We start from the raw sequence: 72,089 nt of genomic DNA on the forward strand, positions 1-72,089 counted from the left end.
TTTTGACTTTTTGTTATCGTTGTAACACCTAGTCTTGACTGGTGGTGTATTCTTAGGTTTTATCTCTCTGTCCCTTCCTGCTATTCTATGACACTCATTTCCCATATTACTATTTTGCTGTCCTGCCTTGACTCTATCCCTTGATTTGCTCCATCCACCCAATCTTGATCCCTCACCCATCTTGTCTAGTTTCAAGCCCTCTCTACTTCCCTTGTTATGCGATTCACAAGAACACTTGTCCCAGCACAGTTCAGGCGTAGATCAACCCAACAGTACAGCCCCCAATTTCCCCAGTACCGATGCCAGTGCCCCATGGACCAGAACCCACTTCTCCCACACCAGCCTTTGAGCCACACATCTTTCTAATCTTATTTACCCTCTAACAATTTGCACATGGCTCAGGTAATAATTCAGAGCTTCTGCTTCTTAATTTGGTACCTAACTCCTCAAACCAGCTATGCAGAACCTCTTGCCTTGTCCTTGGTACCTACATGAGCCACGACGACTGGATCCTCCCCCTCCCACTGTAAGTTCCACTCCAGCGCTGAGCAGATGTCCCGAGCCCTGGCACCAGGCAGACAACACAGCCTTCTGGACTCTCACTCTTTGCTACAGAGAACAGTGTCAATACCCCTCACTATACTGTCCCCTACTACCACTACATTCCTGTTTGCTCCCACGACTTGAGTGCTTCCTGTACCACAGTGCCATGGCCAGTCAGCTCATCCACCTTGCAGACTTTGCTTTCATCCACACAGATTGTGAGCACTTGACATCTGTTTGACAATTGCAAAGTCTGAGGCTCCTTCACTACTATCTGCTCGGACCCTTTACCTGCCTCACTCATGGTCAAATCCTCTGGTCCTTGACCGCTGACCAAAACAGAGGACCCTATTCTAAGCGGAAGACCGTCTTCTGGAACAAAGTGTCCAGGTATTTCTCCCCCTCCCTTATGTTATGCAGTGTCTACAATTCAGCTTCCAGATCAATAATCCAGATCCGGAATTCCCCTAGAAGGCAGTTCACCACCGCCTTCTCAAGGGCAACTAGGAATGGGCAATAAATGTTGGCCCAGAGAGTGAAGCTCACATCCCATGAATGAATTTTTAAAAAGCTGCTTACACTTTCTGGGAATGTGTTTGTCTTGGATCACCTTGGCATCCAAAAGTGTCCATATTCCACAGCTGCAAAATAACACCTCTCCTGCCATTGTTACTTCTGTTATTTAGTTAACTGAATTTAATTACTCTCTTAATTAACTTAAAATAATTCCTATGTATACCACATAACTTTACCCCATGCCTGCAAGTGTTACTTGCCACTTGCCACTTGCCAGCCCAAGCCTGGATATTCTCCAAGTCTTGCTGCATTTGGACATGGACTGCTTCAGTATCAGTGGAATCACAAATGGTGCTGATTATGCAATCATAAGCAAACATCCCCATTTCTGACCTTATGATGGAAGGAAGGTCATTGATGAAGCAGCTGAAGATGGTTGGACACTACCCTGAGGAACTCCTGCAGTGAGGCCCTGGAACTAAGATGATTGACCTCCAACAACCACAATCATCTTCCTTTGTGCTAGGTATGACTCCAACCAGCAGCGTATTTTTCGCCTGATTCCCAATGACCCCAGTTTTGCTAGGGCTCCTCGATGCCATATTCAGTCAAATGCTGCCCTGATGTCAAGGGCGGTTACTCTCACCTCACCTCGGGAGTTCAGCTCTTTTGTCCGTGTTTGAACCAATTTTTGATTCTCATATCCCTGGGTTCCGGCCTATCACTACCCATGAGCAGAAACATCTTGGGAAAATATCACTCCAAGTTCCCCTGCAAATCATAAGCTACACTGACTGGTAAATATATGGATGCTTCTTTACCATCACTGAGTTAATAACTTGAAATTTCCTACTAATACCATTGTGGATGCACCAACAGCAGAAGGACAGCAGGGAGTAACGGAGAAGGTCCACCACCACATTCTCAGCACATTTATGAGTGGATAATAAATGCACCTTTGTCAGTGTTCTGACACCACAAGAACAATTTCTAAAATGGAGCCAATATCAACAAACTCACCTGCAATAGTTGATCATCATCTATGACTCTGCTGTTTACTGGATAAACCAATGAACAATCAGGGATGTGCAAATTCATTTTTAAAGATCTATTAACAATATAGCTATGGGATTGGTGCTAAGTGGTTTTATTTCACATAAACATTGTAATAATACTGTAAATTCAGCCTGAATCTAAAGTTGAAGCCTGATCTAATAGTGGAGTTTGATTTATTTTTATTCTTTCATAGGATGTGGCACCACTGACGAGGCCCGCATTTGTTGCCCATCCTTAATTTACCCTAAGGTGGTGGTGAGCTGCCTTCTTGAACCATTGCAGCCCATCGGATGTTGGTACACCCATAGTGCTGTTAGGGAGGGAGTTCCAAAATTTTGACCCAGAAACAGTGAAGGAATGGTGATTTATTTCCAAGCAAGGATGGTGTGTGGCTTGAAGGGGAACTTGCAGGTGGTGGTGTTCCCATCTGTCTGCTGTCCTTGCCCTTCTAGATGGTAGAGATTGCGGGTTGGAAAGTCCTGTTGAAGGATGCTTCGTGAGTTGCTGCAGTGCATCTTGTAGATAGTACACACTGCTGCCACTGTGCATTGGTGGTGTAGGGAGAGGATGTTTAAGGTAGTGGATAGGGTGCCAATCAAACAGGCTGCTTTATCCTGGATGGTGTTAAACTTCTTGAGTGTTGTTGGAGCTGCATTTATCCAGGCAAGTGGAAAGTATTCCATCACACTCCTGACTTGTACTTTCTAGATGGTGGGCAGACTTCAGAGAGACAGGAGGTATGCTACTCGCTGCAGGATTCCCAGCCTTTGACCTGCTCTTGGAGCCACAGTATTTATATGGCTGGTTCACTTCAGTTCCTGGTCAATGGTAACCCCAGGATGTTGATAGTGAGGGAATCAACAATGGTAATGCCATTTAATGTCAAGAGGTGATGGTTCGATTATCTCTTGTTGGATATGGTCATTGCCTGGCACTTTTGTGGTGCAAATGTTATTTGTGATTTAGCCCAAACACGAATGTTGTCCAGATCTTGCTGCATGTAGGCACAAATTGCTTCAGTATCTGAGGAGTTGTGAATGGTGCTGAACTCTGTGCTGTCTTCTGTGAACATCTCCATTTCTAACTTTATAATGGAAGGATGGTCATTGATGAAGTAGCTGAAGATGCTTGGACCTAGTACACTACCCTGAGGAACTCCTGCAACAATGTTTTGAGACTGAGATGATTGAGCTCCAATAAACAAAACCATCTGTTGCTGTTGAAACATTTTGCCTTGCAATCATCAGGATAGTTTCACAAGAATACTAATTCTGAAGGGAGCAACAATTTATAATGCCTGAGAAGCGAGTGCTGATTGGTTGGAAAGTGGACTCTGATTGGTAGAGACATTTCCATGGAGAATGCACCAGGGAACAGTTACTACCAAGTTTTTGTTTAAATTCAAACCAGGCAGGTCAACTCCGATTGGTCAAGACATTGCCATGGGGAATGAACCAAGGAATGGCTGTCCCCCAAGCTTTTGTTTAGTTGAAAAAGGCACTCTCTTTCCGTTTTCAAAGAACAGGGCTATATGTGTGAATATAAGTAGCTTCTAGCATGCATAAGTGAACCATGCTGCGAGCCTGAAATATAATCTTAAATTGGTTGTCAGTGTAATTATAAGCACAATCAGTACTGTTTAGCAATTTCTGTCCAATTGTGGAGTCACATCTAATGCTGGACACTATGTTTTGAGTTTTGCAAGCACAGGCTGGTTGGGGGTCAGTAGTTTGCCTGTTGCAATCAGCCAAAGGGTCATGCTGTTTGATATGATCCATCAGGCAGTGGGGCGTACAGCCTACATACCTGGCATCACACTGGCTCTGAAATTCATATACATATTACTCAATCATGTGATCTGCAGAACGTCTTTTTGGCTTGACAGCAGCATCCTGATCGTAGAGAATACCACTCATTGTTACTGCATAGTGGCAGTGTGAAACAGATAGCTTCATCTGTTCTCAAATTTTTGAGACACCATACCCTTCCAGGATAACCTGAGCTAAACTGGCACTTTTCAGGACTGAAAGTGATGACCTTAGTCCCATTCGTGAGTTTACACAATGTACAGCAAGCACTGATCTGATTAGGGTAGCTATTATCCCGCAGGATAGCTTTAATGTGCCCTATTTCAGCATCAAGCTTGCAAGGTGAGCAAATGATTCAGGCCCTATTTATGAGGTTGCTGATAAGGCCAATTTTAGAGCTCGTGGCACTGTAGGAATCCCAACACATATATTAACCATTGTAGGTAGGCTTGTAGTAGACAGTGGTGGAGGACCCATTGGCGGATTTCTCAACTAGTACATCAAGGAAAGGGAACTCATTTGACAGCTCCATTTCAAAGGTGAATTTGAGCGCAGGATGGAGCCCCTTAACGTAAGGAAATTCTTACAGCTGCGGATTCAAAAATAGCAAACATATCATCTACGTATCAGAAATATGCAAGGTGTAGGAGGTTAGGTGTCATTCCGTCAAATATGCGATTCGCGTGGAACCCAACAAAGATATTTGCGAGAGCTGGGTCTAGAGGGCATCCCATGACAACACCATTCATTTGGGCATATATGGTGCCATTAAAACTGAACTCAAGTGCCCGAGTTGATGAGTTTATAAGTTCAATGAATACACTTCAGACAATGGCGTTGTATCTAGATCGCCATGATAAAGTGACACGGTGCACATCTCTATGGCTTCTTTGAGTGGTACATTGGTGAATAGGCTAGCAATGTTGAATAAGCACATGGACACAACATTGCTATCGATATGTAGGTCCTGTATGGTCTTTGTAAAGGTGAAGGAATCCATCAATGTGTATATGGAAAACTTGCTCAAAACTGGTTGTAGCAACTGGCCAATTTATGTTGTGCAGAACCAATCATTGATAAGATAGTGCATAAAGTGACATCATTTTTGTTTGTCTTGGGCAACCCATATATATATGTGATCACAGTGAGCTGTGAGGACAAATCCTATCACATACACCACCAGGCAGCTCATTATTCTTACACAAGTCCAGCAAGCATTTTTTGCAACTTGCTTTCAAGCAAGGAATGTCGTTATTCTTAGTGGTAGGTCGAATGGATATGAAGTTGGACCCATCATTAATAGCGAAATGCACTTTGTTGATATAATCACACTTATTAAGGATAGCTGTTCCAGTTTGTTTGTCAGGTTCGCAGATATGTATGACTGGTTGGCCTTAAGGCCTCGCAATGCTACCAGACATTCATGCTGCATACGAAAATCAGCTAATTCATTGGGTATCCCTCAATATGCATGCAATAGATCAGCCACCCATTGTGCCTTATCTATTAAGCAAAATCTCGGGGGACAGCCATTCCCCGGTTCATTCCCGGCATGGCAATGCCTTGACTAATCAGAATTGACTTGCTTGATTAGAATTTAAACACAAGTTTGGCAGTTAACTGTTCCCCAGTGCATTCTTCATAGCAATGCCTCTACCAATCAGAGTCCGCCTGCCAACCAATCAAGACTCTCTTCTCATGCAATATAAATTATTGTTCCCTTTCGAATTGGTATTCTTGTGAACTTGTCCTGATGAGTGCAAGGCAAAAGCTTTGACAACTTGCCTCTTTTTTTAGAAATATACCCATCTTCCTTTGTGCTAGGCATGAGTCCAACCAGTGGCAAATGTCCTCCCTGATTCCTATTGACTTCAATTTTGCCAGGGCTCCTTGATGCCACACTCGGTAAAATGTTGTCTTGATGTTAAGGGCAGTCACCCTCACCTCATCTCAAAAATTCACTTCTTTGGTCCATAGTTGGACCTGATGCTGTCATGGGGCCTGGAGGTGAGGGGTCCTGGTTCAATGTGAATGCAATGTTAAACAGGCAAACTGCACACTCAGTGGGTAGAGAAAGGCATACCTCAATTACTCAGACAACCTTAATGTATAACTTAGCCTAAGTATATAATCTAACAAGGGCTGCACAGGGATGCTAAAGTATTCAAAACAACTGTTTAGCTCAGGTTTATTTAGAAGTATATAATAGAAATTTAATACCATTGAATTAAGTGCTAGAAAATGTAAAAAAGAGCAAACTTGTGTTTAATGTGCCAATATTTGATTAAATATAAACTGGAGTTTTTAAAAAAATGAATTGATGCAGTGATTGCCGTTTGTTATGGCTTTTGCCCTTGAGTAGGCTTTATGAACAGTTCTTTGGCCCTTGTCAATCACAAAATGCTTTCCAGAATTTTCCTGCGTGATCAATAATAAGTCATTTATTCTATCTCATACAATTCCATTTAGATTTAAGTGCTCAGCTTGAAATGTTTTAAAGATAAGCTCCCTCCATATTATACAGTGTAGCATCACATAAGCACAATCCCATGCTCTCTCATTACATGGTAATATCTCCATTTTCAAATCATCCCAAAGAATTTCACTCCATCCAAATAGTCTTTACTCTCCCGTGACCCTGCTACAAGTTCCAATCTCAGCTACACCTCCGTAATTTACCACCTCACGACTGCTCACACTGCCAGATTGTTGTCAAGGCAATCAACGCTCTCAACAAATGGAAAGTTACAAGTACAGTAACTCTGAATAAAATTTACATTTAACATACCTGTTCAATAGAATCAATGCCATTAGAGGTATCATTGGGTCTTCAGAGAAATTCTGCCCTGAAACAGGTACCACATTTATTGTAGTGCTCTTTATCGGCTCATTGAATTGTCACAGCAAATTCACACTGGTATCGGATCAGACCATAATACAAGGCATACAGCTTTTAACCAAGTTCCAGCAAAGCACACAGAGATGCACACTGCCATTCATATATACTGTATATACACATATGCTATACTTAATTTAGTGCTTAATTTATTGGTTAAAAAGCCCCAAATTTGATAGATAGGAAACTCCTTTGGCTCTCACTGACTATTGAGAGTCATTCCACAATCCAACAATTGCAGCAGGAAGCAACGGTCCCAGGGAATGTGGGTCAGAGATAGGGCACTGTCATCCTGATTCCCCAATTCATGGTAGCCATGAATGTGGTTCCATGCTAGGCACATAGGATCACAGAACTATTCCTACTTATTGCAGTGTCCAGAAATGCCTTGAGTATGCAAGAGGCTGTAAATAACCTTACAATGTGAATGTTTTATTCATTTCTCTTAAAATCCTGACTCTTTTATGTTAAAATTGGCGTTAACCCATTTAAATTAAACAGATGAATGCCTCTTTCATGATACAAGCATGTGAAAATGATGGGTAGGTAAAGGCCAGCTATTTCATCAAGCTTGTCCCACATTCATGATGTCTGGAGCTGGATGATGCTCAGTGCCCCAGCCCCACATACCTTGCCATGGAGAGGCAAACATCCAAACAAAAATAACAATAAAATTCCACTCTGATACCCCTCCCCCCACACCCACCTCAAGCAATGGAATGGAGAATAGAAGTATTTGGGGGCAGATTTGTGTGTCGTGTTCTTATAATGATTCTTTTTTTATATTTGTTCATGGGATGTGGCTGTCACTGGCTAGGCCAGTATTTATTGACCTTGCCTTTCATAGTCAACCACATGTACACCAGCCCAGATAAGGGTGACAGATTTCTTCCCTAAAGGACATAACTGAACCAGAAGGGTTTGTTCAACAATGGTTTCATTGTCATCATTAGATTTTTAATTCTAGATAATTTGAATTCAAATTCCACCATTTGTCATGGTGGGATTTGAACCCAAGTCCCAAGAAAATTACCCTGGCTCTCTGGATAACTAGTCCAGTGATAATACCACTACCGCAATACCTCTCTGCTAAAAGTCCTTGAGCTTATTTACTGTATAAGACCCAAGGCGCCAATCATTCATAAAGGATTTGGTGTACACTTTGTAGATTTTTTTATTAAGGCATATGAGAACAGTATTACATCATTGCTTCCATTTGAAACACTAGGAAATGTGTGGTCTGCTCTGCTGCTTAAAGCAAAAGTGCAACTAAGGGCAGAGTCGTCCCAGATTTGCTCAAAGTGCGGTTGCAGGTGGGTAAAACAACGTTTTATCCACTGGCCGTGATGGCAAGTTTGCAAGCTGTATTGTCCCAAACCCATTGCATTATTTATGCATTTCCTGGAAATATGTCATTTCTGTGGCAGGAGGGCTCGCAGTTGCTTGCCACACTGTCCCATCACCGCTACATCATGCTGGGCACCATATTTAACGTTCAGCCGTGTGCACACATCTCAGTGCTTCCAGCCCAGGACCGCTGCAGGGATGATGTCTATGAAAGGCAAAAAGACTGCAGCCCCCAGGTTTAGCGACGCATCACTGGAACGCCTTTTGGATGCCATAGATGCCCATGGACGCTGCGATGTCCTCTACGCCCACTCTGGCTGCAGGGTAGGCAGCGGCATCACCAATCAGGCTTGGGAGGCCGCGGCAGCTGTGTTCAGCGCCAATGCCCTTCAAAAGAGGACAGCTATCCAGTGTTGCAAGAGAATGAATGATCTCCTCTGTTCTGCCAGGGTAAGTTACTCTTCTCATCACTCTCAACTCACACACTCACAAACCCATCACATATCCACAGGGCCCTCACTCACTGCCTGTTCAATAGACATCACCATTCATTCCCTCATACACGCCTTCATTATCCTCATACTGTCCATGGGACCACACACCACCCACACATGCCAAGCATATTTATCATCCAGCCTGGCAGGCAGCCTGCTCACACTGTCTCCATTTCTATTCATGAAGGACAAGCTGGCACACAACAAGAGGGAGAGGTCACAGGCCGGTAGAGGAATGCCTGAAATCAAGGTCCTCACGGACTTTGAAAACAGAGCCACCCAGCTGGCCGGTGACGATCTGCACCCGTCCTGTGCTGACAGTGAGGTCGGCGCTGCTCTACCAAGTGAGGGACCAGCAGTGCAACTCAACTAAGATGGTGGCATAGCAGTATTGTCATGACTGATATTCCAGAGACCCAAGGTTATGCTTTGAGGACCTGTGTTCAAATCCCACCATGGCAGATGGTGAAATTAGAATTCAATTAAAAGTCTAATGATAACCATCGCCTATTATGGTAAAAACTCATCTGGTTTGCTAATGTTCTGTAGGGAAGGAAATCTGCTGTCCATACCTGGTCTGCTCTACATGTGACTCCAATCCAACAGCAATGTGGTTGACTTTTAAATGCCCTCTGTTTAAGAGCAATTAGGGATGGGCAATAAATGCTGGCCTAGCCAGTGATGCCCACATCTCATAATCAAATTTAAAAAAAATTATACAGCCATTCTGTGAGTGATGTGTCCTGTTTCACAGGCCACTGCCATGCACTAATTATCTCTCCTTGCTTTTGCAGGCACATCTGGAAAATAGTTGACGGAGTCCATGACCCAGGGCCTCCAATCAATCCCCAAACAATCTTCTGAAGAGGAATCTGAAGGCACCCTCCTTGAAGCCCCGTCACAGTGTCACCCACACCCTCCACCAGCGCAGAGACACACACCTCGTTGGGACCTAGCTTTAGAATAGCCTTGGGTTCACAATCTTGTGAACACATCCCCATGTCTGATCCATGTGGGCAGGGACTTCCCAGGTGTCCAGCACTCGGAGGAGTGCCAGAGGCCAGAAATTTCCTGAGTTTGAGTCAGATGAGGAGCCTCTGGACTCAGTCAGGTTACAGTTGTTAGAGCTGCAAAGGCAAGCTCAGGAACATCAGGAATGGATGTCCGCTGCACTCCTCAGATTGTAAAGCACAATGGAATCCATCCGCCTTCAGGCTGAGGTGATAGCGTGGCATGTAAACGCACCGAGGTCAACAATGGGAGAATGTCAGCCGCCATGGAGAGCTTGGTCCAGGATGTGACTCCTGCACTGCTGCGCAGGCTTAACTCTATCACTGATGCCATAGTTGGTCTCCAGTAGTGTGTACCTGAGAGGGTGCGGGGTACCTCGATCTCACTCCAGCTACCCTTTCTCCTCAAGGAGACAGCCTGGGGCCCAAGGGCACCCATAGGGAGGAGGTTCAGCAAGTGTCCCACCTGGGGCCATCCATCCAGGTGACTCTGGGAGTGTCCAGTTCATCCAAATCCCCTTTCCCTGTGACCTCAGCAGCTCCAGCTCCTCAGGTCAAGGAGGGAGCCACTGCCACATAGCAGGACCCTAGAAGAATTCCAGCGCTCTTCAGATCTCAACCCTCCAGAGGACGCCTGCCAAGGTCATCACAGACAGGGTGGAGCAGTCAGCAGGCTGCCTCCACCTCCGCTGTGGATGTCCGGGGAGCACCAAGAGATAGTGGCAGGGTTAGGACAGTGAAGGAGAATTAGTTGCACAGCCTGGGCATGGGTGTTAATCACTTTTACATATTGTTCACTATTGTCAATAAACTCCCAAGAGTGTCTCCCTGCCAATGGCTCCTTGTTCTGATGAGCAGTGTTTGTGTCACTCAGGTGTGAAGCCTTTCTGCGCAAGATAAAGGCAGGTGTCTCAGTCCAGGGCCGCTTCCCTGTGCTTTGCCTAGCCTTCAAACCAAAGTGATGTTCCGGCCTGACTCTCCCTGGACACATTACTAATGCTTGCACCTTGATGGTGCTTTTCATTGCTGCCAGTATGTCGTGGGCAGGCGTCACAGAGTTCTTTCATTCTCTGTGTGCTCTCAGCACCTTTAAATTGGGGCTGACCCCCATCTCTTCAGCATTTGTGACCAGTGACGCTGTGCTCCTGAAGTGCTCAGATGCTGAAAGCGGACAAAGGATTAGGAGATTCTAAAGTTTCATGGCTGCGTCTCTATGATTTGACCCTGATCCAGACTGCAACTGAGCCGCCCTCAGCCAGACAGGAATCAGACATTCTCAGTGGCTATGTGAAGATCTATGGAGTGTCCTCACTGCATGTCATCATCATCCTCCTGCAATCGAGCAACTATTAGGGCCTCAACTGTGTCTCTATGACAGGAGCATTCTCACAGAGGGTATTCGCGCTGCCATAAGTCAGACTGGAGTAAAGTGTTCACAAGTGCAATGTGAGGAACTATGGGGTCTCTGCACTGCATGTTGTCATCATCCTCCACAATCTAGTGGTTATGAGGTTCTCCTGAGTGCCTGCCTCATCTGGCCAATGCAAGGTCCTCATCCTCATCATTGTCACATCCGAGAACCTCCTCACCCTCATCCTCCTCAGCCTCCAGGAGACCTCCAGTTCCTCCATCCCCTCCTGAGCCAGTTCCTCGCCCTGTTGAAGTGCCACGTTGTAAAGGACGCAGCAGGCGACGACGATGCATGACACCCCCTGTGGATGATATTGCAGGGCTCCACCAGACCGGTGCAGGTACCGGAACCTCATTTTCAGCACCTTCACCAAGTTGTGAACTGTTGCATGAGTCTCATTATAGCGTTGCTCTGCTGCAGTCTGAGGCTGCCGCACACGTGTCATCAGCCATGGACTCTGCGGGTAGCCGTTGTCTCCAAGAAGCCAACCCTGCAGCCTCTGTGGACCCTGGAATACATCAGGGTTCTCTGAACAACTGGGAATGTAGGAGTCGTCCACACTCCCTGGAAACCATGTGCACACCTGCAGGATGCGTTTCTGGTGTACGCACACCAGCTGCACATTCAGCGAACAGAATTCCTTGTGGTTGATGTAATTGACTGCGTGTTGTGACAGAGACCTAAGCACTATGTGAGTTCAGTTGATGGCACCCTGCTCCTGTGGGAAACCTGAGATCTGGGCAAATACAATCACTCTTGCATCCTGACTATCCTGGTCTCGGGTGAAATGTACAAAGTTGTGTGCCCTCGCAAAGGTGGCATCCATGACCTCATGGGTGCATTCGTGGGTAGATCCATGTGATATCCCACAGAGGTCACCTGTGGAGCCCTGAAAGGATCCACTGACTTAGAAATTGATCATCGCGGTCACTTTCACTGGCAGTGGATGCGCTTCATATCCCCATGGCATCAAATCCTGCAGCAGCTGGCAGAAGTGACTGACCATTTCCCTGGGCATGTGCAATCTTCGGCGACTTTGGTTCTCAGTCATCTGCAGGGTTGAAAGGTGGCGTCTATAGACTTTGGGTATCGTAAGCGTCAACCAGCGACGGCTCACTGTGGCTCTTCAGCAGTGTGTGCGGGAACTGCAGCCGCACCTTTTTCCTGAGCGTGCAGCTCCACCCTCTGCGCAGCCAGGTGCCTCAGTCTGTCTCTCCTCTGTTGTCTTTGCTCTCTGTACACCTTGAGGCATACAGCTAGCTCACCAGGCTCTATAATCCTCATGTAATCCTCCTGCAGGATGAAAGAAAGAGACACATGGGTTAGCATGGGTGTACTAAGAACTGTTCCTGGTTAAGTGTGAAGACACCTTAACGCATTGTGGAGAGTGCTGGCCACCACTTGGATGGCCAGAGTTTAGTGTGATGCATGGCTGCCCGAAACCCCACCCACCTCCGCCCCACTCCACCTAACCGATTGGCAACAGCTTTGCCCACTGGCCTGCACGCTGTGCTCTCAGCTCAGGTGCAGGCATTCTCCTAACCCACACTGCAAGGCTGCACTGTTAGCTTGAACCAATGGGGAGACTGGTCCAAACAGGGATGCTGTGAGCACTTCAACCAGTGACTGCTCCATGACCAGCTTTCGCAAGGAGATTCAAGGAGATTGTACAATGTGCGCAGACGTCCAACCATTCTGCAGTCCACTCAAACGCTCATTAGTTTGCAGTCTGGAGCACTTGGTGGCACTTTGATGCCTCTACGTTGCTTGAGTGGGCAGATAAGCAAGAAGCCTGACTCCAATCATATCATTAGCTATGCCTGAACTGTCTCAGTTGCAGAGGAATGGTCACTTTATATAAGGTGTGCCCCAACCCGAATGCTTATGCGCTACAATTAACCGCAGGGCTGCCTTGCCCCCCATACCCCTCAAGTCACCTCAACCACAGGGCTGCCCTTGCTGCCCACCCACAATGCGTCTCAAGTCCAACAGGCGACCCTGATGAGCGATGTGCAATGTTATTGTGTACTCATCTCCGAGTTCCCCTCAAAATGCAGCCTACCAAGTGCACGCCTTTTATATGCTGTTGTGAAACACGTTGGCGTGCTTTCCCGCTGACGTGGGCGGGTGATCCAGCAGTGGGGGACAATTCCGGCAGGCAGACCTAATAATGATATGCTGGTGTATTACAACAAGGTTCTGACATCCAATGGCGGGAATTGCAGCCCGCCATCAGCAGGCTGAGCGGACAGTCGCAAACTGGTTTCACGCCATCGTGAAACTGATCGTGCCATATTGTCTGCTCATGCCACTGAACACTCCCGACGCCGGCAGGCATGGAAAATCCCAGCCTAAAACTGGAATTCACAATATATAAATCATTTCCCTTCTCATGATGTATATAAACACATATTCATTCTCTTAAAGATATACTACAACACCCCACCTTTCCTTTTAAAGATGCACTCACCCCCTTCCAAATAAGTATAGCTATTTACAATACAGGTTCATGTTTCATTGCCATTGCATAATTGCATAGAACTGATGTATCCATGAGTCTCTAAAGTGTAAAGATAATCTGCTGGAGCGCCCAGATCTTGTAATGGTAACCTTGTCTGGAATTTTCTTTAGTTTCTTACAGTGATCTGCGGGATTGTCATTCTTTGTTATTGTTCCTGATAGATTTGAGATCTTGTCTTAGATGCAGTAGGACTGCTCGATGTTTGAGGAAATGGAATGGATGTGATTTGTCCTCAGTTACACCTCACTGTTACGAATTTGTGTGCAATGACTTCATTGGACCTTCGTTCTGAACAAATCCTTGTCACATTAGCTGGTTGCCACATACCTTCTGTTGAATCTTGGATGCAAACTTGTTGTCTGAACTGTAAACTTGGCAATTCTGTCCCTGCATTTTTATTGTGCGCATTGGTCACTTCCCTTGTAGTTTTAAAAGTTGATACTTAGTTTCTGAGAGAGTAGAATGGGTAGGTAAATTGTTACCCTCTGGTCTAGCAAACATGAGCCCTGACAGTGATGGAATAGATACACTTAAAGGTGTCATTCTCAGGTGTAACATAGCAATGTGCAGATCAGCTTGGTCTGTCTACATTTGAGAATTAGGAATTTCACTGTGTGAATCCTTCATTCAGCTAGGCCATTAGATCTAGAGTAATGAAGAGAAGAAATAGTGCGATCAATATTCCATTTCTCTTGAAATGGCGTACCAATAAATTTCGGACCCTTATACAAAATCATCGCTCTAGGCATGGCAAATAAACTGAAAATAGCACTTAGAGTGTGTGTGACAGCTTTGCTTGACGTATTGTGCAATTGTCAAAAAATGGGGTACTTGGAAAAATAGTCGACGATGATGATGAAGTTAGTGCCATGGAAATGAAAGAGGTTGGACATGATTTTAAATCAAGGATGGGTATTAACTTCATGTGGAACTGGGGGTTCTTTGTGCTGACATGACATATCCTTTTGACATGTCTTGCACTTCTTGATGATGACTTCAATGTCATTGTTCATACCCAGCCAATAGACTGTCTCTCTTGTGAATCTTCTCATCTGATTTATGCCCATAGGTGAGTGATGAAGTGTTAAGGAATATCAGGCCGCAAAGATTCCAGTATGATGATCTGCCTGCCTTTAAAAATGACTCCCCAGGAGATGCTTAGCTTGTTCCAATAAGGCCTACGTGGTCTTACATGTTCGTGGACATGCTGAATTGAAACAAGCCATCCTTCAATGATGGTTTTCCACTGTGGCTGTAGTGTAGAATCTTTCACTGTTTCTTCTTGTACCTGCTGACATTTGCATTGCGCAAAATATACTATATCAATTTGAAGAACGTCTTCAAGTTTGATGTCAGTCAAGTCAACTTGTAGATCTAAGGGTATACCTTCTGTTTTCACAGTGTTAGGCAATCCGTTAAGTCTATATGACTTTTCCTGGCTTGCACCTCATCTCACAGTCATAACCTTGGATCTTTATCAAGAGACATTGCAATCTTGGTGGTGCACTGCTCAATGGTTTTCACTTCCACTCCATAAGAATGAGGTGGCAGTTGCTCTATGTATGTCCCAAGTTGCCATGTGGACTGACTTCTGTTGAAAGCATAGAAGATTTGCACTCCACTAGTTACAGGTTGCCATCCTGAAAATGCCCCCCGTATACCAACTCTCTGTCTTCTATTACTTAGCCAGTCCTCTAAGCATGCTAATATACTACCCCCAACACCATGGGCTCTTATCTTATTAAGTAACCTTCTGCCTGGTACCTTATTGAATGCCTTTTGGAAATTCAAATATATTACATATGCTGGTTCCCTTTTATCTATCCTGCTTGTTACCTCCTCAAAGAATTCTAATAAAATTGTCAGGCATGATTTCCCCTTCATGAAGCCATGCTGACTCTGTTTGATTAGATTATGCATTTCTAAATGCTCTGCTATTTCATCTTTTATAATAAACTCCAACATTTTCCCAATGACAGATGTTAAGCTAACTGGCCTATAGTTACCTGTTTTTTGTCTCTCTCCGTTTTTGAACAAGGGTGTTACATTGGCAGTTTTCCAGGCCTCTGGGACTTTTCCAGAATCTAAGGGTTCTTGGAAGATTACCACCAATGCATTCACTATTTGTGTAGCTGCTTCCTTTAATATCCTAGGATGCAACCCATCAGGTCCAAGGGACTTACCGGCTTTTAGCCCCATTAGTTTCCCTAGTAATTTTTCTCAGTGATAATTATTGTATTTATTTCCTCCCCACCTTTTGCCCCTTGATTATTTAGTATTTTTTGGAATGCTATTAGTGCCTTCCACTTTGAAGACTGATGCAAAGTATTTATTCAGCTCCTCTGCCATTTCCTGGTTCCCTATTATTATTTCCCCAACCTCATTCTCTAAGGGACCTATATTGACTTTGGCCTCTCTTTTCCTTTTTAAAGAAGCTCTTACTTCCATTTTTATATTACTTGCTAGTTTACCCTCAAAGTTTATTTTCTCCCTCACTGGCACAACCACAGGCATATACAAACAACTAGAGAAGCTGTTCCTTCACTGTAGGTGGCCGATCAGGAAGATGGGATCTCACCAGCTGCACAGAATACAGAACGAACGCCACTTCCAGAAATCCACTGGTCCCAAACAATGGAAATAGAACAACAACAGTTGCCACAGCAACAAGTGCCACGGGAATGACACTCCCCGGAAAAGGAATGTGATCCAGACAAACAACCAATTACAAGCTATTATGTACCTGAGGGAATTTGAACACACAACCTTGGGAGTGGGAGTGAGGCACACTATCATTCCGCTACAAGCTCACTACAGCTAATGACAATGTACACACGTACCATTAAGAGACCAGCATGATTTAATGACAATGCATGCAATGCTGTTGCTGAGACTAACAAGGATAATAAACAGTTTGTTAATGCATTAGAACAGCTTTGGTATAGTGGGTAACTTGGATAACTCACAGACCCCATTATGGCAGGGCCAACCATGGGAGATTTGGTGGCTCAGCCAAACGTCCATTGGCTTTCGTCAGGACCAGACAATCCTGACGGCGGGCGGGGCCAAGAAATCCCACTCTCAGTTACACGTGATAATGTATGCAAAGTTGTCTGTCGTTCGTTATGGAAAAGGGGATGTTTGGGTTTTGAAATGCCTTCACTACTATATGTCCTATCTGGCTTGCTATAGTCATGTGACCTCTGTCATGAGAGAATGTCTGGGGGCAGCTATGATACATTCAGTTCAATAAAGAGACTACACAAGAAAGACTGTAGTGTTTGAGCTCGTAATAGAGTGTATATTTCAGAGAAAAAAGAACAAATGTGCTTAGCTTCATTTGTCAGTCAGGATTAATTGTCTTGCTCCTACCATCTTATGTTTCAATTGGGAATGTGTGTGCTTTGATTCCCATGGATAGATAACCTCCCACAAGACTTTATATTTCTTTTCAAATTGATATTATAACATGGAGATGACCTTCAACCTCTGCCAACTTTTCAATGATAGACAGTGGCTACCCACTATACAAAGTGACCGAACTGTTTTTGCATCTCTTAGATCAGTAGCAGTCATCTCAGCAGTTGTATTACAAGAAAAAAGAACCACATAGCTGGTTAAATGAGGTAAATCTCTCTTCTCATTTAGAGTTCCAGTTTATTGTTCTCTCAGTGGGAGCTCTGAAAGCCTGTTTTTTTCAGATTTAGGTTTTTATCTCACCGCAATAGTAAGTTTTGACACAGGTTCATCCTTTCCCTGCTGTATGTATTGAATCAATAAGAATTTGAGATTATGAATTTTATGATTTCTATTTCAAAAAATGAAAATCATTTACATAGCACCTGTAGTTTTCTCAGGATCTTCCAGAGTCCTTCACAGCAAATGAATTGCTTTATTTCCGAAGTGCACTCTCTGTTGTTAATTAGGTAAATGTGGCAACCAATTTGTGCACAGCAAAGACCTAGGGGAGAATTCTCTTCCCGTCGGGTGGGTCGGTTGGGTGCGGGCGGGTGCAGAGCTGATCACTGCCCGCAATCGGCTGCGTGCCGCTATTTTATGTGGGCGGGCCAATTAAGGCCGGCCCAACGTGACACGTGCCCAGTAAGCGCTACCCATGCGGACAGGGGTGGGGAGGGAGAGTCGTGGCCTTTGCTCTTTCATGCAAATGCGCGCAAAGGAGCGCAGAAATCTCCCATGCTTCAGGGAGATTATGTTCAATGTGAAACATCAAAATAAAAAAGTTAAAAATCATTTACACTTGTCCCCTCGTGTAACAGCATCACATGGGCTGGAACATGTTCATCAAATGTTTAAAGAATCTTCATTAATTTAATAAACCCTGGGCTGCCTGGGCTCTTTGCCTGCCCGCCAATATTAAGGTTGAATGTTTTTTAGTCCATCGCGGAGTTTTACTTGGAGCTGATGTACTTGGTCACTGCCTTTGCCCCTTCCGACACGACGTGCTTGGCCAGTTCCCCGGGCAGCAGCAGGTGCATGGCAGTCTGGATCTCCCGGGAGCTGATGGTGCTGCGCTTGTTGTAATTGGCCAGGTGGGAAGTGTCACCCGCAATGCGGTCAAAAATATTGTTCACGAATGAGTTTGTGATGCTCATGGCCTTAGAGGAGATGACGGTGTTGGGTGAGACAAAGTGAACATCACTTTGTAGATGTAGATGGAGTAACTTTCTTTCCTCAACTTTCGCCGCTTCTTCCTGCCCTTTGCTGCCGGTTTCTTTAAGGTTTTCTTGGCTCCCTTCTTGGGAGCTGGTTTCTTCTCATCAGCCATCTTCAATTCCAGACACAGAACGGGCAGCCCTGACAATTAGGTTCATTAGTGTATTAATGGCCTTAAACAGGCCTTTGACAGTTCGGCAGGCGCGCAGCCGACTCCGGTGTGTGCCCGCCAAACGAAAGATCTGAATGACGCATGGTGACGTCAGGACGCATGCCTAACAGCACCACGCATCATTTTACGCATCAGTGTGTGTGGGCCTGCCCCCGCACGCTGAACAGAAGATTCTGCCCATTGTTTCAGCTACATAGACGTATCAGTCAAATTCATTTGCCCATATTTAGAAGGAGCATTTTTTTGTTATTTCTGCCTCAACTCCACTTTCTCACCTGCTCCCCATATTCTTTGATTCCCAAACGGACCAAAGAACAACCCATCCTAGCCTTGAATACATTCAATGATGGAGCACCCATTATCTACTGCGGTAGCGAATTCCAAAGATTCACAACCCTTTGAGTGAAGAAGTTTCTCCTTATCTCAGTCCTAAATGATCGGTCCCTTATCCTAAGGCTGTGTCCCCATGTTCTAGATTCACCTGTTGTAATATGCCTTTAAGAGGTAGCAGCAGGACATCACTAGAAGGGTTAGGCGATCTGCATTTGTCAATCACCTCATGTATATGTTTCCAACAGGATATCAGATGGTTATTCTTATTGCTGGAAGGTGGCCATTGTGTACAGTCTGTTTGGATCAGTGTGTGGCCTCTTGTAGATGCATCAGCCTTTGCTCTAGTGCACTGCTGCTGTCAATGGCCCTTTCTGCCATATGCCTCACAAAATTGCTGGGAAGCTGGGCATTTCCTTGGTGCATGCAGTAGGCCACACCTTCCACATGTCTTGCTAGGTTTGGCATTCTAGTGATTGCGTCAACAATTGGGGTTGCACTTAGGATCTATAAACTTCATTAACCTGCGAGGATCATTTCATACTTACATCCATCCTTGGGAAATGCTTTGATAATATACATTTTGGGCTTGTCTAGAAGATCATTCTGGAATGCTTCCATGGGAGTGGATAGATCACCAACTGAACAATCCTGCCTGATAGCTCTGTGCCTGAAAAATCACAGTATGCACCTTTTTCTCTGCATCTGCTGACAAAGTGGTCTATGGATTCTGTAAGCTGTCTACCTGCTATACCCTTTGATTCCCTTGTCAATCCAGAATCTAACTAACTCAACCTTTAAAATATTCAATGACCCCACCTCCACCGCTCTCTGGGGAAGAGAATTCCACAGACTAAGACCCTCTGAGAGAAAATATTTCTCCTCATCTCCATCTTAAATAGGAGATCCATTATTTTTAAACTGTGTCCTTTAGTTCTATTCTCTCCCACAAGGGGAAACATCCTTTCAGCATCCATCCTGTCAAGTCCCCTCAGGATCTTATATGTTTCAATACAGTCACCTCTCATTCTTCTAAACACCAGTGGATACAGACCCATCCTGTCCAACCTTTCCTTACAAGTAACCTCCCCATCCTAAGAATCAGTTGAGTGAGCATTCTCTGAACCACTTCTGATGCAATTATACATTTTCTTAAGTAGGAGGCCAAAACTGTACACAGTACTCCAGATGTGGTCTCACGAAAGCCCTGTACAACTTCACAAAACCTTTCTTACTTCTATATTCCATTCCCCTTGCAACCAACATTCCATTTGCCTTCCTAATCACTTGTTGTACCTACATTCTAATTTTTTTGTGATTCACGTACCAGGACACCCAGATCCCTCTGTACCTCGGAGTTCTGCAATCTCTCTCCATTTAAATAGTATACTGTTTTTCTATTTTTCCCGCCAAAGTGAACAAGTTCACATTATACTCGATCTGTCAAATTTTGCCCACTCACTTAATCTATCTATATTGTGCCTGAATGGTAACGGGCAATTAAACAACTCACTGGGTGAGGAGGCTCTGCAAATATCTCCATCTTCAATGATGGAGGAGCCCAGCACATCATTGCAAAAGATAAGGCTGAAGCATTTGCTACAATCTTCAGGAAGAAGTACCGAGTGAATGATACACCTCGGCCACCTCCAGAGTCCCCAGCATCACAGGTGCCAGTCTTCAGCCAATTTAATTCACTCCACATGATATTGAGAAAGGGCTGAAGGTACTGTATACTGCAAAGGCTATGGGACCTGACAAAATTCTGGCAATAGTACAGGAGATTTCTTCTCCAGAACTTGCTGCAACCCTAGCCAAGTTATTCCAGTACAACTACAACACTGGCATCTACCCGGCAATGTGGAAAATTGCCCAGGTATGTCCCGTACACTAAAAGCAGGACAAAGCCAACCTGGCCAATTACCGCCCTATCACTCCACCCTTGATCATTAGTAAAGTGATGGAAGGGGTCATCAACAGTGATATCAAGTGGCACTTGCTTAGCAATAAGCTGCTGACTGACACCCAATTTGGCTTCCATCTACGCCATTCAGCTCCGGACTTCATCACAGCCTTGGTTCAAACGTGGACAAAAGAGCTGAACTCCAGAGGTGAAGTGAGCATCATTGCCCTTGACATCAAGGCAGCAATTGACCGAATATGACATCAAGAATCCCCAACAAAACTGGAGTCAACCACTCTGCTGGTTGGGGTCATACCTAGCACATGGGAAGGTGGTTGTGGTTATTGGAGGTCAATTATCTCAGTTCCAGGACATCACTGCAAGAGTTCCACAGGGTGGTGTCCTAGGCCCAACCATCTTCAACTGCTTCATCACTGACCTTCCTTCCATCATAAGGCCAGAAGTGCAGATGTTCGCTGATGATTCCACAATGTTTAGCACCATTCATGACTCCTCAGATACTGAAGCAGTCCATGTCCAAATGCAGCAAGACCTGGACAAGTGGCAAGTAACCTTCATGCCACTGAAGTGCCAGGCAATGACCATCGCCAACAAGAGAGAATCTAACCACTCGCCACATGATATTCATTGGCATTACCATTGTTGAATCCTCACTATCAACATCCTTGGGGTTACCATTGACCAGAAACTGAACTGGACTAGCCATATAAATGCTGTGGCTACAGGAGCAGGTCAGAGGCTAAGAATCCTATGGTTGCTAACTCACCTCCTGACTCCTCAAAACCTGTTCAGCACCTACAAGGCACAAGCCAGGTGTGCGATGCAATACTCTCCACTTGCCTGGATGAGTGCAGTTCCAACAACACGGAATAAGTTCAATACCATCCAGGATAAAACAACCTGCTTAATTGGCACCCCATTCTCAAACACTCACTCTCTGCACCATCAACTCACAGTGGCAGCAGTGTGTACCATCTACAAGATACACTACATAAACTCACCAAGGCTCCTTACGCACCACTTTACAAACCCACGACCACCACCATCTAGAAGGACAAGGGCAGCAGAGGCATGGGAACCCCACCCCCTGGAAGTTCTCCTCCAAGCCACTCACAATACCGACTTAGTAATATATTGCCATTCTTTCAGTGTCGCTGGGTCAGAATCCTGGAACTCCCTCCCAATCACCAATGTGGATATAAATACACCACATGGACTTCAGCGGTTCATAAAGGTGGCCCACCACCACCTTCTCAAGGGCAATTACGGATGGACAATAAATGCTGGCCTAGCCAGCAATGCCCACATGCTGTGAATGAATATAAAAAAAAATCCATGTAGACTCTTTAACTCCACATGACAACTAACTTTGCTACCTACCTTGGCGTCATCAGCAAATTTAGCTACCAAGCATTCAATCACTTCATCCAAGACATTAATATAGATTGTAAATATTTAAGGACCCAACACTGACTCCTGCGGCACTCTTATTCCAGTTTGCCAACCTGACAATGATCCATTCATCCCTAATCTCAGTTTCCTGTTATCTAACCAATCCCTTATCCATGCTAATATGTTACCCAGTGCACCATGAACTCTTATTTTGTTTAGTAACCGTTGATGGCACCATATCAATTGCCAATCTATTAAGCCGGGTTCCACCCTGGGATCTGGCTTGTCCAGTAGTAACATCAGCTGGGATCATAACAATGGTAACTTTTCACCCCCTTGCTTGTCAAGAATCTACCTACCTTTTCCTTGAAGATATTCAAGGACTTTGCCTCAACTGCCTTTTAAGAAAGAGAATTCCAAAGTCTCATTTATTATGCTTATTTTGCTTATTTTGAAACAGCGACCCTGAGTTCTAAATTCTCCCACAAGAGGAAACATCTTGTCAAGTCCACTCAAGACCTTATATGCTTCTATCAAGTCACCTCTGGACCCTCTAAACTCCAACAGATGCACGCCTAGCCTGTCCAATTAGGGGCTTATATCTGAATTTTTTCCCAGGTACAGATGAAAGAATTGTAGTGGGGAAAGTAAATCATTCATTCAAAAACAATTTATAAATTTTTAAAGGTTTTCTTGGGTCGATAATGCTAAAGTGCTAAATTGCCCACATTAGGTGTCAATGCTTTCATAGGGCAAGATGAGAGAACTGGTGAGAAGTTAAGGGGACTGTAAGGCACTTAGAGGTGGAGTTCTGCCTAAAAGCCAGAAAAACGGAAATTTTTAGATGGGTGGCATAACATCTAGAGGTGGAAATTGAGCACGCTGACACATAAATTAGCCGTAGAAAAATTATGATTGGGACAGTGGAAATTGGAACTGGGATTTAAGGAATGGGGAAAGGAGAGAATGGCAGGAGGTGAAGGTGGAGAGAGAATTCCAAAGGAGATAGCAAGAAAGGAAGGTAAGACTACGTGAACTGGGTAAGGAGATAGAGGGAGCCAAGGCAGGCTGGAGAATAGTGCTCCCGAAAGGTCAGGGACACTCTGCAGGAGCTGAAAAGCCAGCAGGAATCTGTAAGAGTAAGGGAACCAAGGGAGGTTCAGACATTCTACTGGGGGCGGTGGAACCCATAAGGGTTGGAGTAGCTAGGGAAGAGCTACTGGGAATAAAAAAGGCTGAGGCTAGACCAGCAGAAGTAAAACGGGTCAGGATAGAATCCGTGCGAGGTGTGGTAGCTAAGGAACAGGCATTTGAATTTAAAAGGGCCAAAGACAAGCCAGCAGGAGTTAAAAGAGTTAAAATAAAAAGTGATGAAGTTAAAAGGGCAGAAGCCCACTAGCAGGTGTAAAACAGGTCCATGAATGGCCTCTAAACATTAAAAAGGACGAAGGAAGAGAGCTAATGATCTTTTTAGCAGACACCTTCATGGCAGATTTAAATGGGGGACAGAGAAGTTCCCAATTAGACCAAGAAAGGGTGAGGGTGATGTTCAATTCACTTGAAGAGCCACAGGGGCAAAAAACAGGAGTTGAGCAACCATTTGGGAGCAGTAGCGTTGCGGTGGACACGCAACAGGTTTGGGGTGCACCCATTCCCAAAACAAATGAGGAAGAGAAGAGAACCTACCCTAAAGCAGGCAATACTTGTGGAGATCGCCAGGGGAATGGCAGTGAAACTCTCGCAGGGTTGACCACTGATAAGCAAGACATAGCAGATCCAGTTTTAAAATTCACTTAAAGAGAAGTGCTGGGCGCAAAACCAGAATTCCTACAGGAGGCAAAAACCCAATTACAGCCCGCTGACCTCCTAGAAGTCAGGTTTGTAGGAGTGCCTGGGCTGCAGCTAATTACTTCACAGGTCATAGAGGTGGACAATGAGGAGTTAAAATTGATCTGAGGAAACCAGGCTAGCAATCTGAAAAATTTGCAGGATAAAAGCTTCTGTGCTAAACAACACAAAGGCAGGACCAGAGAAGCACAGAATACCCCTAGAGGTAATCAAGAGCAGCTTGACTGTTACCAGAAATCTGGGAGCTAACAGGGGGGTAAACCAACTAACAAAAACCCTTCGAGGATAATTAATCCAGAGTTATGGCAAGGAATAGGCACAGGGTTACTGACCAAATTATCTGTAATGCCTGCCACCAAAAAAATAAAGCAGCTTCAGAACCCAGATGCCAGCCTAATCTTTTCAAATGAAGACAGGTTTTGCTTGTAATCGATCACCTGAAAAGGTTAAAAAAAACAATGTAAGAATGTTATCCACTGCCGAACATCATTTAAGGTCCTCTGGGTATCAAGACCCAGTTGTTACTGGTGGGATAATCCAGAGCAAGGCTAAGAGAGTGAATGGGAGGGTTTTATTTGTTTTGTATTTTTTATATATCTTGTAATGAAACGATAGCGAATCTCTTTTTTTTTTCTTGTGATGCGGCCGTGTCACAAAACTATGCTGCTTTATAGTTTTGAAAATATGACTTTCCAACTTTCAACTGACTGGAAATTTTGCAAATTTAAATGAGACAGAACAAACTACTTAAAAATGCGAGGCCACCTTCCATGGTGAAGGTGAAAAAGCAAACAAGACACCCTCAGGGGATTGCAAAGAGAGGGACATTTCCTATAATTCGAAGGTCCATCAAAGCTCATCACTGTCTAATGAAGAGACATTAAAATGCAAAGTGCTGGATATTGAAACAATGAATGCCACAGACAGCCCCACCCAAACTCCCTGGAAATACACAATGGGTGAAGTAACAGGCCAGTCTGCAGCCACTGGAAAGAGATTGCAAGTGACAGAGGGAGTGTCAAGAAAGTTTTCAGCAGAGGAAACAGGCTGGAAAGCTGTGTTCAATCCCTCTCGCTCTTTTAAATCCAAGTCAGCCACAACATTAAAATATCTATGCCTCAAGGACAAACAAAGGACACTTAACCGTGTACTGTTTTAACTCTTTTTATTGGGCTCTAACTTCCCTTATTTATGATACCTTTGTGTGTGTGATGTAACATATTTATTATTTTTTTCCTTGGGTTTAATGGTTAATATTTTTTTTAATTTCTTTAACTCAAGAAAATCTTGTTTGATTGGCTTTTTATTGCTCACTGCATAATTAGTTAAATAGATTTGGATTCAGAAAAGTCGTGTCCTCATGAAAAAGAAATCCTTTTATGAAGAGTGCTGAGAGCGAGGGGAGTTCATTTTAAAAACGCGGGGAGCAGCAGATTGGTGAGTAGGAAGGGTGAGTATTTCCACTCTATAAAGCAAAATTAAGGTGTTTAGTTTTCTGCTCAGGTCTCTATCCTTTATTTCTTCTTTCCTAAAAATAGCTTGTTAAGTATGAGAATGAAACTGGTGTAAAAATTAATTACAATAAATTGTAAAGAACGGGGTATTCTTCAAGTGTAAGGAGCAGGGATACTAAAGTAATTAATTAATAAAGTAAATAAAATACAATAGTGATGGCAGGATGGGTGATGCATTGCTACTGCAGCATGTGGGTGCTGCTGGACATCAAGGTGATCCAGAGCAAACACATCTGGAGTAAGTGTTTGCAGCTCGAGGAACTTCGGATCCGAGTTGGGGAGCTGGAGTCCCAGCTGCAGACATTGCGCCACATCAGGGAGGGGGATCATTACCTGGACATTTTGCTCCACTTTACACCCCTCAAATTAGGTAACTCAAACTTGGTCTGTGATTGGAGACAGGAGGGTGTGACTGCAGGTGAGGCAGTTTTGGGCACCCAGGGGGTAGCATTCGAGGAAGATCAGCCCCTGCAAATGTCCAACAGTTATGAGGTTCTTGCAAGCTGTGTGAACGAGAACAGGGACTGCAGGGAGGATGAGTGAACTGACCATGGCACCGTGGTACAGGGAGCCATTCAAGTGGAGGGAGGAAATAGGAACGTAGTAGTGGTAGGGGACAGTATAATTAGGGGGAAAGATACTGTTCTCTGCAGCCGTGAATGTGAGTCCTGAAGGCTGTGTTGCCTGCCCGGTGCCAGGGTTAAGGACATCTCCTCAGGGCTGGAGAGGAACTTGGAGTGGGAGGGGAGGGATCCAGTTGTTGTCATCCATGTTGATACCAAGACATTAATAGGGCTAGAAAGGAGGTTCTGGTGAATGAATTTGAACATTTAGGAGCTAAGTTAAAACGCAGAACCTCCAAGGTAATAATCTCAGGATTACTACCTGAGCCATGGGCAAACTGGCATAGGGTAAATAAAGTCAAGGAGTTAAATGCGTGGCTCAAAGATTGGTGTGGGAGGAATGGGTTTCAGTTCAAGAGGCATTAGCACCAGTACTGGGGTAAAGGGAGCTGTTCCGCTGGGACGGTCTTCACTTGATCCGTGCAGGGACCAGTGTCCTGGCGAATTGAATAATTAGGGCTGTAGAGAGGGCTTTAAACTAGGTAGAGGGGTGGAGGGTTCTGGAGAGGAGATACAAAGGCTTAAAAACAAAAGGATATGCCAGCTTTGCAGGGCAGCTATTTAGGTAATGATACCCAGAGTGTGACAGGAATGGACAGAGTGTACAAACATAAAAAAACAGCAGCAAATAGGGTCAAAGGGGCACACAGTATTCAGAACAAAATAAATGAATTAACGGCACAAATAGAGATTAATGGGTATGATCTGATAGCCATTATGGAGATATGGTTACAAGGAGATCAAAGCTGGGCACTAAATATTCAGGGGTACGTGACCTTTCAAAAGGACAGACAGGAAAGAAAGGGTGGCGGGGTAGCTTTGTTAGTACGGGAAGGAATAGGTATGATATCAAGAAATGATCTTAGAACTGGAAGATGCAAAATCCATATGAGTGGAGGTAAGAAATAACAAGGGGAAGGAGAGACTGGTGGGAGTAACCTATAGGCCCCATAACAGTTGTAACACTGTAGGACATAGAATAAATCAAGAGATAATGGGGGCATGCAAAAAAGACAGTACATTAATCATGGGTGACTTTAATCTTCATGTAGACTGGAAAAATCAAATTGACAGAGGAAGCCATGAGCAAGAATTCATAGAGTGTATTCGGGAGAATATCCTAGAGCAATATGTTGTGGATCCAACCAGGGATCAGGCTATTATGGATCTGGTAATTTGTAATGAAGCAGGTTGAATGAATGATCTCAGAGCAAAAGATCCCCTAGGAAACAGTGACCATAACATGGTAGAATTTTGCATTCAGTTTGAGAGTGAGAAACTTGGGTTGGAAACCGCTGTGTGCTTAAATGAGGGTAATTACAAAGGAGTGAGGGCAGAATTGGGTGGAGTGGATTGGGAAAGGCTTCAGCAGAAAAGACAGTTGTTGAAAAATGGCAGATGTTTAAGAAAATAGTTCATGGCTCACGACAAATGTATATCCCAGTGAGGAAGAAGGATACTTGGAAGGGGGTAAACTAAATACGGTTAACCAAGGAAGTTAAGGATAGTATCAAACTGAAAGCAAAAAAATTCAATGTGGCAAAGATTAGTGGTAAGCCAAAGGACTGGGAAAATTTTAAAAACCAACAAAAGATGACCGAAAAAAGAGGGAGAAAATAAACTTTGAGGGTAAACTAGCAAGTAATATAAAAACAGACAGTAAAAACGTCATTAAATGTACAAAAAGGAAGAGAGCGGCCAAAGTGAACTTAGGCCCCTTAGAGAATGAAGCTGGGGAAATAATAATGGGGAACCAGGAAGTAACAGAGGAGTTGAATAAATACTTTGCATCAGTCTTCAAGGTAGAAAACATGAATAGCATTCCAAAAATATTAAATGATCAAGGGGCAAGAGGCGGGGAGGAAATAAACACAATAACTATCACTAGAGAAAAAGTATTAGGGAAACTGATGGGGCTAAAGGCCAATAAGTCCCCTGGACCTGATGGATTGCAATCAAGAATATTAAAGGAAGTAGCTACAGAGATAGTGCATGCAGTGGTGGTAATATTCCAAGAATCCTTAGATTCTGGAAAAGTCCCATAGGATAAGAAAACTGCCAATGTAAACACCCTTATTCAACTAGGGACGTGGTCAAAAAACAGGCATCTATAAGCCAGTTAGCTTAACATCCATCATTAGGAAAATGTTAGGGTCTACTATAAAGGGTGCAATAGCAGAGCATTTAGAAATGCATAATATAATCAAGCAGAATCAACATGGCTTCATGAAGGGGAAATCATGCCTGACAAATTTATTAGAATTCTTTGAGGAGGTAACAAGCAGGATAGATAAATGGGTACCAATAGATGTCATATATTTGGATTTCCAAATGGTTTTCAATAACGTACCGCACATAAGGGTACTTAAAAAGATAAGAGCCCATGGTGTTGGGGGTAGTATATTAGCATGGATAGAGGATTGGCTAACTAATAGAAGACAGAGAGTTGGGATAAGGGGGGAATTTTCAGGATGGCAACCTGTAACAAGTGGAGTGCTGCAGGGACCAGTGCTGAGGCCACAATTATTTACAATATATCTTAATGATCTTAATGACTTGGATGAGGGAAGTATATGTACTATTGCCAAGTGTGCGGATGACACAAAAGTAGGTGAGAAGGCAAGTGGTGAGGATGACACAAGGAGTCTACAGAGGGATATAGACAGGTTAAGTGAGTGGGCAAAAACTTGGCAAATGGTATATAATGTAGGAAAATGTGAGGTTATGCACTTTGGCAGGAAGAATAGAGGAGCTGAATATTATTTAAATGGAGAAAGACTGCATAAAGCTGCAGCATAGAAGGATTTGGGGTTCCTCTTGCATGAATCACAAAATGCGAGCATACAAGTTCAGCAAATGGAATGTTGGCCTATCTTTCAAAGGGAATGGAGTATACAAATAGGGAAGTCTTGCTAAAACTATAAGGCACCAGTTAGGCCACACCTAGAATACTGTGAACAGTATTTGACTATTCTCTAAAGGGCCTATGTTCACTTTGGCCGCTCTCTTCCTTTTTGTACATTTAATGAAGCTCCTATTGTCTGTTTTGGTATTACTTGCTTGTTTACCCTCAAAGTATATGTTCAAAGTTTTGGTCTCCTTATCTAAGGAGAGATATACTGGCATTGGAGACAGTCCAGAGAAGGTTCACTAGGTTGATCCTGAATATGGAAGGATTTTCTTATGAGTAGAGGTTGAGTAGGTTGGGCCTGTACTCATTGGAGTTTAGAAGAATAAGAGGCGACCTTATTGAAAGATATAAGATTCTTAGGGGGCTTGACAGGGTGGATGCTGAGAGGCTGTTTCCCCTTGGGGGAGAGTCTAGGACCAGAGGGCATAATCTCAGAGTAAAGCGTCACCCATTTAAGACAGAGATGAGGAGGAATTTATTTTCTCAGAGGATGGTGAATCTGTGGAATTCTTTACTGCAGAGGGCTGTAAAGGCTGGGTCGTTAAGTATAATCAAGGGTTATGGGGAAAAAGCAGGAAAGTGGAGTTGAGGATTATCAGATCAGCCAAGATCTCACTGAATGGCGGAGCAGACTCGATGGGCCGAATGGCCTACTTCTGCTCCTACGTCTTATGATCTTATGGTGTTGTAGAAACATAAAATGTTGTTGTGGCCAACCGAGGAAGTTGAATAGAGGGGAGCTAGTTCATCCCTTCTCACCTGGTCGTAACAATAGGGAAAAACTGTTCCCGCTCATGAAAGAATTGAGAATGAGAAGGCACAGATTTGAAGTAATTAGTAAAAGAAGGGGCTGGCATGGTGGCGCAGTAGTTAGCGCTGCTGCCTTACAGCTCCAGGGAACCAGGTTTGATCCTGATGTTGGGTGTCTGTCTGTGTGGAGTTTGCATGTTCTCCCTGTGTCTGCATAGGTTTCTGCCGGGTGTTCGGTTTCCTTCTATCATCCAAACACATGCTGGTTAGGTGGATTGGCTACAGTAAACTGTCCCTCTGTGAGTGTGTGCCCTATGAAGGACTGGCAACCTGTCCTGGGTGTATCCTGCCTAGAATCCATTGCCTGTCAGAATTGACTCCAACTCCCCATGACCCTGAATTGGATGAAACAGTTCTGGAAAAGTGAGTGAGTAAAAGGAGCAAAAGTGATATGAGGAGAAGCTTTTTTATGCAACGAGTGGTTAGGATTTGGAATCCATTGCATTGAGTGTGGTGGAGGCAGGTTCAATTGAAGTATTCAGAAGGGAATTAGACTGTTATCTGACAGGCAAGGTGGATGATTATTTAAATTCATTCATGGATGTAAGTATTACTGGCAAGCCCAACATTTATTGCCCATCCCTAATTGCCCTTGAGCAGGTGGAGGTGAGCCATGGTTCTTGAACCGCTGCAGTCCATCTCGTATAGGTCCACCCACAGTGCTGTTAGGGAAGGAGTTTCAATATTTCTACCCAGTGACAGTGAAGGAACAACAATATAGTTGCAAGTCAGAATGATATGTGATTTGGAGGGAAACTTGCAGGTGGTGGTGTTCCCATTCATCTGCTGCCCTTGTTCTCCTATGTCGTAGAGGTACCAGTTTGTAAGATCCTGTTAAAGGACCATTGGCAAGTTGCTACGGTGCATCTTGTCTATGGTACACACTGCTGCCACTGTGCATCGGTGATAGAGGAAGTGAATGTTTAAGGTGTGGACAGGGTGCCAATCAAGTGGCCTGCTTGGTATCTAGCTTCTTTAATGTAGTTGGGCCTGCACTCATCCAGGCAAATAACTTGCATTTGTTGATGGTGGACAGTCTTTAAGGAATCAGGAGGTGAGTTACTTGATGCTTAATTCTCAGCCTATGACCTGCTCTTGTAGTCACAGTATTTATATGGCTGGTCCAGTTAAGCTCCTGATCAATGGTAACCCGCAGGATGTGAATAGTGGGAAATTCAGTCATGGTGATTCCATTGAACATCAAGCGGAGTGGTTAGATGCACTCTTGTTGGAGATGGTTAATGCCTGGCACTTGTGTAACACAAATGTTACTTGCTATTTATTATCCCAAACCTGAATGTTGTGGTGCTACATGTGGGCACAGGTGCTTCAGTATTTGAGGAGTCAAGAATGATGTTGAGCACTCTGCAATCGTCAGTGACATCCCCATTTCTGACCTTCTGATGGAGGGAAGGTCATTGATTTGCAGCAATGTCCTGGGACTGAAATGATCAGGCTCCAACAGCCACAGCCCATCTTTCCTTGTGCCAGATTTGACTCCAACCAGTAGAGAGGTTTCCCCTTGATTCTAATTGACTTCAGTTTTCTTAGAGCTCTTTGATGCCACATTCCATCAAAGGTTGCCTTGAAGTCAAGGGCAGTCACTCTCACCTCACCTCTGGAATTCAGCTCTTTTTTCCCATGTTTGGACAAAGGCTGTAATGAGGTCTGGAGTCGAGTGGCCCTGGCGAAACCAGACTGAACATCAGCTAGTACGTTATTGCTGAGCAAATGTGACTTGATAGCACTGTCAACAACACCTTCTATCGCTTTGCTAATGATTTAGAGTAGACTGATTGGTGGTAATGGGTTAGATTGGATTTGTCCTTCTCATAGCTCGCACCAACCCACCAACCTAACCATTACTGACCTCCAAAGATGATCACTTCCCCAGGACCTTGATCGCCTGGCCCTCAATATCTGTCTCTGCCATTATGCCCAATTCTGTGTCATGCTAGGGCTTTGCATTCCAGCTTCTCATGGAACAATATTAAAAGCTGTAGGCAAATGATATCTCCCAGATGGCAGCAGAGCATTTATGTAAGCAAAAGTCCCAAATGCTATATGGAACCTGCAACATGAGAGGTTAGAGTTGTTAAGAAAGTGCATGCAAGAAGAGCTTGTGATGGAAACTTGAGGTGGAAGTTTTAGAGAACAGGTGAGCCACAGTGCAATGTGACTGAAGACTTGTCTTTCCATTTATAAAGGGAGTTTGATCAGTACCACAGTGAAAACAGGCAAATGGTTGTTCCTTTTTTGCCTTAGCTGCCCTTGTCAGGTCATTACGCTTGCAGCACTGATGCACCATCTTGGACGAGAGAAAGGGGACACTCAGTCCAATAACCATCTTCCTCCATATGGCTCTGGTCTTGCTGACCTCTCACACTGTGATTAAATCAGTTTGTCTCTCCAGTCTGATCTCATCGAGGAGGACTTCTTTATCAGCATCTGAAAAATTCTGCTCTCGTCTCTTGTTGCCACAGCAGCCCTGACGTCTTCCTTGTCACCTGTCAGAGCATGAGCTTGAAACCATTCTGAAGTGGTGAGAAAGCACAAGGGGTCCTTTGGTTAGACGGCAATGCAGTTAAACATTCTGACAAATGCTGGAAGAGAAACCTCACGCTACAATATGCAACGACTGAGTCCCTAAGAATCCACTGCCAATTGAAGTTGCTGTAGAATTTTAAAGCCGAAACAAGCTACTTCCCTTTCCACATGATTTACTCCCGCATTACGTGGGAATTACCCTTCAAAGCCGACTCCCAAGAGTCCCAACTGTGCAATTCACCAGCAATGGAAGTCTCATCCTGATGGTGCAATAGAGGTGCAAACACAACACAGTTTTTGAGGGCTATTGCTTTTCGAATTATCAACAAGCCTACTTACAGCAATCAATGTCATTACTAGCCTAGAGGAATTGTTTGTGATTTAATTTTACAATTTGAATTATTTTGAATTATGTCAGTTTAAACTTATTTGACAAAATTGCAGTGTTTTTGGATTTGAATGAAGTTCCTTTAAGAATAAATTGCTGCACAGACTTAAGAGAGGAATGAATACTGATTTTTGTCCAGTCTATTTTTGCGTGGTGTCACTTTGTAAGTCATCTTCATAATTTACAGACACCTGAACTTGGAGCATTTAGAGTTGAGGCGAGGTCCAAATCAATCTGAATGGCTACTCTTGCTATTGATGCAGAGTATTTCAAAGGAAAGGTTATTATTTTGCAGGGAAAAAAGGTTGAGTATTTTTTATTTTTTTGCAGATCAAGAGGTAAAACCTTTTGCATGAAATTGGTGGGGTGCCCTGCATAAATGCTGTCCAGCTCAAAGAGCGATTAACTCCAGGAGCTGGAAAATGGGATGTAAGAGGAAAATGCAATTTTGTTCTCAGTAGGCTATCCATGTATTTTCGAAAGGATCTAATTGAAGACACGCTTCATTTGCTTTAGCTATGAAGAATCTTTCAGTTTCATTGTTACGACTATAAATGACCTTATAAAAAGAGCTGTACTTTTCCATTATAAGGATTATAGGGAAAAGACTTCAGGCAACATTACGGCAGTGTTAGACTAATGATTTATCTTTCCAAAATGCTGACACAGAGAATCAAACACTTTTATATTTATCATGCAAGAGGCTTGTCCCTGATGGCAAGTACTTGCTGTCCTCCGAGGAGTAAGGAACAATGACACAAATACAAAATTTTGGGCCTTTCTTTTGTTGAGCATGAGAAACTAGTTGAAAGTTCAATCCTTAGTCTCCATGCTGAGTTAGCTGATCTTGTTGGCAAATCAGCGAGGTGACTATAATAACCTTTGGCTTCACTAGTAAGGTTGAGGATAAAAAACAAATCAGCAAGTGTTCCTGACTATTCACTCCACTGTACTGGAAAATGTGCCTGTGTGGACATTGGCTAAGGAGAGTGCCAAACTTAATTATTGTGCCTCATCAGATATGACCAGTCAGGACTCATCATCGAGGTTTGCACATGAAAAGTAGCCGTTTTGGTGAGACTGCTGGAGGATTTTCAGTCTACACAAGTACCTTAGGTTGCGGCATATAAGTCTACCCGATCTACAAGATGAACCCATTTTTTTTTTACCCCAATAGTCATGCTTCTGCATATACTCATTGTGTAAGTTAAGTATAAGTGTATAAGTACAAGGGCAAGGTGTACATGTTCAGGATCCAAACATGAAAACCTGGAGCCCAGCAAAAGTTGTTGCTGAAACTGAGACACCAAGGTCATACATAATTGAGACTCTAACCAGTAAGCAAATAAGAAGAATATTTGGCCTATACCAGAGCTGGAAAAACAGAAAAGACTAGCAACAAAACCGGAAGCATCACCAAAAAATGAGACAGCATTAGCATCAGCAAGCACGATTCCTGAAACACTGGGAGGGCAACATGCACAACATTGCCTGTGCAGCGTGCCAACTCACCAGTAAAAGCAACAAATATCAAATCTATAAGATGAAGGCACAAGATCTTACCACCTAAGCAATACCTTGATTAATATTTGAGAAAAGAATACACACTATAAAAGACTCTAAGGGCAGAATTTTGCCCTGGATGGGCGGGTGGGCCCGAACGACTCGGCAGTGGGCGGGCAGCCGATCGCCGTCACCGAAACGGGTCTTGCCGCCATTTTAAGTGGGCGGGCCAATTAAGGCCCGCCCAGCGGGCCGCCCGACGGGAAGTGCTATGCGCTTCCTGTGCGGGGGGGGATTCCCCAACTGTCAAAGTGCGCTCTTTCACGCATGCGCACGAAAGAACGCACATCTCCCTGAGGCAAAGTGCTGCCTCAGGGAGATCGGTGAAAGGCACTGAAACATTAAGAGTAGAAAATTTAAAAAATCATTAATATGTCCCCCTCATGTGAAAATGTCACACGAGATGGGACATGTTAATGAAATACACAAAAGCTTTATTACAATTTTATAATTCCGATATCAAACCTCATCCTGCCACTGGATGAGGTTTGTAAAACAATCACTTATCCGCCTGCCATTGGGCCTGTGCGCCGAACCGAAGTTCGCACGGGCCCCTCAAAATCCTGGTCAATTGAAGATTTAATGGCCTTAACGAGGCCTTTTAATTAATGGCAGGCGCGCGTCTCACTGCATAGCGCGCCCACCGACCGAAACATCGTGATGCCGCGCGCTGACGTCGGGACGCTCGCACGACATTTTAAGAGCTGGCGTGCGGACTCCGACACCCGCACGCCAGCCAGAAGATTCAGCCCTAAGAAGGGGTTCAGTTTATTTCCAAAAGAGGATTGATAATCTTTAGTTTATTGAAATTAATGACTGGAACAGCTACATTGATAGGGGGCATTGAGTTTTAAAGAAAGGGGGATGTTATATATTGTTGTAATGTCTGTAAATAGCTGGGAACAATTAGCTGGGAACTAATGTGTTATGTATAAATGTTCCAGGGGGGCACATTTCACAGCTGCATTAGAGACTGAAGTGATGTTTATGTAACCAGTTCAATCTGGTTCTTCTTTTAAACCAGACAGCGTGGCAAAATTAAACATAAAGGAAAGAATTTCCTTAATTGGCCTGCCCACATAAAATGGCTGCGTGCCCACCTGTGCCCGCTCCCGACTGGCCCACCTGACGGGGAGAAAATTCTCCCCAGTATTTCTCTCATTTCTTTTGGGCCTTCCATCCCTCACCTCACTCCATAGATGACATGGCAGGTAAGCATCCCACTGCCTAGCCTTATCTTTCTATGAGGGAGCACATATATTCCACACAGTTCCTCTCCTGACAGATGGCTGAAATCAAAAATTCAGAGACAACGGCGTTGCTGGTTGCTTCATTTTTTTTTTAGTAATTTGGAGCTTCAGTGACTCTTAGAAATAACAGCAATTGATATATAACAGGAGTAGATTTCACTTAATCTATAAGATTTGGCAATCCACTGCACCCTATCATATCTTTTAAAACAAGCCTAGTAAATTATCATGACTATGACTGATCATTTACCAGAGTGCGATAATTTAATTTATCATCACTCCATTCATCAATAGAAATATTATTTTGCACCATATATTTCAAAACAACAAATTGTTGGTGTTACATTGGTACTGGTGTGTTACTGAATAGCAAGGCCATACAGAATGGACAGAACAGCGTGAGGCAGGCTTCAGATAATTTCTGTGTTATCCTTCACACAGACCCTGAATCAGGTTTGATAGGATTCCACAGCAATTCCCTTGGGTAACCACTGCTCATTCTTTACAGCAAAATACTTGGAGCATAAAGTCTTATGTGTTTTGTAAGTTTACAGGGAAATGATTGCACTGCACGGTGATATCAGCTGCTCCATGTTACATATTGTTTGAGCACATTGAATGCAAAGTGTCATTGGATTGAGCTGAGCAGCCTCCTTATGCTATGGGTCAGGTTTTTCCCAACACCATTTTCTTACATAAGAAATGTGCTAAACAGTTACCAGAAGTTGTCAATATCCCTGTTGAACTGAATCTGCGTCATTCTCTCTCTCTTACTGAGTTAGTGCAGTTCAGGGTTGATAGTGCCCCCATCTAGCGATACTGCGTGCTAGAATTAACATGGGAGTTCTATACAGCACCCACCCTGCTCCCAAATAACTGGAAGATGGATTATATCAAGCTCTAGACCTATCTTGAACTACTATTCAATTTCATCTACAGCCAGGTTATTTATGAAAGCTAAGATACAGATAAATACTGCACAGGAACAGTTATAACTCGGGTGACTGCTCTCCCTGTTATTATTTGGCAAACTTGAAAAATGACACTACATCTTGCAATATTTTAGCAGCTGTTTCAAGTTTAAATACACCTGATCATAAAACACTACCAGAAATGCACTTCACTGTTGAGGATTGAAAGAATGTGTGCGTGAGTTTGAATTTATTTGCTGTAAATTGTATTTTCCTACTGTTTCCCTGCATTTGAACCAGATTACTTCAACACATAGCAGCAATTAGAAGTCACATTTAGACAGCCATTATACCAGCGAAATACACATAAAACATTACTGTGGAAGATTCCACTGAATGTTATTGAGAGGTCAAACATTTTCATGACTGGAATTCATACACCACAGTGCTGGTTGACAATAACAGAAGTGCACAATTTAATTCACACGTGGAACTATAAACTTTGAGAGTTTGTTGACCACGATTTAGGCAAAAAGTGTCTCAGCAGCCATATTGATTCTCAATAATCTTCATGGGATTCATCTTAGAACTTGGGCCAGGATTTTTCCCTCGTTGGGCTGGCTCGGCGGGGGCGGGTGGGAGTGGCCGGGAAGCCGGCTGCCGCCCGCGATCGGGGCTGGACCATGATTTCAAGCTGGTGGGGCCAATTAAGGCCCGCCCAGCGTGAAACGGGTGCTGCAGTGCCCAGCGCTGCTTGTGTCAGGGAGGGGAAGAGGGCGAGGTCAAACTTCGCGCATGCACACGGGTGCGTGCTGGAAAAGTTCCCTGAGGCAGCTCTCTGCCTCAGGGAGATGAACAGTTTTGAAAATAAAAAAAAGAAACAATTTTAAATTGTTATGACTCTGCCACATGAGCAGGGACATGTTCTTAATGAAATGTTAAGGTTTACATTTTATTTTTAATCGCTGTTGGAAACCTCATCCTGCCCGTGGATGAGGTTTCCTAAAAATGCAAAGGCCGCTTGGCCGCCAGCCGTAAGGTTGGACAGGCAGTGAAAAATAACATTTAATTAAATCTTTAATGGCCTTAACAGGCCTTTTAATTGTCGGTGGGGGCGCTGCTGACTCCCGCGTGCACCCGCCCACTGAAATATTGGGTGCTCGCCCGACATCACCGCGCGTCATTTTACACTCGAGCGGGTTGGGCACGTGCCCGCCTGCTCAGTGGAAAATCCCGCACTTGGTTTTTGGCAAAACGCACAAGAAGGATATATAAGATCAGAAAAATTATGCTTCTATTTTTGTTTTACCTGTGTTCAAAGAGATTGGTTACAAGGCTAGACGGTGAGCGGTGGGTGAAGGCGGCTGTGATGTTAAACGAAGAAGATAGGAGCTGATAAAAACTGATCTGTATCAACTGCTATTGGATAGTTGTATATAATAGCGCTCTGCAATAAGCTGCAGTGAGAAATTGTTGAACAGACTGTGGCCGCAGTGGTAATATGTGCGAAGGGCAGCAGAAAGGCCAAGTAATTCTGCATGAGTTGGAAGTGGCAGGGGATAGCCACATATACAGTCATGCTATGATTTTTAACACAGAGCAATCATCAGCCATCATCCCAGGGCAATCATCATCACACCAATAAACGTCCAGATAGCTTTTTTTATTCTCAAAGTGTCAGACCCATAACTTACCTTTATAAACTGCTGATACAGAAAATCAAACTTTTATATTTGTTGCATAAAAGAGGTATCTCTGGTGACAGGTCCGATTGGAAGTTACAATGCAACATGAAAAATAGTTAACAGATCCCTGCATCAGTGCCATCTGGCCCCTGTATATTTCATAATACTACCAATTAGTTTAGGTCATCCATCACAAGATTATCATCCCTTGAAAGGTGTACATTTGAGTCGAGTGTACAATTCTATGGAGAATATAGGAGATCCAATTGGATTTTCTTATTCAACACATAAAATACACACTGTTTAATACCATAAATGCAATTAGTTAATTTGTATCTTCTAGTCCCAATTTCAATTTAGCTATCAAATTCTCTTTCCTTCCTTTTATTCAGTTGACTCTGTAGTACTCCCATTTACTCCCATATGTTCTCAACTCATTCCAAACATCCTTTTTCACTTATTACTAAAACTCATACCCTTAACTATTTCCCATTTGTTTCACTAACCAGGAATTTGGATAATCTACTAATCAGCATGCCTTATATCTTCTTTAGAAAGAAGTGATTTGAAGATTATTTTTCAATTGGCTGATAGCATCCTTATGGTTCTTTTTAACATGCGAAGGACCCATAATTCCTAAGCACTGGAAGTAAGAGTTCTGATGTGACGGAGTATAAGAGAAATATTCCATTCAGTCTATGGACATTGAAAAGAATAAAGAAAGATTTGCATTTATATAGCACCTTCCATGACCTCTGGACACCACAAAGTGCTTAACAGCCAATGAAATGCTTTCTGAAAACACAGCAGTTAATTTGCACACAGCAAACTCCCACAAAAAGCAATGTGACAATGACCAGATATTCTGTTTTTTGTGATGTTGATTGAGGGATAAATATTTTCTAAGACAGCAGGAGTAACTCCCCTGCGCTTCCCCAAAATGGTGCCATGAGACCTTCTACATCCACCCAAGAAGGCAGATGGGATCACAGTTTAACATCTCATCTGAAAGACAGTGCCTCCAACAGTGCAGGACTCCCTCAGCACTGCACTGAAGTGTTAATCTTGATTTTTTTTTTTGCTCAAGTCCTTGACTGGGACTTGAGCCAGGAATTTTGTAATTCAGAAGCCAGTGCTCTATCAACTGAGCCGTTGAGCTCGGTATGCTTAAACATGTTGACACCTTTGTTGTCAAGAATCATTAAGGTTCCACTGAATGAATTTGAGAGAGGAATCATCCCAGATTTGGACTAAGTGCAGTAGCAGGCGTGAAAAAGCCCATTACACAGTTCCTGACATCTCGTTCACTGCCAGCTCAAGGGACATCACCACTCACTCTCTCACACACACCCTCACATCTCCATCTGGCCTCATTACCTCTGGAGAGCATCTCCTCATCATGCCCATGGCTCCACTCAGTACACATGCACGCCTGCCATCCTTCTCATTTGGCCTGGCATGTGTCTTGCTCACGTTCTCTCCATCTGTCCTTACGCAGGACAAGATTGTGCACAATCACCAGGAGAGGTCCCAGATCCGAGGTTGGGGTGCCATACATCAAAGTCGTCACTCCGTTCCGTTGGAGCTGGCAGGAGAGGACAGGGAGCATCCCTGTGGCGAAGGTGAGGTCGGCGGCAAGCAGACACATGAGGATCCTACACCACATCATCCCTCTCTCTACGCTACTCTGAGTCCACTGTTTTGTTTTTAATGCAGCTGTCAAGCACTAATAACCTCCACTTTTTCTTCTAGGCATATCTGCCACATTGCCCTCAGGCAACTTTGACCCCAACTTCAGCGCCAAGAGCACCACAAATGAGGACCCTAAGGGTAGCACCATTGAAGACCCATCATGATGCCTACCCACACCCTCCACCAGCGCAGTGACAAGCACCTCGGCGGGACCTAGATGTAGAGCAGCCTCGGGATCACAATCTGGTGAGAGCACAGCACACAATTTGTTCCACAGCAGGCCGAGGCAGGGATATCCAAGGTCACCGGCACTCGGAGAACTGCTGGGGGCAAGGAATCTGCTAAGTCCGAGTCAGATGATGAGCCTCCCTGTCCTCAATCAGCCAGTGACATCACATCCCATGAACAAATAAATAAATACCCTCCCCTTGCAGGTGATGGCCAGCATACTTACAGAATCGCATAAAGTCACCATCTACCCCAAAGATTTGCCATTTGATCGTCAGCTGCAGCAGATGTACGTGAACATTAAGAATTATGTAAACCCCTTCCTTAATCTATTGTTAGTTGTGTAAGTTCTTTTCAAGGTTTAAAGTAGTAGTGGGTGAGTCACAAATTTCCACTTAATTATTTTATGTTGCTGGTGTTTATCACTGAAACATCATTGTGTTACATTTTTTAAAATGGCTTTACTCATTTAAAAGGCTAAAATATCAGCAAAGAGCTAATCATTCCATCAGCTCTTCACTAACATTAACTGAATGCTGTTGAGCAGTACTTGCATTACAACACTGTACGCCTCCATTCAGTTTAAGTTCAAATTTGTTCCAATATTTGAAAGAGCCTGACACAGAAAAAAAAACCTTTATTGTTTTTATTCAGCAGCCACAATGAATTAAAGATGCGTTCCCTTCTTGCATCTTCCCTTTCAGATGAGTTTCCATTTAAAGGTTTTCTACTCAAACTAACATCCATCATGCTTTATAGATGAAAAGATTAAACGGACACTGTTTTATTCCATTTCTCAACACCCCCGCTGTCTGCTTTTATTTTGTTATTAGAGGCTATTTTTCATGTCTATTGTTCCTATTTTGTAATTGTATTGTTTTAAGCATTTACTTTGCTGATGTAATGTAGGCAGAGTTGTGTTCATAGCTAGAAGAAATAAGGCAGTTTTTTTTTTGTGCTGACTTACTCCTGTCGTTAGTTTTACAGCAGATTAATTGTGAACCAAAGCCACAGCCCAATCCAATAATTCTGCTTAACTATGGAAGATCTGAATATTGGAATTCTAATAAATGTCAGGATTCACCACCCACTAATTAACCTTTCTCCATCTCGCGCAGCCTTCATAAGCTGAAGTGAGTTCCATCTTGCAAAAGAGGGAACAAAAAGAAATCCAGCTATTTTTTGCTTTTGAAAGGACAGATCTGCACAGTGTGATGCCAAGGTCAGAGTGCCTCCAGGTAGTAAAATCCTTGCTGTGGCCAACACTTACTATAATGCCTCCAGTTCCTATAAGTTTCACTGGCTTTCAGCTCAGCAGAGAGTCGTGTGTCTTACACAGTCCTTTCAACTCTTCACTCCACATCTTGCCATTATAAGCACCTTTTTTTTATCAGTGAAGTGGTTTAGAAAATCTTATGATCTGCTTTCACCTGGTGAAATTGTCCCATCGCTTTCCCCTTACTTTTAATGTATGTATTAAGGGTTGCTATCCATCAGCTTGTATTCGGAGCTCAGAAATCACAGCAAGCTGAACAAATCCCACCGGACCTAATGCATCTAAAGAACTTTCTATTTTCAATTGCCGACATGAGTGGTTCTAACATTGTGTAGGCTAACCAAGTATCATAAAAAAGGAAATAAGTTTCGAGTCTGGAGATAGCGAAAAATCCGTCTCGAATTTACAGCCCTTCGTGAAAAGACACATTTCTTGCAGGTACATTGCACTTCAGCTAATGACCAAACTGTTCATTGGCATATTCACTTAAATGTTAATATGCTTCCAAGCTGTCCCACTTATAAGAATAAAAATGCCAGCCCTGTATCGAGAGTCACAGGCCACCATTCTGAGCATGTGGGAAAGCAAAGTGCAAAGTCATTATTCTTATAAATACCAAGTTCAAATGAAGAAGTCAAATTGTCAATTGAGTGCATTCCTCATTTCCAGTAATGGTACTGATAGCAATTAGCTATTTTCCATTGATCCCATTTATGTTGATTTTAAATGGTAGAGTAAAGATTGACAATCAACAACACAATTTGCAAACAAATGAGAAGAGCAAGGAAAGGCTGTTAGGCTTATCGATACTGGCTAGGTTCGCTGGAGAGAATGCCCCAGAGTGCATTTTCCAAGCCATGGGAAGGTCAACTGCGAAGGGAGGCAAATAAGAGAGAGACAAATAAAGAGAACATTGCTTTGAGAGCTCAAGAACTGGAGAAGAAAAATTAATTGCAATGTAAAACCTTATATTTTGTTATTTGTTTCCTGCATAATTCTCCCCTATTGTCCAAGTGTTAGAATGTAGAATTAGCTCACCAGCATCTTCAAAAGAATTCAAACAGCCTCACATATGTAGCCTGGATAATAAATGTGAGGCAGAAAGGGAGTGCCGATGGAGTGGGAATTTAGAAGCCGGGAAATCCAGAAGCATGGGTTTCCCAGAGATCCGGCCAAATTTAGTGAAAGAATCTGATTTTTTCAAAGCTTTGTTTCCTAGCTGTGGCCAGGCAGATCGAGAGGTTGTCTGTCTCTTGGGGTATCTCCAGGTCCCAGCAGGGATCAGACATCAGGAGAGGAGTCAAAGTTAGTAACAGGTCAAACATCGGGATGGCTAGGAAGGGAGTGGGTATCAGGAACAGAGTGGACATGGAGGGCCTGATCACTGCAGTCCAATTGCGGAGCTGGCGGGGTGTGTGGTGGGGCGCTTACTGGGAAGCTTGTGAATGGGGTGGTGGGGGGACCTGGGCACCATAGGAAGCAGCTCTGCTCCATTAGCCTACAGGCAATGCTGGAAAGGTACTGAGCATTCCATCCAGCTGATCCTGTTTCCCTCAACAGTGCCAGAAATGACACAGTTGGTAGTATTCTCACCTCTGAGGCACAAGTCCCACTCCAGGGTTTAAGCACAAATAACAGCCCTTTTTTGTCAAAGCTTTTTGTCTTGCACTCATCAGGATAATTAGTAGAATACCAACCTAAGGGAAAACAACAAATTTATTCTGTATGAGAAGAAAGTGCCAATTGTTTGGAAAGTCGACTCTGATTGGTAAAGGCATTGCCATGGAGAATGCACCAGTTGATGATGATTGACAGTTGACTGTCAAGCATTGTTTGGAATTTAAACCTGGCAGCTTAAACTCTGATTGGTCAGGGCATTGCCCTGAGGAATGAACCAGCAAATAGCTGTCGCTTATTTTGTTTAGCTGAAACAGACACAAAGTTTATACATGTTCCTCCTGTCTGCAAATAACAGGGCCCTGTGTATTAATATATGTAGCTTTCAATACACGCAAATGTGCCACACCGTGAGCCCAACTAACAATCTTAAATTGGTTGTCAGCATAATTCTTAGGACATTGAGGATTATTTAGCAAATGCTGTTCAATCGCGGAATCACATCTAGTGTTGGACACTGTGTTTTGAGTTTTGCAATGATGGGCTGGTTGGGTACAATCTGTACCTTTCTTCAACTTTACTCAAGTTCTGTACTACCAAATGACTAAATAACAGTCCAAAGCATTACTGAGAGAGCCCTGTGCTTCTGGAGATGCTGCCTTTCAGGTGGGATTTGAAGCTGAGGCCTCATCTGCCTGCTTGAGCAGGTGTAAAAGGTTCCATGGCACTATTTTGAAGATCATGGCAGTTATCCCTAATTATTTCTGGCCAATATTTATCCCTCGATCAACATCACAAAAACAAATTATCCAGTCATTACCACATTGCTGTTTGTTGGGGTTCTCTGTGTGCAAAATTGACTGCTATGTTTCCTACATTACAACAGTGACTACACGTTGAGAGATACTTCATTGGCTGTAAAGTGTTTTGAGATGTCTGGCAGTTATTAAAACTGCTATATAAATGCAAGTCTTTCTTTTTTTTTGATGCGGGTTTTCCTGGGCCCAAGAAATCAGACGATCATCTTAGCTCCAGGACATCACTGCAGGAGTTCTCAGGGTAATATCCTTGGCCCAACCATCTTCAGCTGCTTCATCAATCATGAGGTCAGAGATGGGGATGTTCGCTGATGATTGCACAATGTTCAGCACCATTTGTGACTCCTCAGATACTGAAGCAGTCCATGTCCAAACGCAGCAGGACCAGGACAATATCCAGGCTTGGGCTGACAAGCGGCAAGTAACATTCATGCCACACAAGTGCCAGGCAACGACCACCTCCCAAGAGAGAAACTAACCATTGCCTTTTGACATTCAATGGCATTACCATCACTGAATTCCCCACCATCAACATCCTGGGAGTTACCATTGACTAGAAACTGAAGTGGAACGGCCATATAAATGCTATGGTTACAAGAGCAGTTCAGAGACTAGGAATCCTGTGGCGAGTAACTCACCTCCTGGCTCCCCAAAGCCTGTCCACCATCTACAAGGCACAAGTCGGGAGTGTGATGGAATACTCCCCACTTGCCTGGATGAGTGCAGCTCCAACAACACTCAAGAAGCTTTGCCCATCCAGGGCAAAGCAGCCCGCTTGATTGGCACCACATCTGCAAATATTCACTTCCTCCACCACTGGCGAATAGTGACAGCAATGTGTACCATCTGCAAGGATCCTTAGGCATGACCACTACCATCTAGAAGGACAAGGGCAGCAGATACAAAGGAACACCACCACCTGGGAGTTCCCTTCCAAACCACTCACCATCCTGACTTGGAAATATATCACTGTTCCTTCACTGTCACTGGGTCAAAATCCTGGAACTCACTCCCTAATAGCACTGTGGGTCTACCTGCACCACAGGGACTGCAGCGGTTCAAGAAGGCAGCTCACCACATCCTTCTCAAGGGCAATTAGGGATGGGCAAATCATGCTGCCCCAGCCAGCGAAACCCACATCCCATAAAATGAATTTTAAAAAAAGATGCGATGGTCGCTGGCAGAGGCACAGAGGAGTTGCTGCCATCATCTGCATCGCGCTGAGAGGAGCCCACAGATGCGAGCTGCAGCTGGTCCACCAACATGAGGTTGGCTTGAACCCCCTCTGCTCACCATAAGATGGACAGGCAGCTAGCAGAGTTACTAGGTGTCGCATCCATCTCTTACATGGGCAGCGATCTGCTGAGGTTACTGCCCTTGTGCAGGGTTGTGGGTCTGAACGCAACCCCAGAAAACCTTGATTGAGTTCCTGGAGCTACCGCTCCATGACAGCCGCCACTCTCCCTATGAAGGAGGCTATGTGTTCTAAGCTCTGGGTCAACGCAGTGCTCACGCTCCACACGGACCCCACCAAGACAGATACCATGGCATGCAGACTGTCAGTGATCTCTGCCAGATCTTCTCTCACATCCCAACGGACATCCATTATCTGCTGCTTGATGGACTCCAGAGGCTAATCATCAGCCTCGGTCTCAGCATCATCCTGGTCTCCAGCAATCCTCCGACTGCCAGAGCCCTGTGGACTCTGGCCCTGCCAGCTCCTCAGTGGGATGAGCCTTCACCACTGTGCATTACCATCTGTGGCGAGATGCTAATGCCCACCAAAGTGCCTGTATTTGCACAGGTACATGGTGCAGAGGGAGAATGTGACGCGGGTGCATCTAGCAGCCGTTCCTCATCAAAGGTCAAGGGGGGATCCTCAGGGTCCTTTTGGTGTCGTGATAACGAGCCAAGGAAGCAAAAATGTCAGCACCGGCCATCATTACGAAGTCAGAGTGCACTCAGTGTGCTTTCTCATTAGAATGGATATCTGGCTGAGTAAATACTTTCGAATGGATGAGCAACAGGAATAACTGCACTTCAGTCTCACAACCCCAGCCCCACAAATCTCAGACCCTACACCAATCTCATTCCTTTCCATTGGACTCTTACTCTCATCTGAAACCCCTGCCTCTCCTCGACCTGTGGACCTGGCTCCACACTCACAGGTCATTCCTAAAGCCTGCTCCCCGGCATGACATGAGTTGTGACTCCTCTTCTTCTGTAAGGGAAAATGTGCTTCCATTAGTCCCCCCACAACATGCCGCCACATTGCAGCCTCCCCAACCCCAAAGACGCAGGAACAGTTGCCCGTCACATTGTCGCACATCACCCTGTCCTACATGCCAGCCATGGACTACCAAGGCACATGATGTGCCACATTGCGCTCTGCTTTTCACAGCCCTGAGCACCAACATGTGCTGCAACCCACAATGACATCTACCCAAGGTTCCAGCTGGAATCAGTACTCACTCTGCCAAAGTGTAGAAGGTCATTGAACCTTTTCAGGCACTGGATCCAGGTTCTGTGTACTACATTTTGGTGCTGACCAGATCAGCCACCTCCGTCCTGACCTTCTCCGTGACGTGAAGTGGCCTTCTCTTGTCGTCCCTCAGCAGCAGGATATGATGACGGTCACTTACCGCCTCCAGTAATACCCTCAGGCACTCATTTAAAAAATGGGGGGGGCAGACTGGATCCAGGCATTACAATCACACCTGGCATTGGATCCGGGCATCGCTGCCATCTTGCATGCTGGAGCAGCACTTCAAATCTCTAACAGAGACCAAAAAAAATTCCTACTGCAAATCAGCCCCCTGAGGTGCCAAAGGCAGACTTCCAGCCTGGAGGAAGCTGTATTTAAATGCTCCGCCTGGACCCTTCCTGTTCCTGGCGCCTGCCCTCTTCCCGCCAGCAGCGCTGATTCTCGCTCAGCCTACATTTTATGCTGGCCGGCAGTTAGTTGACCAGTCAGAGTCAAATTGAGTTTGACAGCCGATCGGGAGCAGGAGCGGATTCCACACCCGCTACCGGACCCGCCGATTGTGCTCGCAAGCCATGCCGAAAATTCAGGCCATGGTGTTGCTCAGAGCTGCTGATGTGGCTTCAACATTTCTTGCACAGGATTACCTGAACCTTGTATTTTTCTCAGCCATTTCTCAATTGATGCACAAATATTCGGCAGAATCTGACTGATTGACTGCCCGCAATTAAAATAATTGCTGCCAACAAGTTCACAATCTGAGTGCTTAAGCTAAGCCTCCAAATTGATGACAGGGTTACTTCAACCCTTCGAATCAACTCAAAAAGCCCATTCAAAGCATCATCAATGAAACTTCTCACATCCTTCTGCTTGTAGAAATGTTTCACAGACAGCAACTACCATTTAGATGCTTTGTCCTTCCCAGCATAAGTTCAAGTGCAGTGCAAGCAATTATTGCCTGAAATACATTTTTCTGGAGTATGCAACATATTAATGCAAATCTGTGACATACTCATTGATATTTTAATGCATTCTACAATGACTATATTTACTACAATTTCCAAGTGTTCATGAGATGCATTTTGTGTGGCTACGTATTCACATAGCGATGGATTTTATGCTGAGGGCGGGATCGCTGCACCCAAGTGTAAATTTCGGGGGGAGCCTGCCTCCGCTTGTCCGGCACACCCCACTTTAATTTTTCAGGCGACAACTCTTTAATTAGTATGAGGCAGGACTTCCCTCCACTTCCTTGAGGAAGTCCCTCTTCATAGAGCTGCCAGCCAATCGGAGGCCGGCAGCTCTGCATGCTGGCAGCATCAAGCAGGGGTGGTGGCTACTGCGAGCACTGCAGGTAGGCTGAGGGGGTGGCGTTCAGCGATGGACTCGCGCATTCAGGAAAGTCCAAGATCTTGCTGGGAAGAGGCTTACAGGCCTCAGCGAGTGGGGGTGGGGGGCCATGTTGTACAAGGCAAGGGAGGACGGTGGATGTAAGAAAACAAAACTGTGGGAGTAGGGTCTCCGATTGACACAAGGGGCCGGGAAAGGAAGCCCCCTCCTTTCACTGACCAGCAGGCCACAATATTAAACCTGCAAGACTACACATTGGGTACAGGCCCTTGCTGCCGTCCAGTGTATTGGAGAGGTGGCAGGTTGACCCACTTTTCCACTTAAAGAGCCTTAACTGGGCTATGGAGAGGGCAACCCACCCACGCCTCCCTAGCGCCCATAAAATCGTGGCAGGGCGGGGGTGGGTGGGTCGGCAGCAGGTGCCCTATTTTACAGGCCCAGTCCTCTGTTTCCCACCCTCAGGTGGCCGGTAAAATTTATCCCATAATATCTGTTCTTGTTCCCATCGTATTTGGCTTTGCTTTAAAAACCTGATACTGCAGATGTTGGAAGCCTGAAATTGAAACAGAAAATGGTGGAAACACTTATCAGATTAGACAGTGTCTGCAGAGAGGGGAGCTCATCCAGCTGAAATGTTAACTATGTTTTTCTCTCTTTCTTTCTCTCTCTCTCTCACTCTACACATCTGGTGCCTAGCCGGCTGAGCGGTTCTAGCATTTTTCTGTTTTTACTTCTGGCTTCACATTGTTGTTTTCTTTTTAACTATTAAAGAGAAATTTGGATTCCTGATACTGAGTTTTACCTGCTGGGAAATCAAATCAAAAGTTTGGGTACGTGCTTGAATTCTTGATTGGGTAATAGGGCATTGGTACTGGAGCTGCTTTTCCTGGAATAGCACTCCCCTGTGGAAGCATGGCTGCACAGAATCAACCCTGATCTGGTTCCCCTCGGGGAAGGGGGTGCAAACTATATCGCAGAAATGCCAATTTGTAGAACATTTCCTTTAATATTGAAAAAGCAACATATCATAACTTACCACATCACCACTCTTAAATTATCAAATTTTTTTTGCATCTATCTTTTATATAAAACCCCATAGCAGAGAACTACTTTGCTTTGTGATCAGCAAACTTGATTCTACAGCTTTGCCCAAAGCCACCGTTGCCTTTTCTCAAATGGACGCTGAGGCCTGAATTTTTGTGCAGATGGAGAGGCTCTCCGTCTTTGGAAAGATGGTGGTGGAGGCCTGGATTAGGAAGCCCTGTCCCCCCTGAACCCAGCTCCCCCCCCACCGCCATTTTCACAAGGGTGGGGAAATGGAGATGGGCTCTAATTATGCCTCCGTGGTTCTCAGAGGCAACTGCACATGTAACATTGAGGCTACCTCAGTCAGATCTGATTTTGGATAGTGATTTATCATGGCGTGTGCAATTTATACCAGGTAGGAGAAGGTCTAAAGCTGCCAGAGATTTTTGGAGAGGTGGGGTACCATTTTTAGATGTAAGGCACCCCCTTTTGGATGTGGTCCCTTGACAACTTTGGGAGAGGTAAGGTACCCTTTGGGCTCATTAAAATTAGACATGCATGTGCATAAAAAGTACATAAACCCATTGTAATTGTCAAGCTCATTAGAATCCTCACCCCTCACCACTCAACCCCTCATCCCCTCACACTTTCCATGCCCTATTTATGCCTACACCCACTACTCCATGGCAAACTATGCATCTCCACTCACTCCCTATGGCCCCTCACACCCTTGATCACAGAATCACAGAACCTTTACAGTGCAAAAGGAGGTCATTCTGCCCACTGAGTATGCACTGGCTCTCTGTAAGAGCATTCTACCTAGTCCCACTGCTCTGCCTTAGCCCTATAACCTTGCACATTCCTTCTTTTCAGATAGCCATCCAATTCCTTTCTGAATACCTCGATTGAACCTACCTCTACCACCCTCTCAGGAAGTTTGTTCCAGACACCAACCGCCCTCTGGGTGAAAAATATTTCCTCACCAAACTATGCCAATCTGTGTCTCACAACCCACTCCCCTTGGCCCTTTATAGCCCCATGTCAACCTATGCCTCTCCACCCCTCCATGGGTAGCCCCTTGACAGCCTGACAGCTATCTTGCCACTTCTCTTGGCAGTTCCAATAAGCCTGACCATTTTTTCCAGGTCGAGCTTGCAGAGCCGGGAATTGTCCCGACTCTGTGCTCCTGACCTGGGAGCAAAGTTCAGGCCTAAATTTCTGTTTGCGCTTTTGCAAGTTTGAAAGAAAAGGATTGACTCATATCTTAAAAGGCAGGACACTGTAATTTGATAGAACCATAAGACCATAAGACATAGGAGCAGAAATTAGGCCAATCGGCCCATCGAGTCTGCTCCGCCATTCAATCATGGCTGATAAGTTTCTCAACCCCATTCTCCCGCCTTCTCCCCGTAACCTTTGATCCCCTTACCAATCAAGAACCTATCTATCTCGGTCTTAAATACACTCAATGACCTGGCCTCCACAGCCTTCTGTGGCAATGAATTCCATAGATTCACCACTCTCTGGCTAAAGAAGTTTCTCCTCATCTCTGTTCTAAAAGGTCTTCCCTTTACTCTGAGGCTGTGCCCTCGGGTCCAAGTCTCTCCTACTAATGGAAACATCTTCCCCACGTCCACTCTATCCAGGCCTTTCAGTATTCTGTAAGTTTCAATCAGATCCCCCCTCATCCTTCTAAACTCCATCGAGTATAGACCCCAGAGCTCTCAAACATTCCTCATATGTTAAACCAGTTGAATAAAAACAATGCAATTTGTAAATGCAGGCCCACTTTATGGGAGTGTTTTTTTTAAGTTGAACCATCATAAGTAATTTAGATTAGAGGGTTGCTCCGAGCTGCACATTACCATGGATTGGTGTTCTTGTCACTAATTGTATGAAGTATTGCTCAGCGAAGTAACATTGACCTCCTTTCAAACTTTGTAATGTGTTGTGAAGCATCATTAAAGATGCACCGTTATGTATGTTATATTGAAGCTTTTGTTCGGGAAAAGCTCTAACACATTTGTTAAGCATGATTTCCCTTTCAAAAATCTTTGTTGGCTCTGCTTTATCAAATTATGATTCTTTAATTGCTCTGATACATGTCACCAATAATAGATTCTAGCATTTTCCCCTGCGATTGACGACTGGCTAACTTCCCTGTTTTCCTCTCCCTTTTTTTCTTGAACAATGGGGTTATATTTGTTACCTTCCAATTCATGGGAACTGTTCTAGAATCTAGGGGGTTCTGGAAGATCTAAACCACTGTATTCACAGTCTCTGTAGCCACCGCTTTTAAAGTCCTAGGGCACAGCCCATCAAGTCCAGGTGATTGTCCACTTTAAATTCCATTAACTTCTCCAACGCTCTTTCTTTGCTAATAACAATAATAGACTGGATTTCCTTCCTCGAGGCAGGGAGCAGGAGTCAGGAGATTTTCCAGTTCAGTATGCCCTCCTCGGGAGAAAGTGCCTGCAAAAACGGAATTTCCATGCTGGGGGTTCGGGCCAGGCCTGCCACCCCAAGAAACAGTTTGAAGGCAGCCCGCAGACTTCCCTCTTAGGGAGGCAGGCTGTTTTAAAGGCCTGCCTCGGTGTTCTGGGGTGAAAACAATAAAATAGAACACAGCTCTCCAGCTCTCACCCCTTTACAGCCTCTCATCCCTCCCCAGTACATGCTCCATGCCCTCTCCATGCCAACGCACCCCACCTCATGCCCCCACCTGCCTCCAATAGCCTCACATACCTGCCATGGCTGGTTGATTGACGCTGTTATAGGGCCGTAGTAAAAGGAGATTTTTGGGCCAATGTGAGTGGGTGGAGGGGCATAAGTTGGCATGCAGGGTACTAAGAATCATGGGAAGTGGGTAGAGGGACATAGGTTCGCATGGAGGGTATGAGAGGCCATTGTGGTGGATGGAGGGGCATAGTTTGGCATGGGGGGACATGGGTCATACCATTTGAACTTACCTTTCAAAAGGTTCCCTCACCCACACTTTTGGTTTACCTCAGCCATGAACTGCAACTCTTTGTAAGGCTGACCGGATTCCACGAAAATTGCAGGGGGGCTAGGAGATGCCTATTCCCACAATGGAGCCAGCCAGGACATGAGTTCAGAGTGTAGACTCATGACCCGCACCAGCCCACACACTTATCCTGCACTGACCAAAATTGGGGAGCCGGGAATTGGGCAGAATCCCGGAATTGGGTCCCAGCCACCATTTTTAAAGATCCGCAGAAGCTTGCCAACTCTGTGAAAATCCAAGCCAATATCCCTAATTTTCTCACTTCCAGAAGACTTTTGATTCCTCATTAATTCTGTAATGTTTTTTCGGTCTTCCACCATGAAGGTAGACACAAAGGGAAGAACCTTCCCCCCATTAGGGGGGTTGTGCAGGGTGGGCGGGGGTGGGGGTGGGTCTGGACCCGCCATTTTATGTGCGCCATGCTGAGCGCTCCCGTGCGGGCTGTGGGGGGGGGGGGGGGGGGCGGGGGGGGCGCGGGGGAGATTCCCTGAGTTGGGCCTGCGCTGTTTCGTGCATGCGCGTGAAAGAGTTAAGAAATCTCCCTGGGGCACAGAGGTGCTTCAGAGCAATTAGTTTAAGTTTTAAAAATCTAAATGAAGAAAAGAAAAAAAATTTAAGACATGTCCCCTCATGCGACACTGTCACATGAGCTGGGACATATCAATACTTAACGAAATCTCATCCTGCCCGTGGATGATGTTCCATGAAAAATGCAAGGGCCGCTTGGTCACTTCACCTGCCCACCAACCTTAAGGTTGGATGGGCAGCTCAGTTTATTAGTTTAATTAGCTTTTAAATGGCCTTAATAGGCCTTTGACAGTTCGGATGCATGCCCGCTGAACTAAAAATCTAAATGACGCGTGGTGACGTCCGGACGCATGCCCGATACTACCCCCCGTCATTTTACGCACCACCCCCGCTCGCTGAGCCAAAAATTCTGGCCAAAGTGTTCATTTAAAATGTTTCTGCCACCTCTTTGTTCCCCAGTGAAATTCCCCCTGCCTGAGCTTGTAAGGGACCCACATTTACTTTCACATTCTTTTTCCTTTTTACATATCCGTAGGGACTTCTACAATCTGTTTTTATGCCTCTTCCTAGCCTGCTCTCATGTTCTGTTTCCTCTCTCTTTATCAATTTCTTGGTCGTTTACTTTGAATTCTAAAATCCTCCTACACCTTAGGCTTACAGCTCTTCCTTTAATCTTATTCTATTTTTAACTTCTTTTGTTAGCTATGAGTGGACATGCTCTTCCCACAGTGTTTTTATTCTCTAAGGGAACACATATTTATTCTAAATTATGAATTAATGATTTAATTTAGTAGCAGATAAGCATCAGCAAAGATTCAATCTAGTTCCCACCGTTCGTGGCCAACTCACCCTTCATACCCACTTTGCTCTATTCAGATTTAAGATCCTTGTTTTGGACTTGACCAAATGATTCACAAGTTCAATACAAAATTCTATCATATCATGTTCACTATTCTCTCAAGGATTCTTTACCACAAGGTTGTGCATTATCGCAAAATAAGAAATCTAAAATGGACTATTCTCTGGTTGGTTCCTAAACATACTGATCTAGAAAACTATCTATTGCATTCTATAAGCTTGTCTTCTATGCCATTAATACTCTCTCCTCCATCCTCACCCCCTTTTGACCACCTTCTTTTCAAATATTTATTTTTTAATTTTTATATATATATTTTTTTCTCACTTTTTTCTATTATTATTATTTTAACATTTATTTCCACTAATTATTTTATCCCCACCTATTTTAGCCTATTTCAATCTTTTCTCCCACACCGTGCCCCTCCTCCCATCCCACCCCCACTAGGGCTATCTGTCACTTGCTCATCTTGCTTTCTACTCTCAATGTCACCATTAGCACCTCCTTTAGCCAGTATCACCACCATCAACCTCCCTTTGTCCTTTTGTTTATGACATTTTTTGCAATCTCTCCTTTGCCTCCACCTATCATTGGCCTTCTATCCAGCTTCACCTGTCCCATCCCCCCTTACACAGTATATATTTCACCACATTTTTTCTTCTCTTTAGTTATGAAGAAGAGTCATACAGACTCGAAACGTTAACTCTGTCTTTCTCTCCACAGATGCTGTCAGACCAGCAATTTTTGTTTTGTTTCAGATTTCCGGCATCCACAGTATTTTGCTTTTATCTTAGTGTTTAATTGACCGCCACTTCTCTTCCAGGAATGTTTACCTTGAAGAAGTACTGCTTTTCTCCCAACAGGATTTCCGTTTGTCTCTTTTGCCCCATTCACCTTCATTGCTTCCCATTTCCCTCCTGGTGTTTGACAAGGTGTTTACCAAAACTCGCTTTCACAGCCATATTTCCTTCCTCAGTCACTGTCTCCATCTCCAACTTACCCCACGTGGATTCCAACTGAAGTTCCATCCCTCATGTTTCGAATCCACCCAGGATTACAGGGATCTCCGGGACATACAATGTTCCTCGGACTGCTGTTCTCGTCGCATCCTGAGATCCACACTCAGTGCCTTGTGGTGCTGTATGAACACACTCGACCTCTCCCTCCAGCAGCACCGACTCACCCTATCTCAAAGCTGTCCTTGCCCCCAGATTTGTTTTATTCTTCGTCTCATCCGACACCTTAACAAGAAACGTTGTCTCTTCCTTTCAGGTGCTAAGGAACGCAAGCTCCAACAACTCATTGATACCAACGCACATCCAGGACCCGCCACCCCTTTCCATCCCTCTGACCCCATCCCATCTTCTAATCCCAGTTCAGCCGTTTATTCACCATACTCCCTGACCTTCCCCTCTCCGATGCTGAACGTTCAGTGCTCAGCAAAGGACTTAGTTTCATACCCTTGCGCCCTCATCTCAATGAATTTCGGGCTTGGCACGATGCTGAGCTCTTCTTTTGCTGCCTTCATCTCCGTGCTCACTTTTTGGGGCAGAAGTCCTCTTCCCGCTCAACAGATCCTTTCACTCGCCTCCAATATTCTCCCTCCACCTGGACTCCTCCCTCTGGTCTCTTATATGCTCTTGATCTTTTCATTGAGAACTGTCGGCGTGACATCAGTCGTCTCAATTTCTCTGCTCCTCTCACCCACTCCAACCTGCCTCCTTCTGAACTTGGCACACTCCTTTCTCTCAGGTCCAACCCTGACTTTGTTGTCAAACCAGCCGACAAGGGTGGTGCTGTTGTTGTCTGGCATACTGACCTCTACCTCACAGAGTCTGAGCACCAACTCGCAGACACTTCCTCCTACCTCTCCCTGGACCATGACCCCACCACCGAACATCAAGCCATTGTTTCCAGGACTGTCACTGACTTCATCTCCTCTGGAGATCTTCCCTCCACAGCTTCCAACCTCATAGTCTCCCAACCTTGGACAGCCTGCTTCTACCTCCTATCCAAAATCCACAAACAGGACTGTCCCAGTAGACCGATCGTGTTAGCCTGTTCCTGCCCCACAGAACTCATTTCTTCCTATCTTGACTCTGCTCTCTCTCCCCTTGTCCAGTCTCTTCCCAACTACATCGGCGATTCCTCTGATGCCCTGTATCATATTAACAATTTCCAATTCCCTGGCCCCAACCACCTCCTCTTTACTATGGACGCCCAATCCCTCTACACCTCCATCCCCCACCAGGATGATCTGAGGGCTCTCCGCTTCTTCCTTGAACAAAGGCCCAAACAATTTCCATCCACCACCACTCTCCTCCATCTGGCTGAACTTGTCCTCTCACTGAACAATTTCTTCTTAAACTCGTCTCACTTCCTCCAAATAAAAGGGTGTGGCTATGGGTACCCGCATGGGCCCCAGCTATGCCTGTCTCTTTATGGGGTATGTTGAACATTCCTTGTTCCAGTCCTACTCAGGCCTCCTCCCACAACTCTTTCTCCGGTACATCGATGACTGTTTCGATGCCACTTCATGCTCTCGTCTGGACCTGGAAAAATTTGACTAATCCCTAACACCCTGACTACCACCCCGACCCTTCACTGGCCCTCTGACTACCCACCTGATTCCCTGACCAGCCCCCACCCTGCAACTACCCTCCCTACCCCCAACTACCCTCAACCATGATTACCCCCTGACCCCCAACTATCCCCCACCAACCCACTAACCCCACCACTTCGCTGAAAACCCACCCAACCTCTGACCACATTCCCACCTCCCAACTACCCCCTGCCTCCCTGACTATGCCCACACCTCCCCCCCCCCCCCAAACCACTCGAGCCCCATCATACCGAACTCCCTTGACCTACCCTACCCACTTTACCTTCCCTCTGTCAAAGTGGCTGGGATCTTTAAACGCATCTGGTTTATGGCAGCTAGTGCCATAAAAAGGGAACGCGGCTTCTCTTCCTCCAGTGTTGCTGCCCTTCACCGGAAGGCCTCTGGAGCTGCTGCGCTGCACATTTCTCACCAGGCCCGGGATAGAAGATCGGGCGAGAAATGCACGGCTCCTGACTCAGGTAAGTAAGATGATGTGGGGTGGCAACCCGACAGTGATTTCCACTCCACGGAGGTTCTAGGTCAATATGCCCATTGCCTGGGTCCAAGTTACAATGTATATTTTTGTCAGTGTTCTCACTGTACTGTAGGAAGCCAAGAGGAGTATAGAAAGTACAGGGGCAAAGTGAAAAAGGAAGTTAGGAAAGCAAAGAGAGGATATGGAAAAAATATTGGCAGGTAAAATCAAAGGAAACCCAAAAATGTTTTACCAGTACATTAAGAGCAAGAGGATAACTAACAAAAGAGTCGGGCCAATCAAAGATGTACATGGTAACTTGTGTGTTGATGCTGAAGATGTGCGCAGGGTTCTCGATTGAGTACTTTGTCTCTTTCTTCACTAAGGAGAGGGTTGATGCAGACATTCTAGTTAAAGGGGAGGAGTGTGAAATCTTCACTCAGAGAGTGGTGAGACTGTAGAATGAGCTACCATCTGACGTGGTAAATGCGGGCTCACTCCTAAGTTTTAAGAATAAATTAGATAGATACATGGATGGGAGAGGTCTGGAGGGTTATGGTCTAGGTGCAGGTCAATGGGACTAGCAGAATAATATTTCGGCACAGACTAGAAAGGCCGAATGGCCTGTTTTCTGTGCTGTAGTGTTCTATGGTTCTATGGTTCTATTAGATACACTGAGCATAATGAGAGAGGAAGTACTGGAGGGGCTGGCATCCTTTAAGTTGGATACATCAGCAGGGCTGGATGGATTGTATCCCCCCAGGTTGTTAAATGAAGCCAGGGAGGAAATAACGGATGCTCTGAGGCTCATTTTCCAATCCTCACTAGATACAGGTGTGGTATCAGAGGATTGGAGGTCTGCAAATATTGTACCAATATTTAAAAAGGTCGTGAGGGATAGGCCAGGCAATTATAGGCCGGTCAGTCTGACTTCAGTGGTGGATAATTATTGGAATCAATTCTGACAGACAAAATAAACTGTCACTTAGAAAGACACAGATTGCTCAGGGATAGTCAGCATGGTTTTGTTGGTTTGGAGAAGATCATGTCTTACTAACTTAATAGAATTTTTTGAGGAAGTAACAAGAAGGATTGATGAGGGTAGTTTAGTGGATGTTGTCTACATGGATTTTAGTAATGCAATGGACAAGGTCCCACATGGCAGACTGGTCAGGAAAGTGAGATCTCATGGGATACAGGGGAAGGTGGCAGTTTGGTTCCAAAATTGGCTTAGTGGCAGGAACCAAAGGATAATGGTCGATGGATGTTTTTGCGAGTGGAAAGCTGTTTCCAGTGGTGTACCACAGGACTCAGTGTTGATGCACTTGCTGTTTATCGTATATATTAGTGATTTGAACTTAAGTGTGAGAGGCATGATTGGGAAATTTGCAGATCACACAAAAATTGGCCGCATAGTTGATAGTGAAGAGGAAACTATTGTCTCTAGAATTATATCAATAGCTTGGTTGAATGGATGGAAAAGTAGCAAATAGAATTCAATCCAGGGACGTTTGAGGTAATGCATTTGGGGAGGGCAAACAAAGCAAGGGAATACTCAGTAAATGGGAGGATATTGAGAAGGTTTGAGGAAGTGAGAGACCTTGGAGTTCATGTCCACATCTCCCTGAAGGTGGCAGGATAGGTGGATAAAGTGGTAAAGAAAGTATATGGAATGCTTTCCTTTATTGGACAAGGTATTGAATACAAAAGCAGAGATGTAATTATGGAACTGTACATAACACTGGTTAGGCCACAACTGGAATTTTGTGTATAGTCTGGTCACCACATTACAGGAAAGACATAATTGCTCTGTAGAGAGTACAGAGGAGACTTACAAGAATGTTGCCAGAGCTTGAAACCACAGCAATGAGAAACAATTGGATAGGCTAGGGTTGTTTTCCTTTGAACAGAGGAGGCTGAGGGGTGATCTAATTGAGGTGTACAAACTTATGGGCCTAGATAGGGTAAGCAGGAAAGACCTCTATCCCCTAGCTGTGGGGTCACTCACCAGGGGGTATAGATTTAAAGTGATTGGTAGAAAGATTATAGGGGACATGAGGAAAAACCTTTGCACCCAGAGGGTGATGGGTGTCTAGAATTCACTGACTAAACTGGCGGTTGAGGCTGAAACACTCAACTCATTTAAAAGGTACCTGGATATGTACCTGAGGTGCTGGATCTCTCAAGGTTATGGACCAGGTGCTGGAAAGTGGGATTAGAAATGAGCGTTTGCTTTTTTTTTTTCCATTTATGGCCGATGTCATGACCACAGATCATAGCCCTGAATTACTTATAGACATACTGAACCTTTGAGTAAGACTTTTTAAAAAAAATATAAAGGACATACAAGCAAAAGCTGGCTGGGCCTCGAAAGTAACAACTTGTTGGAAAATTCCTATGTGGATTACACTTGACCAACTAGTCCAGAGAGAATGGAATGTTGCACCTATAAAGGTGCCAAGGCCACTTCAGACAAAGACATTTCAAAGCAAGAGGTGCAGTGCAAAAATTGAACTGTAATTTCCTGTAGTTGCGGAGATAATGGAGACTGATTACAATCTCAGCAGAAACCACCTCTTACTGAGTTTTATTCCAGACTATTGGAGTTAACTGATTTGAAAGAAAGCAGTTTCCGGGTGAAAGACATGTCTGTTTTTTCCCTTCCAGGAATACACAAGAAAAAGGGTTAAAAGCCAACTGCAACTCTGGTCTCTGTGTGCTAGTCTGTTGTTCCAGTGTATGCTGTGTCAGCATGCGCTGTGAAGATCATAGCTGAAGAGCATCATCTAGGCACCCCTGCACTTGCAGGTAAAAAATCTCTCCTTGCTCACTGATTGGAAGCAAGTCACTAATCAGCAAAGCCACAGTTGAAAAGGAAACAGGACAACTTCTTTCAGCTAACCTGCCGAACCAAGAATCTCCAAACCAACTGCTCAACTGCCCAAAGTCAGCTCTACTGGAATCATCCAACGTAACGGCTGCAACTTTTCAACATGTACTCCTCATGGACCAGCCAAAGACTGATTCGTATACAACAAAAACCAAAATACCTGGAAAAACTCAGCAGGCCTGACAGCATCTACGGAGAGGGATACAGTTGACGTTTCGTGTCCGTATGACCCTTCATCAGAACTAAGACATATAGAAATGAGATGAAATATAAGCTGGTACAAGGGGATGGGACAGGAGAGCTCGATAGGGGGTCAGTGATAGGTGGAGGCCAAGAAGAGACTGTATGTCTTCTATATATATTTCTATATGTCTTATTTCTGATGAAACGTCAACTGTATCCCTCTCCGCAGATGCTGTTAGACCTGCTGAGTTTTTCCAGGTATTTTTGTTTTTGTTCTAGATTTCCAGCATCCGCAGTATTTTGCTTTTATCTTACTGATTCATATATCTTTTTTAAATTTTTCTTTCTGGACTCACATCTCATTTCTAATCTGTATGTAGATGATGCGTTTTTATTATTTTTTCTCGCGTTTTAATACTTATTAAACGCATTCTATCTTTAACTCAAGAAAACCTGGTTAAATTGGCTCCTTCTAAAACATAAATGCATTTGGACTGGGGTAAGGTATCCACAGGGGAAGGAATCCCTTTTAAATTAACCTTGTTGCGACCAACCGAGGGAGTTGAATAAAGAAAGGAAGCCAGTTCATCCCTCCTCACCCGGGAGCATAACAATTTTGGGTATCTTGCCCTGGATCATAATTTGGGGGAACTTCGCCCAGGGACCGGCCATAACACCAGAGCAGACACAATAGGCTAAATGGCCTCTTTCTGCACCATAACATTTCTATGGTTCTCATTTTTTTCTTTTGAACAAATGGCAACTTTAATACATGACTTTGCTGATATTTGTAGATTACTAATGCTAGAAATGATGCAAAAGCCCAGACCAAATTTGCTTTTAGCACTAGTTACATTTCAGCACTACAAGAACATCAGTAAGACCTGGAAACCAAGAAACATTAAAATAGCAACTTGAAGGTGTGTGCGTAATAAATTGCAGCTTACCTCTGCACACTGATTGTTTTCATCCTTGGAAACACAAATATTCTTTCAAGTTAATCTCTCCTTCCTCCCAATTTTTCCCAACTTCCTGCTAAGAAATGAACAGTAAAGTAGGAATAACCAAGTCAGAAAGCCTCATAGTTTAATTATTTTTGCTTCGTGGTTTCCAGTTCAATTCTGCCTCCTTGCTATGTTTCTCCTCCAGCTTTATTCTTGTTATATTCAATTCTCTTGTTTGCACTCATTAGCAGACTTGGAGGAAAAAAGAACACATTCAATCCGTTGCATTGTTCTGTTTGTGTTACTACAAACATCGTTATTCTCTTCCAGCAGGCTGAACTAATCAAAGACATGAGTTGTCAACAGCTTCTGGGGCAGTTGTTTGGAGCCCTTAAGAAATTAAGAGCTGCTAATGCCAATCTTCCTGCTCAATCTATTACCCTGCAGAATGATTTTAAGTGCTCCTGGAACTGAGCAAATGTCTTTCTCTTCTGTATAACAATAGGAACTTAAAAGCATTGTTGATGAATAATACCCAAATCTAATGCTTAAAGGATCTGAAAGCTGTTTATTTGCATCAGTGTGATGGAAGGCTGTTAGGAACGAGCAGCGAGGTAACATAATAACCCAAGGTGACCCCACTTGTAAATTTATGTTTCCACAGATGCTGCCAGGCATGCTGAGTTTTTCCAGTATTTTCTGTTTTTATTTCAGAAGCCTATATGTTTTTTCCGAGTTGAGGTCATGTATGGAAGGGCAAGGATTTTGCAGAGTTGTGTGCTGGTTCGTAGTTCATAAGGCAGTTTGGAGAGTATGAGGGCAGATCCATTGTGGGACTCAGAAATGCTTTGTTCTGGGAATTGTGGGGTGGAGTAAAAACAAAATGCTGGAAATACTCCGCAGGTCAGGCAGCATCTGTGGAGAAAAACCAAGTTAACGGGCTGTGGATTTTGCCAGCCCAGCAGGGCAAACCCGCATTGGGAAGGGGGAGAAAGGGATGGGTCAGGGCCAATTCCGGAATTCTTGACCCCTTTCCTATTTTCTGGTATTTTCAAAGGCATGGATAAGGGTGAGGGTTGTGTGCCCACATGCAGCAATCTTAATGCGAATGGTCCATTGCAGGGGTGGTGATTTAAGACAGATCAATCCCCTGGCAACTCAACTGTAAATCCACTGTTCTGTGTACCATGGTGACCATGCACTAATCATCTCCATTTTCTCTCATAGGCACATTTGCCATGTCGCCCTCAGGCAACCTTGGCCCCTACTCCAGCACCTTGAATGAGGGCCCTGAGGACAGCATCACACCCGCCCACCCACACTCTCCACCACTGAAGCGACACACGCCTCAGTGGGACCTACTTGTACAGCAGACTCAGGGTCACTATCAGGGGAGCGCAGCACACAATCTGTTCCTCAGCAGGTGGAGGCAGGGTCACCAGAGGTCACTGGCACTTGGAGGACTGCTGAAGGCAATGAACCTGTTGAGTCTGAATCAGGTGATGAGCATCTGAACTCGGTCCACAATCAGTTGTCGGAGATGCAGCGACAATCACAGGAACATCAGGAAGGGATGACAGCTGCACTTCTCAGATTGCAGGGCACAATGGAGGAATCCGCCTGTCTTCAGTCCAAGATGATCGCATTGTCATGCCAACACACTGATGTGAACACTGGTAGGGTGGCAGCTGCCATGGAGACCTTGGTCCAGGATGTCACTCCTGCACTGCTGTGTGGGCTGAACTCCATCACTGATGCCATAGTTGGACTCCAACAGTGCGTATGTGAGAGGGGTGCAGGGCAGCTTGATCTCACCCCAGCTTCCCCTTCTCCTCAAGGAGTCAGCCGGGGCCCTCAGGCACCCATAGGGAGGAGGATCAGCAGATGCACACCCAGCTGAGTCCAGCAGTGCCCAGCCCATCCGAATCCCCACTTCCTGTGACCCCAGCAGCTCCAGCTCTACAGGCCGAGGAGGGTGCCACTGCCACAGAGCAGGATCCCAAATGCAGGCCTGGACCCTCCAGATCTCAAACCTCTAGAGGGCGCCCATCAAAGTCATCACGGATAGAGCATAGCAGTCAGCAGGCTGCCTCCACCTCTACTATGGATGTTGGGGGAGCAGAAAGATATAGTGGTAGGGTTAGGAAGGGAAAGAAGATGTAATTCTTTTGAGTCCAACCAAATAAACTAAATTAACAAAACCAGGGATAAAATAAAAGGCAACCCCTTAAAGGGAAACTTCAAAAACAAAGGCAACATTTAAAGGAAACTTACCAACATTAAAAGATGTAACTCTTTTGAGTCAAACTAAATAAACTAAATTAACAAATCAGGGGACAAATTAAAAGGCAGCCCCTTAAAGGGAAACTGCAAAAAAAGACAACATTCAAAGGAAACTTACTAACAAAACAAGATGTAATTCTTTATGTTACAAAACAAATAAATGAAATTAACAAATCAGGGGACAAAGTAAAAGGCAGCCCCTTAAAGGGAAACTGCAAAAACAAAGCCAGTATTTAAAGGAAACTTGCAAACATTAAAAGATGTAGTTACACAGCCAGGGGACAGATGTTAATCACTTGTACTTAATGTTCACAATTGTAAATAAGCTCCCAAGAATGTCTCCTTGCCTATGGCTCCTTGTTCTGATGAGCAGTGTTCGTATCACTCAGATGTGAAACCTTGGTCCCTGCACAAGATAAAGGTAGATATCTCAGTCCAGGGCCTCTTCCCTGTGCTTAGTGCAAGCTGCCCAGCAAACTGATGGTACGCCTTCATAGTCACTGGACAAATCAGTCATGCCGGCACCTTGATGGGGCTTATCATTGCCAGAATGTCCTGGGTCAGCTGCGCAGGGATTAGCATTCCTTGTGTACTCCGAGAAGCTTTGTGGTGCTGTTATGAAAAGATAACAAAGCAGGCCCCGCCCCCTGCTCACCGCGTCAAAATTCAGCCTAATGAGTTTTACTGTTGCCTTAACGGGGGTGTAACTGAGAGCCAGGTTAATTAGGGGATTTTTGTAGTTATTATAATAGTAATTTTGTCAACATAAGTATGTGCTTGCAATTTTTCTTGTATTAATAAATGTTTAATTTAGTTTTATAAAAAACCTCTTGAGACTCGGTGGCCTTATTACTACTGAATTCAAAGCCTGCATCTTGAAACATACAAATTGCAAAAATTGGTTATGACAGTTGTTTCAAATTTCCATCTGGGATTTGAACAACTCAGCCTTAACCATCGGCTGTGTCATAATAGTATGGCTGGCACCCCCACCTCATCAGCATCTGTGCCTGGTGTCAATGTGGTCCTGAAGGGTTCAGCTCACAAAGGATGCCATCAGATCAAGAGAAGTTAAAGTTTCCCCGCTGCACGTCCATGATATGACCCTGTTCACAGAGCGCAAGCAAAGTGCCATCACCAGATAGGAGTCAGGCATTCACATAAGCTATGTGAGGATCTATGGAGTGTCCCCACTGCATGTCGTCATCATCCTCCTGAAACATAGGGACTATGGGCATCCACTCCATCTTCATGGCAGGAGCCTTATCACATAGGGTATGTGCGCTTCCATCAGCCAGAAAGGAGCCAAACATTCACAGATGCAATGCGAGGGCCTATGGTGTCTCTTCACTGCATGTCGTCATCATCCTCCATGAATCTAGCAGATATGAAGGGCTCCTGAGCCTGCCTGCCTTGTCTGGGCAGTTCAATGGCCTCACCGCCATCATCCTTGCCTTCGAGGGCCTCCTCACCCTCACCCCCATTGATGTCCTCATCATCGGAGGAGATGTGCAGCTTCTCCATCTCATCCTCAGCCAGCTCCTCTCCCTGTTGCAGCCCCAGGTTGTAAAGGGCTCAGCAGATGACGACAATATGTGACACCCCCTGTGGACTATATTGCAGGGCTCTACCAGATCAGTCCAGGCACCGGAACCTCTTTTTCAACATTCCGATGATTTGCTCAACCAAAGTGCAAGTTGCAGCAGGAGCCTCATTGTACCCTCTTTCTGCTGCAGTCTGAGGCCCCTGCATGAGTGTCATCAGCCACATCCTCGGAGGATAGCCCTTGTCCCCGAGGAGCCAACCCTGCAGCCTCTCTGGATCCTGGAAGATGTCAGGGATCTGAAACCCACTGAGAGCGTAGGAGTTGTGGGCACTCCCTGGGAACCATGCACAGATCTGTAGGGTGCGTTTGTGGTGGTTGCACACCAGCTGAACATTCAGAGAAGCCTTTGCGATTGACAAAGTTGACTGCTTGTTGCCATAGAGATCTGAGTGCCATGTGAGTGCAGTTGATGGCACTCTGCACCTGTGGGAAACTTGAGATCTGAACAGATCCCAGCACTCTTTCTTCCTGGCTCTCCTGATCCTAGGCGAAATACGTGGTGACAGGGAATGGATGGCCTTCGCGAAGATGGCATTCATGACCTCATGGATGCATTTGCGCATGGAGGCTTGCAATATCCCACGGAGGTCACCTGTGGAGCCCTGAAAGGAGCTGTTGGCATAAAAATAGAGGAGCGTGGTCACTTACACGGCCACTGGAAATGACTGCCCTCCATGTCCACATGGCACCAAATCATGCACTAGCTGACAGATGTGACTGACCTGTTCCCTGGACATGCATAGTTTTTGGCAACACTGGTTCTTGGTCATCTGCAGGAATAACAAGCGTCTTCTATAGATCCTGGGTCTAGCTGGACACAGCCTAGTGACGACTCGCCGTTGCTTTTCAGCAGTGTGCGCCTGTGAATCTTCTTGAGGGTGCTGCCCCTCCCTTTGTCTAGCCAGGTGCCTCCATCGCTCTCTTCTCCTTCATCTCCGCTCCCTGTACACCATGAGACTCACAGCTAGGTCAGCAGGCTCCATGCTCCTGATGTACTCCTCTTGCACGATGGAAGAGAGAGGCACATGGGTTAGCTTGGGTGTACTCAGAACCCCTCTTGGTTAAGCCTGAAGGCCCCTTAACACTTCCCAGGGAGTGCTGGGCATCACGTGGATGGCCAGAGTTTAGTACGCTGCATGGCTGCCCGAGAACCCACCCACATCTGCCCCATTCCACCTGACCGATTGGCAGCAGCTTCGCCCATTGGACTGCATGCTGTGCTCTCAGCTCAGGTGCAGGCATTCTCCTAACCCGCACTGCAAGGCTGCACTGTTAGCTTGAACCATGGGGGAGACCGGTCCAAACCAGGATGATAATATTGCAAGGGGCTGTGAGCACCTCCACCAGTGATTGCTCCATGGCCAGCTTTAGCAAGGAGATTGTACAACGTGCTCAGTCATCCAATTGTTTTGCAGTCCTCTAAAACGCACATTAGTTTGCAGTCTATGCCCAAGGGGAGAAGAGCTCTTGTGCATTTCTTGGCACTTTTATGCCTCTGCGTTGCTTGAGTGGGCAGTAAGCTAGAGGCCCGACTCCAAGCATGTCAATGTGGCTGTGCGTGAACTGTCTCAGCTGCGGAGGAATGGTCACTTTATACAGGGTTACCCTAATGTATGGCCATTTCGCTTCGCCCCCCTACACCTACCCGCATGTGCTTGTGCACTACCAGGGGCTGCATTGCCCCAGCCCCCAACACGCCCCAACCGCACTGCAGCCCTTGCCCCGGCCCAAGCGCACTGTCAGCCAGCAAGGAAAAAGCGACTTGCCCGTGCCCTCTCCCGCCGCCGCCTCAACCTTGAAGTCGAGCGGGTGACCCTTGCGAGCACTGCACAACATTAGTGAACACTCACCTCCGAGTTCCCCTCAAAGTGCAGCCCGCCAGGTGCACACCTTATAAATACTGTTGTGAAACACATTGGCATGCAATGATGCCAACGTGCCCGGGTGATCCAGCATGGTAGGGTGATTCTGGCGAGCAGCGTTTATAATGATATGCAGATGTTTTACAATGAGTTCCTGATGTCCTACGGTGGGAAACGCGACCCGCCATTGCCAAGCGGAGCGGACAATCGTAAAACTGGTTTCACGGTGGCTTGAAAGCAATTTTGGGCCTTCCCGCCATATTGGCCGCTCATGCCAGCCATGACGCCCGATGCCAATGGGGACGGAAAATTTCGCCCACAGACTGGGATGGAGGAGAGTCATGAGAAATTTTCTCCGGCACAGTGGGATGAATAGAAAAGATGCCGGGGAGGGTAATGAGACTGGGGTAGAGCTAGTGAATTTTAAGACAGTGAGCTTGTTGAAGAATCCTCAGATTGCACTGAGAAAGACTGCAATTCATGACAGCAGGGATTAGAGCCTAGGAAAGTGGAGAGAGACAAATTTAGCAAAAGGATGCAGCTGCTGTACTTAGTGATCATTGGAAAATCAGTCAAGAAAAGTCATGAAAAGACGAGAGAAACATAGATGATGAAAGTGGGGAAGGAAAACGGTGAGACACTGGAAGGGGGAGGTAGATAGAAAGTGGTGCTCCAAGTCAAGTTGACAGACATTTGGTTGGATTTTATTATCCTTTAGCGATGGGCTAGGAGGCAGCAAATGCTGGAAAATGATGAGTGAAGGCAGGGTATGGAGTGCCCATTGCCTTCCCGCTGCCATGCCAATGGTGGGGAAGGTGGAGGTTGGCTTTCCCATCCAGGGGCCAATTGTGCCACTTAAGTGGCTAATTAAGGGGCTCTTCCCTCCACCGCTGACATTTTAGTAGTGATGGGTTGGCCCTCTGCCATGTGTGAGACTACCTGGTAAGCCTTGGTAGCCTCTTTGCGGGCTGCGGGAGTGTGAGGCAGGTGGCCTCCATATCAGGGACAAAGGGACGCCCACGAGAACGACCCCTCTCCCTCTGCCGCTCTTACAAACTATAATGCTGCCCACCACCTCCCCCCACCTACCCCGCTTGCCAGGGCTTGCCTGACTGGCCCTAGAGACACTGAAACCACTCACCTTGTACTGAGCACGGCGTTCATTGCTGCGACTCTGGGCTGGGTGGCCAAGTGGCCACCAGAAGTGGCCAAGGCTCTTGGTGGTGTTGCTGCAACGAAGAAGGCTCTCTAATTGGTTGCAGCTTTTGGAGGCAGCCTCTTGTCCCTGAAAGTGATGGGAGCCCCGATGACAGCTCATTAGCTACATAATGGGCCTAAAAGTGACCGGGAGTATCCCAAACAGCTGAGATGGAGATGTTCTGGCCTATTGTTGGGGCCCCCAAATTAATCGTGTGCATGCAGTGTGGATCAGGAGCAACCGTTTATAACAAGCGTTCAGGTACAAATGGATGACAAAGCTTGTTTGCTGGAGTCCTTGGAATGTAAATGTGAAGGAACAGGCAGTTGTATGAAATTATGCTACAGGATATTAATTATGAGCTTATTTTGTCCTGTATTTTAACAAAGACCTTAATCCCCTTCTTTAAAGTAGCAGGCAGAAGATATGCTTGTTTGTTACAAATAATGTGTTTATGTGAGGTGTTACATCACAGCATATGCCTGCAAAATTAATTGGGAATGGACATTTTAAATTTTAAATAAACAACATGGAATATGGACACTGATCCTTCACAAAATGGACTCCAGAGAGTCAGGCGACTCCTTCTGTAGTTTTTGTACAGGTAGAGACAGACATAACTGAATGTATTTCTGTGAAGTTACTTAAAATGCAAATGGACTTACCAGGAGCTAATTGACTACCCCTCGCACTTCAGTGGGGGAGATTTAAAATGATAATGGCTACTAGACTTGCCGGCCACATGAAGCTGGTATTTCAAACAATGGCATTTCAGAGGCTAACCATAGCTGGAATGTTGATTGGATATCAAACGTTCCTCAATTGTATGTTAATTACATTGGCTTCAACTCATTGTGTAGACAATGGAATGCACTGATACTGTCATCATATGACTGAAACTGGCTGGAGAGAGAGCCAATACTTTATTAATCCACAAGGGCAGCCCAGCAAGTCAGTCTGAGATACAAAGGCTAACGGGAAGCCATCTCTCACCATGACTCAAAATTCTCCATAGGCAGAGAAGAGGGACGTATTCTTTTACCTGCAAGATAATATTTCTTCACTACAGGAGCTTGACCAACTTTAATTGAAACATCCAGGTGAGGAGAAACTTCTTCATTCAGGTGGTGATGAACGTATGGAATTCTCCACCACAAGGGGCTGTGGAATCCAAGTTACTGAATACATTTAAGAAGGAAATAGATGGATTCTGGGGCTTGAAAGGTATCAAGGGGTATTGGGAGAGTTTGGAGTATGGCATTGAGATCAGCCATGATCATATTGAAATGGTGGAGCAGGTTTGAAGGGCTGAATGATCTACTCATCTTCCTATTTTTTATGTTTCGATGCTTCCAACTTCCATTGTCTCCAGTGAACCAAGAGAAAATCCTTCAGGCCTGCAGTGTTTCAAGTACCATCTTAAGGACTGAGTAAACAAATGGCCTGTTTCTTATTACTCTATCAGTAATCTAAGTGCATGTTACATCTTTAGACATCATCTTTTATTGTGTATATGTGTGTGTGTGTTTGTTTGTATGCATGTGTTTGTGTACATGTATGTGTACTTGTTGTGAGGAGTGGGTGTTAGTTGCACTTACATTTCAGATGTCATGAGAAATAAACATTAATCCTTTCTTTTGATTTAAACTTACAAGAAAGCTGATTTCATGTCTGTTCTTTAAGGTTACAGCACTAAAAAGGGTAAAAACACTTCTCCTAAAAAATACAGATGAAAGTTGAGAAAAGGGGGAAATTATTTCACATCTCTTCCCACCCCCAGCAAACTGGGTCTTGAGTACAGAATTTGAAGCCATTGGATGATGGTTAAATTGGAACCAGGAAGTTAAAATCGGTTGCTCGAACTGAAAAAAATAACAAAAGGAAAAATCAATCAGCAGGCTTTCTCATAGCTTTAATATGTCAAGTATTTAAGATCACCATATACGACGTGAAAACCTTTGTAAATCATATTGAGGAAATAAGAGCTGTGGTCAAGCAGGTAGAGTTAGATGTAAAAATGAATATGTAATTATGTAAATGTAAAGCAAGAACAGCTGAAATCATCCAAATTGTAGCTAATCATTTTGTTGTAGAATTAAAGACAGAGGAAATAAATATATAGACCCAGAAGCTGACAAAGTAGTGAAACCAACAGGTAAGAAAATTGTGAAAAGTGGAATTAGAGTTTCAAATGCAAAGGTGAAAAAGATAGAGAGAAAGGGGGAAAATTATCCCACATCACTCCCCATCCATGACAGAGGTCTGCACTGAGAGCTGGTGAATCTGGTGAGTGAGGGTGTTTTAAGGTTAAATTTCTGTCTACAGTTTTGGGTGGTATTTTCCATGCCTGCTGGCATTGGGCATTATGGTGGGCACGAGTGGACAATATGGCAGGGAGGCTAAAAATTGGTTTCATGACATTGTGATTGTCCGCTCCACCCTTCAATGATGGGCTGCGTTTCCCGTCACTGCACATCATTGTAACACATCTGTACTGGATCTAATGCCCTTTGGATCGTTGGGGCTAAAGGATCTGGGTTGCATGCTTAATTCAGGCTGACCGAGTTGGTACAGAGACAGAGAATATGAGGAGATCATTGTTAGAATAAACATATGCTGTTTATTTACAAACTGAACTCAGCAGCTACACTTGTGTACTCATAACTCAAAACTCTGTCTTCACTTTTCAGTGTCTAACTCAATACTCTCCCACAGTGGTGGCCCATGCAATTCTGCTATTGGGTATTAAGATCATGTGATCTTACCTTACAACACTTGTCTTAAAGGTGTATTACATATCAGGTTATTACATCCCTCCCCCTTTACTGAAAAATATATTTTAGAATTTTTTCAATATATCCAGTTATTTACAATGTCAGTCTCTCTGGGGGTTTCCTTATACATGTGGAGCATCTCAGCCCTGCAGCTTCTGAAGTTTGATTTGGAACCTTCTTTACTGAAATCATCTGAGCATCTGGTTCTTCAGTAGATACATAAATCTGTTTATTTGACTCCTTCAAGGGCAGTCGGCCCTTCAAACTCATTTGTACTTGTTTGAGAAGATGTCGATTCAGTCTCAAACACTTGTGGAATCATCTCTGGATATTTGGTTTCTCCTCTTCTTATGTGATCCACATGACTTTTAATTACTCGTTTTTTGACTTTCGTATGATAGGAAAGAGATCCTGTTAGTGCACTTATCTCACTGAACAACCATACTGGCTCTTCTGTAAAATTCTTCACCAATACTTTCTCTCCTACATTAAATGTTCTGTCCTGACTGTGACAATTCTGACTTTGCTGCCTTCCTTCTACCTTCCCCCCTCCCAAGTTTGGCATAATTAAGCTCAGTCTCGATTGGAGACAGATCTTCATTAACAATCCCACTGGCGTGACACCTGTTGTTGAATAAGGGCTGGTTCTATAATGGAATAGAAATTGTGCTAATTTAGTCACTATCGAGTCTCCAGACAACTTCTTCATACCAGATTTGAACATCTGAACTGCTCTCTCAGCGAGTCCATTTGTAGAAGGATGGTATGGGGATGTTTCCACATGAACAATACCGTTGAGGCTTGTAAATCAGTTAAATTCAGCTCTTGTGAATACTGTTCCATTGTCTGATACTAGCACTTCAGGCAATCCATTAATTGCAAAACTGTCGTAGTCTGTCTATCGTCGCTGAAGATGTGGGTGACCTCACTCTGTATATGTCCATCCATTTTGAATGTGAGTTTATGATGAGTAGAAATATTGTTCCCATAAAAGGTCCCACATAATCGATGTGTACTCATACCCATGGCCTTCCTGGCCACTCACAGGGGTGTAATGGAGCTGGTGCAGGTAATTTTGGTACTTGTTGACAGTGCATACAGCTTCTCACCAAGTTTTCTATTTCTCCATCCATTCCCTGTCACCACATATAGCTATGTGTTATTGCCTATTCATTTTGGAAATTCTGGGATGTGCACTGTGAAGTTCAGATAACAATGGCTTTCGTCCTTTTGAAGGAACAATCACACGAGCTCCCCACAATAAAATACTTCCTGGCTGGTTATCTCGTATCTTCTCTGGAAATACGGTTTCATTTCATCAAATTCTTGTTTTTGTGACCAACCTTGAAGGACTTAATTTCTCACTTTGGATAAGACTGGGTCTCGGTTTGTCTGATCTTTAATTTGTCTTGCACATATTAGTGATGAATCCATGAAGTTCAACAACAAAAAAAACAGGGGAGGTGATGGAGTAGTGGTATTGTCACTAGACAAAAATTCAGTGATCTAAGGTAATTCTCTGGGAACCTGGGTTTGAATCTTGCCATGACAGATGGTGGAATTTGAATTCAATAAAAATCTGGAATTAAAAGACCATGGAGACCATTGTCAATTGTTGTAAAAACCCACCTTTTTTTTCCCCTTAGGGAAGGAAATCTGTCATCCTTGCCTGGTCTGGGCTATGTGTGACTCCAGGTTCACAGCAATGTGGAAATTGTTGGGCTGAGGACACGACCCTGAGGAACTCCTGCAGTGATGTCCTGGAGCTGAGATGACTGACCTCTAACAACCACAATCATCTTCCTTTTGCTGTGTATGACTCCAAGCAGAAGAAAGTTTTCCCCCTGATTCAAATTGACACCAACTTTGCTCGAGCTCCTCGATACCGCATTCGGTCAAATGCTGCCTTGATGTCAAGGGCAGTCACTCTCACCTCACCTCAGGAGTTCAGCTCTTTTGTCCATGCTTGAACCAAGGGTGTAATGAGGTCAGGAGCTGAGTGGCCCTGGTGGAACCCAAACTGGCCGTCAGTGAGAAGGTTATTGCTAAGCAAGTGCCACTTGACAGCACTGTTGATAACCCCTTCCATTACTTCACTGATGATCGAGAATAGACTGATGGGACGGTAATTGGCTGGGTTGGATTTGTCCTGCTTTTTGTGTACAGGACATACCTGGGCAATTTTCCACATAGCCAGGTAGATGCCAGTGTTGTAGCTGTACTGGAACAG

This window comes from Cetorhinus maximus, chromosome 5 (assembly GCF_964194155.1).
Source record: "Cetorhinus maximus chromosome 5, sCetMax3.hap1.1, whole genome shotgun sequence".
Taxonomy (NCBI): domain Eukaryota; kingdom Metazoa; phylum Chordata; class Chondrichthyes; order Lamniformes; family Cetorhinidae; genus Cetorhinus; species Cetorhinus maximus.